General features: G+C 45.7%; 2 protein-coding genes across 2 annotated transcripts; one reads left to right on the forward strand and one right to left on the reverse strand.

Moving 5' to 3' along the window:
• Positions 1 to 20270: 20270 nt before the first annotated feature.
• On the reverse strand, positions 20271 to 36014 carry VPS18 (VPS18 core subunit of CORVET and HOPS complexes). The gene is made up of 5 exons (XM_073348743.1): positions 35693 to 36014; positions 25849 to 25990; positions 25573 to 25664; positions 22898 to 24768; positions 20271 to 21667 (listed from the first exon to the last, which is right to left on the reverse strand). The coding sequence occupies exons 1-5, from the start codon at positions 35781 to 35783 to the stop codon at positions 20939 to 20941; spliced, it is 2925 nt and encodes a 974-aa protein (XP_073204844.1). The 5' UTR covers positions 35784 to 36014; the 3' UTR covers positions 20271 to 20938.
• A 9379-nt stretch (positions 36015 to 45393) lies between these two features.
• Positions 45394 to 52689, forward strand: RHOV (ras homolog family member V). Its single transcript, XM_073350680.1, has 3 exons — positions 45394 to 45589; positions 51870 to 51928; positions 52249 to 52689. Exons 1-3 carry the CDS (start codon positions 45394 to 45396, stop codon positions 52687 to 52689), a joined length of 696 nt encoding a protein of 231 aa, XP_073206781.1.
• Positions 52690 to 64164: the final 11475 nt, after the last annotated feature.

The following is a 64164-nucleotide window of genomic DNA, read 5'->3' on the forward strand; positions in this document are numbered from 1 at the left end:
TGCTAACAAAATTAGGAGGTATTGCCAATACGGAAGGAGGACCGGAATACCATACAAGAAGATCCGGATGACCTTATAAACTGGAGAAATAGAAATGGGATGACATTTAATAGTGCCACTGCGATGTGGCTGTGCAAAAAAACTAATGCAGTCTTAGGATGCATCAGGCGAGGTATTTCCAGTAGAGACAGGGAAGCATTAGTACCACTATACAAGGCACTGGTGACACCTCATCTGGAATACTGTGTGCAGTTCTGGTCTTTTAGATTTAAGAAAGCACCTGTTCCAGTTTAAATTCATCTGAAAAGGGCTACTAGGATGAGCAGGGGAATGGAAAACCTACTTTATCAGAGGAGACTCAAAGAGCTTGGCTTGTTTAGCCTAACCAAAAGAAGGCTGAGGGGAGATATGATTGCTCTCTATAAATACATCAGATGGATATATAAAAGGGAGGGAGAGAAGTTATTTAAGTTAAGCACCAATGTGGACGCAAGAACAAATGGACAGAAACTGGCCATCAAGTTTAGGCTTGAAATTAGATGATGGTTTCTAACCAGCAGCGGAGTGAAGTTCTGGAACAGCCTTCCCAGGGGAGTAGTGGGGGCAAAAAACCTAACTGGCTTCAAGACTGAGCTTGATAAGTTTACAGAGGGGATGGCATGATGAAACTGCCTACAATGGCACGTAGCCAATCTGCGACTGCTAGCAGCAAATATCTCCATCAGTCGGTGACGGGACACTAAGTGGGGAGGGCTGCGAGTTACTACAGAGAATTCTTTCCCAGGTGTCTGGCTGGTGGGTCTTGCTGACATACTCAGGGTCCAACTGATTGACCCGGTGGAACATTTCCTTCCCAATCCCAAATATGGCAGATTGGCAGAGACCCTGGGGGGTTTTCACCATCCTCTGTAGCGTGGGGTACAGGTCGCTTGCAAGTTTAAACTAGTGTAAATAGTGGATTCTCTGCCACTTGAAGTCTTTAAATCATGAGATAAAGGTTTCAATAGCTCAGCCAGAGGTTAGGAGGTCTATTACAGGAGTAGGTGGGTGGCCTGTAATGTGCAGATCTGATTGATGATCATGATGGTCCCTTCTGACCTTAAAGTCTATGAGGAAAAAGAAGAAAAGATTAAGAACATGATCCTGGGAGGTGCTGAGTATCAGCAACTCCTAATAATTTCAATAGGAGACGCAAGTGTTCAGCACCTGTCAGTATCAGAGATTGAAAATAAAGGATGGAAGGAGACATGGATCTAGAAAAATAAGCGACCTACTCCTCAATGCTATTTTTCTTGTTAGGATTTATTAAGATCGTTTATGAGAGACCAGTGGAAATGTTTAAGTATACTGGAGTTAGAGGCAACAACTGCTTTTGAACATAAACCCCTGCCTACCTCTGCTGTCTGAAGCAGAATGCATGGGGCATGGAAAGAGTGTTGTGCATCACTAGATGGATGGTAATACCACCTGGAGTAAAGCCAAGAGTCAACGCTAGTACATGAAAACAGAGAAAATAACTGTTAAGTAGCTATTAATGGCGGCTCACAGGCTTCTAAATTTAGCTTCACTCCACCACTAGGCAAAGTTCTGGACGAGACTTCACTGACAGCACAATGCCTGAAGGAATGAAAACTCTTATTTGGGCATCTGTCTTACCTTTTAAAGAGCAGTACATTTAGTCTGTCCCTGACCAAGCTTGCCACTTAGAGTCTGCCCATACAGTTTACAGCGGCCTCTAGAAAACTTCCCAGTTTCAGGAGGAACGAGAGTCTCAACTACTTTAAAGCCTTCTTGCTTTCATTTAAGTGATGCATGGGCACTTCTATTTATCCCCTAACTAAACCAAAACTACTCCTTGACTTGAGCTGCTTCTGCATAGGTGGCAATATCTCTTGTGAAGCACTATAGCTGATGTGTTACATTGTCAAAACACTGTATCCCAATGAACAGCACACTCTCAGACATTCTCTGATAATACCTAGTTCCTGGGAGTTCTGCGGAAGAAACAGCTCTGCACTTAGTCCACCTTGCGAGGAACTAATCTTGGCTGCTGATGCCTCTTGTCTCCTCATGGTTGGCAGCCAGAGAGGACACGGGCTCCATCAGCTAAGCAGAATGTGACCAGTATGGGTAGTTCTCTGAAAACATCTGCTCAATGTACTCAGCAGTCAAAAAAGCTAACAATGTTAGGAACGATTAGGAAAGAGCTAGATAAGACAGTAAATATAATGCCATTATATAAATCTATGGTACACCCACACCTTGAATACTGCATGCAGTTCTGGTTGACCCATCTCTAAAAGATATATTAGAAATGGAAAAGGTACAGAGAAGGGCAACAAAAATGATTAGAGGTATGGAATAGTTTCTGTATGAGAAGAGATTAAAAATACTGGGACTGTTGATCTTAGAAAACAGATGACTAAGGGGGGGATATGATAGATGTCTATAAAATCATGAATGGTGCGGAGAAAGGAATAAGGAAGTGTTATTTACCCCTTCACGTAACACAAGAAGCAGGGGTCACCCAATGAAATTAATAGGCAGCAGGTTTAAAAACAAACAAAAGGAAGTACTTCCTCACACAACACACAGACAACCTGTGGAACTCATTGCTAAGGGATGTTGTGAAGGCCAAAACTAACAGGGTTAAAAAAAAATGTAATAAAGTTCATGGAGGCTAGGTCTATCAATGGCTACTGAGTCAGGCCTGCTGAGCAATCATGGTTGGTACTGCAGGCACCCAATCGAAAGAGAGTGTGAGAATTGTAGGAGTCCATCCTGAGGACTCGGGGCGCATTCAGAGAAACTAGTGAGGTCAAAGATGGAGGTTGTCCTGGACCGTGACATTGTCTTTGACCTCCTGGTGCAGTGAAAGGGGAGGTCACATGTAAGTACAGTAACCCCCTTCATGACTCAACCTCTCGCACTCATATAGCAAAAGCTACAATAACAAGTAAGCAAGCAGATGGAACAGAGTATTCATAAAACATTTCAGGCAGCTCCTCTTGTCTCTCACAGTCAAATACTGGGACTAAATTTAAAAAGGGATAATTTTGTAAACACCACATCTGTAGCTACATAGGTTAGGGTAATAAAGTCTTATACTTCAGGGCATAAGCTGATCGCTAGAAAGGTCGGAAAGAAATTTCCCTTCCTTTCTGTGTACAGCATCAGTGGTGATGTCTCATTCTTAATCAGTGTGTGGGATGGGAAGGAGGGTTCACACATCCTTTTGGCTGGGCATATCTTCTGTTAGCCATGTAGTGGAATTGGGCTCCACCTTCAAAGCAAGAGTCAGCAGTTCTTTTAGCAAAGGATCATCAGGGTCATCAAGGAAGTGTGTGTGGATGCAAGATAAAGAGTTTGGTGAAAACCCGTCCTCTGCGTCTGCAGGGCAGTTCAAAGAAATCAGAAGAGCCACACTTCAGTGCTGCAGTTTTGGAGTCCTCAAGTGGCTGTGCACTACACAGGGACATTAGGGCTGCTCCTGAAATGGATCCATGCTCCACAAGGTCTACGTGGAAATTCACTGTGAATGGCAGAGAACTGTGGTGATTTTTCTGCAGTGGCCTGTGTTGCAGGTGCACCAAAGGCTGAATTGCTACTGGTAACAGCTGAGTAAGTGTACATCTAAGTTCAGGAATGGCCAGGCAAGTGAGAATCAACGTTACAATTCTTACGCTGCATGGGAAAACAATGAGTTATTAAATGTAGCTGTCCAATGCAGTAGAGCAACATTCTGTCTGCAAAGACTCGAGAGATGCTCTAGAGACAGTCACACGAAGAGAGAAGGTGGTCTTCTTGGCGCCGAAATAAGACACTTTCATCAGACCCTGACAAGCATAAAAGTAAGAGAGGAATTTTCAGACTGAGAATGGAGTGTGGCAATCACATGCCAGTGACACTAACTGCTCAGAGGAAGAAGAGGTTGCCAGGATGAGAAAGCGTAGAATGGCAAATGTCTCTGATCCCGTTCATGGATAATGCCTTGATCGTAAGAAGGTTGGCTACTCCTTTCTGGTACTCATAAGTTGTGATTGCAAAAACTTTTGAGTTTGGAACATTTGTATGAAAGGGGAACTGTCTCCTACTTCAGTAATTCTGGGAGAGGCCACATACTAATTGAGGAACTTGGTTCTGTTTCTTTAATTGAAGGGAAGGTGTCTGATTCTCTCACAGTGTAATCCCTGAGTCAGTGGAAATAACATGAAACCTGTTCACAAGCTGATTATTATGCAGATCAGCAAATGTTATCCTTTCACTCATTACCTCAAATGCTTTCTGCCATCTGTTGGTAACAAACCTGCATCTGGCAGATTACCCATTGATTAGGACTCCTCTAGTAATTGGGGTAAAGGCTTGTGGGGACAGTCCTGGCAACAGACACCGAGGAAAACTTATGGCATGGAAGAAAGGTTTGCTTGTTCTGTGAGCTCCCAACAGCCAGCACTCATGTACTGTTCTTGACAAGAACTCTCCCTGGGAGAGGCTGGGTCTGGAGTTGCAGTCAATTCCCCTCAGACTGTGATCTCACCTATTCCATTCTCCACAGTGACCCTTGCAGGGAGCACCTGAGGCTCTAACACCTATTCGCTTCCCACGGCCTACAACACTATTTCCTAGACATTCCTTGCATCCGATGAAGTGAGCTGTAGCTCACGAAAGCTTATGCTCAAATAAATTTATGGTTAGTCTCTAAGGTGCCACAAGTACTCCTTTTCTTTTTGCGAATACAGACTAACACGGCTGTTACTCTGAAACATTTCCTAGACTGACTCCTGTTGGGAGAGAATGGGGCTAAGTAGGTCTGAGCTCCCTAAAGTCAGCACTTCTGCATCCATTTTGAGGTCTTTCAAAATGAGGCACAGATGAAAAAATATGCCTTTATTCATAAAGTGGCCTTTATTCAACATTTTTTAAAACATGGAAAATTTATGTCAATCATGGTTTTCTGGCTTCTGATTAAAAACTAAAACCTGAAATATGTTTTAGTTCTCAAAACCCAACTACACTGTTTTCAGTTGTTCCCTGAAAAACCAAAACTAAGAACAAAAAAGAAACTCACCATTTGCCAGCTAGCTGAAGGTGCTCGCTCCAGAGGTGAGGAAAGACTGGTGGTGATTTCAGCCTCTTTGGCTTTGTCTGCACCAATGGGAATTTTTAGGATAATCAACTTGTGTCCTCTCCTATTGCCTCCTGAGCCTTGTCAATGTTAACACACTTTACAAAAATAAATCCCCCCACCCCCGGCTAATAATAATGTCTAGCTCTTAAAACAGTTTTCATCACTAGATTTCTCAAAGCGCTTTACGAAAGGAGTATCACTATCCCCATTTTGTAGATGGGGAAACTAAGGCACGTAGCTGAGACTAAGGCACGTGCCCAAGCTCACCCAGCAGGCGATGGCCAAGTTGGAAATAGAACCCAGGTTGCCTGAGTCGTAGTCAAGTGCTCTAGCCTCTAGAGCGCACTTCCACTGCAGAAACTGTGCATTAGTGTTGCTAGCAGACAAGGCTCCAGTAGTCAGAATTTTCTTTTTTCCTTTTAAAAATCATCATATCAATCAAGCCAGCTTTGCAGCAAATTTAACACAGCGATGAAAACCCCAGAAGCTTTCTACACTAGGGCTCCCTATGGTGCGAACACTCAGGCAGCAGAAAAGGCAGAAATTTGTGTAACCTTCACTAGTTTAGACATAGCCTGGGAATGTCCCATACCTGGTGTATGGAAGGAACAGTGAATTTTGGCATAAGCCTGAGAATGGCCCAAAGAAAAGGAGGAAGTGGAAATTCCTATAAATAAGCAAACACTGCCAATGCCCACTCAAGTTGGGCTGGGATCTAAAGTGACTGCTCTTGGATGATAAAAGTTCTTATTAGAGCACCTAGCTTAAGGGATAGACACCGTAGAGCCTGAGCTCAGATGCTAACGGAGACACTGTTATCTGAATCATAACCAACAGTGAAATGAAATCTTCCAGAAATCCACCATCTGGACTCAGTTTGGCTAAGCACTGAGACCTTGAATCTTTACCTGACATGACAGGGAAGTAAACGGACTGAACGGTACAGGAGGAGCGGGACTGCAAGCTGTTTTTCAAAGAGTATTGCTGGAAGATAAGGCTCCCATTATACCCTTTTTCTTTAACAGAGGGTGGAACAGCTTTCAGTCTCCTGTGTTGCAGCTTGGATTGCATCAATGGCTACTAAAGCCTTGGAAACATTCCAAGCCGAGCGGCTCAGGACAAGGAGCTGAAGCCAACCTGTCTCTCAGGTTGCCAGAGTCCAGTCTGTAGCAAACCTACAACCTACCGGACTCACCACATTTCTAACTGTAGAGGGGAAAAAGGGAGCAAGCCTTAGCGGGCAGGTGACCTGGGCTGCTACCAAAAACTAGGGGCCATCTTAGGAAATCTACCCAATTACAAACCCTACATTGCTTTTAGATGAGGAGGAGGAGGAGGAGAAGTGGAGCTGAGACCAAGACAGAATTTGCCAGGTTGCTTTTTTGATGCTCAGGGTGCTTTGTGACCCCAGGATGGCTCTGTCATCTTGAGCCGACAAAGGAGAACTCAGTCGCTTCTGTACGAGATTGGATTGTGCAGTTTCAGTGCAAGTATTACTCTCTCTGTCAGCCTTTGGCCCGTAAGCCTATGTATTCATTCATGGTACAGCAGAGCCTCAGATTTACGAACACCAGCGTTATGAACTGACCGGTCAACCACACACACCCCATTTGGAAAAGGAAGTACGCAACCAGGCAGCAGCAGAGACCAAAAACAAAACAAAACACAGTACCCCTACTGTATTAAATGCAAAACACTAACAAATAAAAACAAAGGGAAAGTTTAAAAAAAGATTTGACAAGGTAAGGAAATTGTTTCTGTGCTTGTTTCATTTAAATTTAGATGGCTAAAAGCAGCATTTTTCTTCTGCATAGTAAAGTTTCAAAGCTGTATTAAGTCAATGTTCAGTTTAAACTTTTGAAAGAACCATAACATGTTGTTCGGAGTTACGATCATTTCACAGATATGAACAACCTCCATTCCCAGGGGTCTACTGTATTAGTCAGAAAGAAGGAGTAGCAGTGATTGGCTGAGTCCCCTTCAGACATTTCCTGCTGTGATAAGATAGAAGAAAAAACACACATACATCCATGTTCTCAAGTTGACCAACAAGCTGCTGCCAATTCTGTCTTTATATAGTTTAATCCTAGTCTAGCTAGTACAGCCTCAAAGCTGCTTCACTTCTCAAAAGTGGCTAAACTACCGCACCGGGCAAATAGGATAGAAAGGAAGGAGGAGCCAAAAGGTGGTACACTGCTACTTTTCCACTGACACCTCGTGCTGGCCAGAGTGTGCTCTGCCCCCTCCCTGTCATCTCTCCTCATCAGACTGGGGCTTGGGAGTCAGGCTCTTCTACAACTAATGAGAGTTGTAGAAACTGACAGCATCTCTCCCCAACATGCATTTCCAACTGCTTCTCTTCCCCACGCTCCTGTGGGTGCAGGAAACTGTCCTGTCAGTGACCTGCAGAGGAAAATTGAGATGGGAACCACACCCTCAGAGAGTGAGCATAAGTCAGGGAAGGGGAAACTGGGGCAGGAGTGGGCATTTCAAACCGATCACATTAATTATGATGAAATAAATAAAGGGCACTTGCAGGCTGAGAGACACGTCCCATTACATCAGCACAGAATTTTAATTCTCCCCCCCCCGTTAATGCTAAACAACACATCCCTCCCAGGCCAGGCAGCCGGGTAACTAACAGACCTCTGCTGTTACCCCACTCCACATAATCTCTCTCTTTTCTTCTCTGTCTTCCAAGTTCAGCTTCAGGGAGTTTCACTCTACACCCCCACCAACCCTTCCCATGTTAAATATTCATGCCAGATGGGAACTCGATATGGCTGGTGTTCTTTACCAGAGCAGCAAGCGGAGAAGGACTGAAGGAGAAAACCAGAGGTGAGAGTCATCAGCTGGTTGGCCTGCTGCTCTGTCCCAGAAATAGAGAGTGAATGGGGATGCAAAACATCTGGCAGGCAGAGGAAGGGTTTGAGAGTAGGGTCATTACTGATGCCCTACCTTGTATTAAGTCAGTCCTTGTGAATGGGCTTTGAGTCTGAATCGCCAGGCCCTTGTGTATACAGACTTGCCAGGCTTTATAGAGAGCATTCAGCTAGCTAGCTCTGGGTTTGTTTAGTATGAATCTGCTGAGGGGAGGAGAAAGTTACAGTACTAAATACAGTATCTTGCAGAACTGCTTCTCCCCACCCTATCATCCGGCCTTGAGAAGCAACAAGCAGTGGGCCAGACTGGCAGCTTCATCTTTCAGAATGGTTTTCTTCTTCAGAGCATAACTAAACGCAGGGCCAGGTGACTCCACACAGGTGGATAATCTAAACCATTACCTTTGCTCAGGTGTCACAGCAAACGGCGTGTGAGCAACTGCACTTAATCAGATGCTGCAATGGGCTGCAGCAGCAAACACGCTAATGGAGCACTCAACTACATGAAGTTCCCAGCCTCCTCAACTGCCAGGTACCCCTCAGCATGGATGTAAAGAGCAATCAGTGTTCTCCTGACTGCCTGCAAGCACCACACTCTCACTTCTCCACACTACTTACTAAACCAATGGCCAGCGAGCAAGCTCAGCCACCGCCCAAACTCCACCCTAGATCTAAAAATCTACCCCCTCCCCTTTCTGTACTACTACTGTTTGCCATTGGCATTCTTAACCTCCAACACTACAGTATGTTTCAGTGTGTACTCAGTCTCCTGAATCTTGGGCCACAGAGTGTCTACTAACAGCGCTCCATGGCCATGTCAAAGTTAGTTGCTGCTGGTCTTGTAAACCCATACACCAAAAAGGCAAGGTTATTTTTAAACCAAACCAAAGAGAAGGGCAGGACAGAGGTGCAGACAGCCCTCTCCAATTTCTCAGAAGGCAGGGTTGAGATCAGGCCTCAGCACTACAGAAAGGAGAATTAAAAACTGAATTTGTTTCAGCACTTTCAGGATCAGTATGTGTCCCCTTTCTGCAAATCATCTAGCAAATGAGGTTACCGGGCAGAAACATACACAATGAGTTTTAAACACTAAAAAATCCCTTTCAAAGCAACGTTGAACTTGCAAACACAAGAATTGGCCCTATGGAAATAGATCTGGGAACAGAAATATCATGTGATGCGTGTGTCCAATCAAATCTAATCAATCCACCCAACTTTCAAATAAAGAATTGGAACAGACTGCTCATGAACACCCCAAAGACCCAGATACAGAAGTTATTTGGCAAATAATTTCAAACAAATCTGAGCAGCTTTCAGTTTTATTGTGGCCAATATATGAATGAAAAAGTCTGCATTCCCTGAACAATTTGCTATGACTCAACTTATCCGCTTGTTCACTGAGCAGGCCTGTAAACCTATATCTATATTATCTTAAGATATTTATTTCCCTCACTGTTTCCCCTGAAAATGAGTTAGAATTAATTATCCTATTGGAATGTGGTTTCTGTATGTTTCATTTTCTCTGCATGTTTCTATGCTGAATGATTTTTTTGCCTAGCAAATGGCATTAAATGCTGTAATTATAATTCTTTGCATCATCTACAAAGATTTACCTCAGGCACCCTTTTAGAGGCAAATTACCCATAACAGAACCAACACACTATAAATGTAGTTATTCCATTAGCTGGGCAGGCAGGCGTTTGAAACAAACTGCAGACCGTTCTCCCCTCAAGGCTGCTGAGGACACAAACAAACTTGGGTGTTGCTCAGAGAATTACACTGCATCACACAGGCAAGTATTGAGCGGACAAAGAATTGAGGCACCTTGGAGAGAAAGCTGTAACTTTCACTGCCTTCCTCCTCTGCCCGCTACTGTAGTGAGCTGAGTTCTCAGCCAAATTCTCTCTCAGATAACGTATGTCCTGATGCAAGTTATTTAAGGGCTCTATTATCATGGATGGCAACATATGGCTTAGATATACTTTGAGGATTATTCTACCAGCAACCCAGTAATGCACATTAATGTTGACTTGATAACCATTGGGAGATTAACTGATCAATAGAAGATATTACCTCACCCACCCTGTCTCTCTAATATCCTGGGACCAAAACAACTACACTTCATACACGATCAACAACAGGCCCTTTTGCTGGACTCAGCTAATAAGCCAGAGAGCAAGCTTGAAGATTCTGCCTCTTGATCTAATAAAATCTTCACGGGACTTTTCCATTAACTCTGGCTCTTACGGGAAGAATCGTCTTGTATACAGGGAAGCAACAGCTGGTTATGGCATCTGGAGCAGCTGCTGACACCACCACCAGCAATGTCTGCAAACAGAAGCCCTAATAAACTAACAGGCAACAGTCTTCATGCATCTCCCTGCCCTTAGCATTCCTGCTTCCTCCCCATTCATTAGTCTACCTGTGTACCATCTCTGCCTGTCCCTGAAACACCCTGCCTGTAAATGAGCTGAAAGGAAGCCAGACCTGCTCACTAAAAATCACTGTGTGGCACGTTATGTCAGCACCACAGTAATCAGGAGTCCTAAGCAAATTTCTTGTGCAGCTGTTCCCTAGAGATTGGCTATTTATAGAAAGAACAGGAGTACTTGTGGCACCTTAGAGACTAACAAATTTATGAGAGCATAAGCTTTCGTGGGCTACAGCCCACTTCCTCGGATGCACAGAATGGAACATATAGTAAGAAAATATAGATAGATAGATATAGACACACACACACATAAGTTGGAAGTTTCCATACAAACTGTGAGAGGCTAATTAGTAAAAATGAGCTATTATCAGCAGGAGAAAAAAAACTTTTGTAGTGATAATCAAGATGGCCCATTTAGACAGTTGACAAGAAAGTGTGAGGATACCTAACTTAAGGAAATAGATTCAATATGTGTAATGAGAAATCATTTTAGTGTATACCTGTGGGGAAAGGGATAAACCTATTGAACGATGAAACAAACTGGACAACAGCACGGTTTGTTTAACCATCGCTCTCTTCGGTGCAGGCTGGCCCCCCTGTATTCTGCGTGAAGTATACCATCCTAGGTAAATGGTGCTTGGACTTCTATTCTATGGAATGGAGAATGTCCAAGTTTAGATAGCAAGACCAGTTGACTCAGGACTTGTTAAAAGGATATGGAGCTTTTCATATAAGTTATCATCACCTGCATACATGAAATGAGTTGGTGCTTCATGTAACGTTGCACTCCATGTGTTTTATGGAAATATGCTAATGAGTGTGAACATGATATAACTGAAATATGCCTTATGCAAAATGTCTCTTGTAAGGTATCATTACAAAGCTTATAATCTACTGAGTGTGTTCATCCAATTTGTATGCATGCATCATTCTTGTATCTGAAACTAGAAATATGAAGTATAACTCTGAGGGCCTACCGTAATTACACAAAGTGTGGGCCATTGATGGTGGTTTAGAATCCTGATGGCTCCCATTGACTAGAACAACTGGTTGTGGATGATTTATTTACCTGCAAGCCTTCCTGTGTACCTGTGGGCCAGCCCGTGGGTAATGAAGAATGAGGTCTTACAGTGACACTTGACCATGTCACCTGATAATGAAATCCATCTTAAATCTGGTACTTTTCCATTTAGAAGGAGGGATGGAAAGACAAAAGATTTCCGCCCTGTGCCAAAGCTATAAAAGAGGGTGGAGTAGAACAAAAGAGGTGGCCAGTCATGAGAAAGCCCGTTTTTCACCTAAGATGTCTGCTGGAACTAACAAGCACGGTACCAAGGGAAAGGATTGGGCCCAGACTAGGAAGGAGTCTAGTCTGTGAAAGAAGCTTATTAGAACATCTGAGGATGAGATATTATCTGTAACCAGTTTCTTAATGTATTAGGCTTAGTCTTGCGTGTTTTTGCTTTATTTTGCTTGGTGACTTACTTTGCCCTGTCAGTTATTATTTGAAACCATTTAAAACCTACTTTTTATACTTAATAAAATCACGTTTATTAATGAACCAAGAGTAAATAATTAATACCTGGGGGAGCAAACAGTTGTGCATCTCTCTCTATCAGTGTTATAGAGGGCAGACAATTTATGAGTTTACCCTCTATAAGCTTTATAAAAAGTAAAACAGATTTATTTGGGGTTTGGATCCCATTGGGAGCTGGGTGTCTGGGTGCTGGAGGCAGGAAACCTACTAAGCTGTTTTCAGTTAAATCTGCGACTTTGGGGGGCGTGGACCAGACCTGGGTCTGTGTTGCAGCAGGCTAGCGTGTCTAGCTCAACAAGGGAGGGTTCTGGAGTCCCAAGCTGGCAGAAAAAACAGGCTCAGAGGTAACTTCAGCACTTCAGGTGACAGTCCCAAGGGGATCTCTGTGACTGATGCCGTCACACTTCAGTCTGCATTGAGACAGGTGTCCTCATCACAAAAATCACAACGGATGCCTTTGTAGCTGCTCAGTAGATTTTGCAAGTATTGAACAAACCATGGGAGACTGAAGCAACTGCCACCTCTACAGATGGCCCTCTCTGGGGTCAAGGTGCTGGCACCAGGGGGCATGAACTGTTGCAAAGAATGAAATGCCAAAATTAAGTCTGCCTGTACAACCTTAAATTTAGGCCCCTTATGTGAGTGCATTCTGATACAATCTTTAATTACATGATCACATACTTTTTCTGCAGGACCCCAACCTCATTCAGTGCATAGAATGGACAGCATTTTCATTGAAGAAGCAGCTGTTCAATATTTTGTTTTCTCTTCATTGTTCAATGTGTGGCCCCAGGCCTTATTTACTGCCCACTATTCAAACACTGCTCCGGATACAAAATAATTTCCTCATGGGCTTTTCTATGACACTCATCAATCTAGTACGAGGGCTTCACAAACATTAATCAATCTTCACAACAACCCTGTGCATTGAGGGGTTGATATTATCCCCACTTTACCGATGAGGCAGACACACATAAGTCAAAAATGTCCACTAATTGTGAGTGCGCGATTTGAGATTCCCAGGGTCTGATTTTTCAGAGCACTTAGCATTATGTGGCACTTTGTGTGTTCACAGCAAAGCTCCCCATGACCTGAGTTGCAGCTGTGAGTGCTCAGCACTTCTGTAAATCAGAACCCAGGGTCTCAAGTTGAGCACCCAGAAATTCAAAATAATTAGTGGGCACCGGTGAAAAGTGACTTAGCATCACATAGGAATCCTCTAGCAGAGGCAGGGACAGAATCCAGTTCTAGAAGGCAGCATTCAACTGCTTTAGCCACAAAACCACCCTTTCTCTGCTTGCAGTCCTCTGCCTCCTTCAGTACACCCCTTCCAATCAGGGCTTGCAGAGAATCCTTTACCTTGAAGGTAGTCTGGCATGGAATGTGCCAGCACATGCCTTCCTCTGCTGCCTCCAAGGGCACTGATACAGCTGGCAGCTCCTATCTCCACCCAAGTTGTCTCCCCCAAGACCTCTCCGAGCTGCAGATCTTCCGCCAGGACCTCCTCAAGACCTGGAAGCTAGTTTCACCAACCAGGGCCAAAGAGGCCGTCAAGGGGGAGAACCTCCTTGCAGAGCCCCTGCTACACAATCCACACCTTAGTGTGCAGGTGGTGGAGTCCACTTTGGTGCGCTTGATGTTGGTCCTGGATGGTACCACCAGAATCAGAGACCTCCTGGACTAGGACTGGGAGGACCCTCAGGTGCTTAGACTGCACATGGGGCTGTCCACTTCATGTACTCCTGTCACATGCTCCAGGATGCAAGGGCAGCCTTGCCTCCTGCTTTTCTTGCTTTCTGTGAGCGAATCCTGTGGGAGGGTGCTCTCTGCCTTCCTCTCACCATGGCTCTCCTGCCCTTGCCATCTCGCTGCTGTCCCGCGATCCTCCCCAGCTGTCCCTGATGTGCAATCTGAGCCAACTGGTCCACCTCTGAAGAGTACCCAAGAAACATCTGTACACGCTCATGCTCCATACTATTCACTTCCTCGCCCTCATGTCCCACCCTGACACCAAGTGACAGGACTTGTTGCCACGTGCAGAGGGTAAGGAACCCCGATTGGCCAGTCTGTACTCCACTCTGGTCCCACAGCCCACTGGGGATATCAGCTGGCTGCTCCTTCATGGAGCAGTGAGCACAGGCATGTACCTGGTATGGTTCCTGAACTCCCCCAACACCAGCCCCTTTTGCGGGGAGAGGGAGACCCTGGTGCATAACTACATAGGGTGCGTCAGGTTGCAGCCCCTCTTCCAGAATCTCTTCTGAGGTTCTGGCAGCACCTCACCCACACCTCCTGCTCCATGCACACACATCCACAGCCCCACAAAGTGACAGGGCCGTCTCACTGACCTCCTCCTGGCATGATGAATGGCTGTCTTGGCCAGTGCCAGGAGAAGGAGGAGGAGGAGGAAACTGGGGGTGGGGGGGTTTCTGTTGCTCCCAGTATCCACCTATGGCCTGGGTCCACTGGTCCCTCCTCCCTAGCTAAGCTAAGCTCCATTCTATGCAGGGGTCTTTTGGAAAAGAGTATGTGATTGTGTAATTAAAGACAGCAGCTGTAGCACTAGGGACTCTGCTCTTTAGGGCAGGGACTGTCTTTGTTGTGTTTGTACTGCACCTAGCACTGTGGGCTAATGGCCCATGACTGGGATTATTATGCACTACAGTAGTACAGATAAAAAAAGAATGCATTCATAACAAGGATACTGAATTAAGGTTGCCCGGGCAATCTTGATTCCAGCATTATTTAACTTTTGAGTGCTCGACTTTGCAAGCTTAATGTTTTTGATGTAGTCTGTGTGTAATCTTATAGTTATATTTACCTACACAAGTTCCAATATAGCATAGACATAATTGCTTTACTATCTCTACACCGATGGTACCACACACGCATTGCATGCTGTAGAATACTATAAAAAGACCTTAAACGCTCCAGTAGCAGGCTTGAGCCCAATGCTGGTCTCCTCCCGTTCTACCTGGGAACTAGCTTTTGCTGAACACTCTGCCCCCATCTGATAAAGAATGGACTCTGGAGGATCAGTTATACACTAACTGTAACCTTAGATCTCTCCTACCACTTACTAGTTTCCAGGCAACTGTAACCTTATTCAGACAGGCCTTCTTCTCTGTTGCTCGTGACAAATAAAATAAATGTCCAGTTCTCATTCCCCTCCCCACTCCAAAACTATCCCTGGCCCAACCATTTTCCACATACAAATTAAACAAACATCTTAGCCTCCCCTCCCTCCGAATTCTCAAATAGGCTGATTTAAAACCTGTGTCCGGAGTGCAGACCAGCTTTACTGTCTCTCTCACTCCCAGAACTCACAGGAGGGCCTCAGTGCTAGGGAAGGGCAGACCGAGACCCTCTAGTCCATGGACCTGCATATCTGGAATTGAAATGGAAGTGTAAAGATAAATTTCATAAGAGGGCTGCTAAGAAACCAGGAACGGTCTAGAACAGGAACAGAAGTCAGGATTTAAGGGAGTGATGTCGACAGCAAATAGTTCATGAGCTGAACCCATAAGTGACTTGCAATAGTTTACTGAACTCCAGTGACAGTTTCCACTAATAAGCTCTAAGCTATTAAAAATTCCATCCTTAAGATCTCAATAGTCCCTCCTAACAGGACTTTCCTGTACTGACCCAGTTTCTCTCTCCCCTCCACACCTTAAAATAAAAAGGACAAATTCATCCACGATACAATACCACTGACTTCAGTGATGTTTCCCCAGCAAAGAATGTGGCCCAAAGCCTTTTCCGAGAGTAAGACTGAGGGATCTTTTATAGAGAGAGTTTTTCATGCTGGAAGATGCCAAGATGTTTCACGCTCTATAGAAACAGAGCCATCAACTAGCGGCCCTCCCCTTTATGATTGCCCCCTCCACACTTAAGAGGAAGGGGCAAAAGGGGATCCTTTTGGCTGGGGCATCTCTGATTATGCTATGGTACTTTTCGATGTCCACACAAAGCAAATGAGTCAACTGAATTGCATGGTGCATAGTTTGTTTATCTACCTTACAAGGGCTTAGTCAATTCTGCTGAGACTTGAGCCTTGATTTCCAAGGAATCTGGGAGTTTCAACCTGAAGCTTAGATCACTAAACAATCCCACTAGTCATGTGGTAGAGATTCCAGTCTCTACCTTCATGCCAGCTAATAGAGGATTGCTCCTTACATTACTTTGTCCAACAAGAGATGGCATTCCCATAAATTCCCTTTGGAAGTTATTCCATAGCATTAAGCAAAAAACAATTGGATGGATGGATGGATGGATCTGTACAACCAGTGCCAGGACTGAAATTCATGGGCTGGTAATACTATGAGCCACACACCAAGATTCTCTCTCCCCACCTTACTAAGAGCAATAGGATCCAGGAACTAGCATGGATATTAAAGCCTACCTACAGTACAGAAACTGGAAGAACAAACTTTATCCTTCTGACTACTAACACCAGACCAAATCCAACTTCAGAAACTCAAGATCCAAAAATGTGTGGCCATCTGAACTCCTTTCTCCTACTTCCTCCCCCTTAATAAGTATTGTTGTTATAGGCACAATTCCTTTTCCTATAAAAAAAGTCACCTGAAATCTTGTGCAGCCTCTGCTTCTTACTACTATTCTTCAATATTCCATAGCAAAGAGACAGAAAACTCTCTCAGCTGTGCTTCATCAAAAGTCAGTATATTTAATGGAGAACAATGACATCTAGTGACTGGAATTAAAGTCTGCCTTACTGAGTTTCCAGCTCAGCAGTTAAACACTATGGCAAGGACATAAAGCGATCAGTGTTGGCTTAACTCCACTCACTTTGGTTACTGGTAAGAATCCCAGCAACTTCAATGGGAAGAGAGTTAGGCCAACATCGAGAACTTCTGAAGTGTCTCTCTACATGTTGTGGGGTGGGGCCCCCATGTTGTAGTCTTTACTACACACTTCCATCTGTTCTCTGGCTTTCTTCACTTCTCCAGACCCTTATATATGCAACCTATTGACAAGGCAAGGTGGGGCATGTGAGAACTGTTTTAGGTCTGGTCTGCATGAGAAAGGTTGTACTGAAGAAACTAAGGTGTGAACCTAAATCCATGTAGTTTTGCCAGTATAACCCCTGTGTAGACACATTTATTCCAGTTTGCGTGGCCTTTTTTCAGTTTAGCTTAAACTCCTTCACAAGTAACAAACTAAACTGGCAAAAGGCCCCTCATATACCAGAATAAGAGTGTCAACACAAGGGGTTAAGCCAGTATAAATGGTACAAATCAGTACAAAACAGTAAAACTTTCCCATGTAGACAAGGCCTAGGAAAAGGGTGGTACAGAACTCTCCATGTAAAATTCATTCCAGAGAATGGTGTGGCTGGTCCATACATACCTTGTGAACAACGAGACCCCATTACAGAGAAGTATCTTAGCAAACTTACTCCAATCCAAAGGTGTCATCTCCACTGAAATGACAGGAGACAGGAATACTCTACTCTGCTCCAGAATAGCTGCTGCTTGACACATCAGATACCATATTCTATGTAGAAAACAAATGTTGAACAACCATGTGGGAGAAGGGTTAAAATTTCTTCAATTTTCAAACATATTGAGATAACATCTCAGCTGTTAAGGACACCTGTATTCTAAGACAGCCATGAACACACAAATGTGTGATTATGAAACTCCTTTAGTAGATGCTATGACGTGTGCGGAGGACACCTTTCCACAGTGGTTGAAGAGGGCCAGTGTTATGGGACACTGCTAGAGTTCTAGCTGGCATTAGCAGGACACTGCACTGAGGGTGATCATTGTGCTTTGAAATCCATCAAAATGCTAGGTGACATTTCTGTGAAGGCTCAAGGTAACAAACAGAACTTGTTGCCCAAACATACAGCCCCTTGAACAGGCAGGCTTCAAAACAGTTATCCATTTAAATTTTGACTAAGTAGAATAGTCTAGTGCTTGAGGAGAGACGGGATCAAAAGACTCCCATGTTTCTATTCTACCTTTGACAAAGACTTGCTCTGAGAATCCTTAATCTGTAACTCAGTTTCCCCATTTTGCAAATACACAGGAATATTCTCTCTTTAGAAGGCAGTATAGAATGATTAATGCTTGTATTGTGCTCTGAAGTATTTGGTATTGTAAAACAAAACAGTTCAAGAGCTTTGAATGTAAAAGAACTGTCCTGTAATTCTAAAACTCCACAGGGAGAGAGCTGTGGACATCTGAAAGGAATGAGGAGGAAGACAGCCTCCAAACTGAGCAATTTGAAATCCCCTGGGGTGGATTAAAATTAATTTGGATTATGATCTTTTACAAAGCAATGACAAAGGCAGAAGACGGCCCATCCCCAATTTTTATCAGAACTACTTTCATCATGTATAAAACGCACACAAGCTTCCAGCCAAGAAACAAAAATCCAGCAGTCAATCATATCAGGAAGGTTTAATGTAGAATTTCAAAGACATCACATTCAATAAGTGAGAGACATACCTCATGTGTCTTCATCACAAAAGCCTTCTGGCACAGAGAGCAGCTCTCTCAAGTCAAACAGCAATCCAGAACCAACCAAAAAGAGAACTGATAAGCCATCAACAAGCACTAATATCTGGCACTAATGAAACTAGTTATTCAGCAGCTCTAATAGTAAAAAGATAATATTTCCAATAGCAACAGTTCTTTCTACTACTGAAATGCAGCTCTGACAGTGTTCATTTAGGGCAGGGGTGGGCAAACCTTTTGGCCCGAGGAACACATTGGGGTTGCAAAATGGTATGGAGGGCCGGGTAAGGAAAGCTGTGCCTCCCCAAACAGCCTGTCCCCAGCCCCCTCCCACTTCCCCCCTCAGAACTCCTGACCCATCCAACCCCTCCCCCGCACTCCTTGTCCCCTGACCGCCCCCTTCTGGGACCCCCGTCCCTAACTGCCCCCCCAGGACCCCACCCCCATTCAACCCCCCTGCTCCCCACCCCCTATCCAACCTCCCCCCACTCCCTGTCTCCTGAGCGCCCCCACCCCATCCAACTGCCCCCTGGGACCTCCTGCCCCTTATCCAACTCTCCCCACCCCCTTACCATGCTGGTGGCAGGACAGGCTTATTGGAAAGTCTGGGAGGTGGGCAGGTGCAAGCTGTGCTAGCACGTTAGCTGCAAGGGAGAGGAGACAGCAGGGGAGGGGCCGGGGGCTAGCCTCCCTGGCCGGGAGCTCAGGGGCCAGGCAGGATGGTCCCGCAGGTCGGATGTGGCCCACGCACCATAGTTTGCCCACCTCTGATTTAAGGCCTCTTCCTGCCAGCATTGCACAAGTAAAACATTGCAGGCTAAGCCCTCAGTTAGGAAATGCTCTGATCAGAAGTTGGGGAAGCTCTATTGGAACCCTGTGAGGCTACTAAGACCCCCAGTTAAGAAGACAAAATGTAATTTTGTATTACACCAAGACCCAGTTCCACAGTCACAGCAGCTGTCGTGAGTGGCTAGCAGGTCACAGTCAGGTTCTCAAGACAAGAACATAAGTTTTATAGAAGTCAGGAGAGATTTTTTTTTTTTTTTAATTTCCTCTCAACTAAAATGACAAATATCCACCACCGCTTTACAAAACGTGATTCTCACTGCTGCCCCTCACTTGTTGATCTTTGTGATTTAGTCCCAGCCAAAGCTCCATGGGAAGTTTAGTTCCTTCATGAGGAAGTGCTGACAGATCTAAATGTCACATGCCACTACTAACCCCTACTAAGGTCCTAGAGAAAAATCTCATCCTCCACCTCAAGTGTAATGATCTCCCTGTCAAAAACAGGACCAAAAAAAAAATCTTCCAATGCTGAGCAGCATCTGGAGGGGTTGGGGAGAAATACACTGACCTACAGGAGCACTCAACTAAGCCATGAAGGGAACAGTTAGATTGCTTGGCAAAGGACGCCAAAGACTCTCAAGTTTCTGCTTCAAGATGAAATGGTGTCACTGACTCATAGAGAAGTGCTGTGGTCAGTCCTTGAGGATACTGATTGCTAGACTTTCATTGGAGTGCCCACTCAGTGGTGCTACCTGTGAAGTATCATTATATGTAATGCTAATGGTAATTTGAGTAAGTATTGTACTTCAGTGGTGCTGGAACCAAAACAGGTAATTGGGCAAAATGTCCCAGTATGGGTATTCAGAATGGACTACAGTATAATGGCTGGAAACAAAATGAAGAGATCCTACAGAAGATTCAACTGTATGGATCAGACCAAAAAACTTGTTGGAAAACTGGGGAAAGACCACAACCCCGAAATTCCAGACACAGGGATTAAGATGCATCTTTTTAGACACTGTGCTGCTTAAGAATCATATTTTTATGTTATTATACAGAACCATGCATTCGTGTAACAGGACAGATGTTTGTAGACACACATGTAAACGCAAGTCTATTGCCTTCCTTTTACATTTCTGTCAGTAAAGCTGACTAAACAATCTCATTAGGAAGCAAACTAAAAGCAATTTCTAATTTGAAAGTGATGAATGAAAGCCTATGCCACCAAGCACTCCCCACTGCTTCTTCCCATCGCCCCAGTCTTCACCTGAATTAATACTATAAAATGGGGAAGCAATCCAACTGAATGAAATCATTTTTCCGTTCCCAGTTCTCTCTGGGCAATGAGGTATTCTTATCTTCATGCCAAAGGGTCTCAGAAGAGCAGCTTCAAGAGGCAAGCTCAAGCTCACCTTCAGAGAGAAGCCAGAAGAAGTTCTGAGGCATTTGTGGAAATTAATCTTCCAGTTCTTAGACAACCGTAACCATTTCTCTCATAGTCCTCCAGGACTAACTCATTGCTTTCCACATAACAGTACCAGCTGCTCTCTCCTTAGAGCTCTATCGAATCCATTTGTTTTCAGATTTCTGGAGGCTAATTCCTAATATGCATATTTCACAGACAGTGGACATGATGTATAACTCAAAGTTTTGTGTTCATGCGCAGCCTCGAACAATAACTGTGTGATCCTACAGCCAACTCTGCCTCTCTTCTTCATACTTTTGTGGGTCAATGAAAGGCTTGTCTATGGACCGGATCATCAGCTCCCCACAGTACACGCATTCAGCTGCTACAATATCATCAATGTCTGCTTTGATCTGTTCCCGACTCTGCTGTCCCTTCCCCATGCTGGTGGCATCTGTGTCCTTGGGGCGATGATGGGCTTTGGAGGGCTGGCTTGTGGCTCCCAGCTTCTTCTGAAGGTCTTCTAGCTTAGCTTGCTTGTAGGCAGGCAGGTTTGGAAAAACTGCCTGGAACAGACAGTCATAGTGGAACATGTGGCCGCAAAGGAAAAGGTAGAAAGGGCGGTTTAGGAGTGGAAAGTCACAGGCTGCGCACTTCTCCTGAGGCTCCACAGAGCCATATTTGTTTCTCATCTCCTGGATGTCCTCCCGGATTCTCTTGGCACTCTGTGTAGCTTCCTCCATCTCTCTCTTCAGCTCCTCAATGTGCCTGTTGTAGTCCTCCAGAGAGTTGCAGATTGCCTCCTTGAAGTGGTCGATGGTGACAAAGTCAGGGAAGAAGGGAAGGACGTCTTCAATCTTTAGTAGGTTGCAGCTAGAAAGGCAGGCCATAGCCTTCTTGACGTCCTTCTCTTCCTGGACCACGTGGCGAGCAATTTTCAACCAGAGCTTCTTCCGGAGTTCCTCATCCTCTTCAGGGAGGTCTGCACATGACTTTGCTAGATCCACGTCCACCTGAAAATTGAACAGAACAGTAAGGAAACAAAATTATGATTTCCTCTTCACTTCTCTCTCTGTCATGAGAGCCCACTACCAGTAAAGGAAGGACACGAGTAGGAGATCTCTCCATTATGTCAGTCATAACTACAGCTATACAGTGGACATGCCCACTTGGCTGTTTGTCAGCCACATCCTCTCTCCCCCTGAGACATCCACTCCCAACACAAAAGGTGTGCATAGCAATTCTGGATCACTTTGAAGAGTCATTAGGGTCCAGGAACACAACAGGAAGATCTAGCTCTCCAAAGCCACTAGTGACCTTCGACCTCCAAGGTTACAACAATGAATTAAGTATCCACCCTCACACAGCAGGCAGTTACAATTTTTGACCTTTACCAAGCTAGAGCATTTATCTCCTCCACACTATTCTCTATACTCAGAATGTAGGATTCTGCAAATATTGTGATGAACTAAACTCAGTAAATGTCAGCACTTTAAATTGTACACACTGCACTATCATCATTCAGAACCTAAGTTACCTCTACACTAATTTAAACTTTCTACAAGATGACCAAGGGGGGATAAATTCATTTTAAGTTTTTCTTGCCTTTTTTTTTTTATATTAAATCAGGAGATTAAGAATAGGGTGGGATCCTCAGATCAGCAGAGCTGGTTATCAACGAGCAGAGTTCCACAGAGCCAGGACTGCATTAACAGAAACCATATCCCCCACCACACAGTCTCTTTCACTCTCCTAAGATTATGGTCTGTGAAAGTCAGATATCCACTGTGGGTATCTTTACACTACAATTAGACACCCAGGGCTGGCCCATGCCATCTGACTCAGGCTAAAGAACTGTTTAATTGTGGTACACACATTTCAAATCGGGCTGCAAGCCTCAGCTCTGGGACCCTCCCACCTCGCAGGGTCCTAGAGTCTGGGATCTAGACCGAGCCCAAACATCTACATCGCAATTAAACAGCCCCTTAGCATGGGCCAGAGTCAGCTGGCACAGGCCAGCCAATTTTTAATTGGAGTGTAAACATACCCTGATAGTTCTGAGCTTCCACTATTGCTCTAAGTTAATATGGTGACAGACATTCCCTCCCTTTCTTGGGGCCTTTATAACCCTTTAAACACACTAGCCAACCTTCCCACCCCTTCCCTTTAAGAAAGAGACAGCTCTCCACCATTGGACCTTCAAGAACAAATTAACTAAGAGTACTAAACATAGTAGCACACACCTGCAGAGCTAGATCCACTGCTTCCTCATATAACTCCATCACTTTGTAAACATGGACACAGGCTCGGTGGTGTCCATGCTCTGCACACAACCGAAGCGCATACTTCAGGTCATAGTGGATCCTGTTAGGGTTGGCTCCTGCTTGTTTGAGATATGATAGCAGCGAGTCTGGCCGACACAAAGCATAGAGAGACAACAGATAGTTGTGAATGGCTTGCTCAGTTTCCTCCAGCTCACACACACAGAATTCCATGTATCGAATAGCTTCACTGATCTGTTGGGTGCTCCCACTTTGGCTGTAGTTGACGAGGGCAGGTATGAGCTTCCTGGCATCCAGTTTCGTGCCCATGGAGATCCAAGCATCAACCACCTTCTTGGGGATGTGCTGGATCAGGACGGGAGAGAACTTGTAAAAGAGCTTCTCATCTCTGTGTCTGGTAAGGATGTTTAGGGCTTCATCATAGTCATCGTGCTGGCAGTGATGGGCTACCACTCTCTCATAGTCCTGCATAATAACTGAAAAATAGACCATGTGTTCTGTGTCCCCATGGCTTGCTAGCAACTCATAGATGGACGCTCGGTTATTGAACAGGCACTCTTTGTTTCTGGGGCTGCTCAGGAAGCTGCAGAACTTCTCCCGAGTTGCCTCAAAGAGATTCCTTTTCGAGGTGTTCCCCTCCAGAGCACCTAGCCGATTCAAGTAGAGCTCTGTTAACCAGGTGGTCAGCAAAGTTGTCTGGGTCTTTTCAGAGGACTTTAAGCTGGCCAGTTTCTTGAGCAGAAACTCCATCAATGCCTCCTCCTGCTTGGCTTCAATGAACTTAAGGGCAATCTCTTCAAAGTAGTTCTGGGTCAGTGCATAACACTTGGCACTATCTAGGTACCTCTTGTTTTGGAAGGAGTGTTCTGCCTCTCTTGCCAACACAATATCCAGGCACTCAGGACGGTCTTTGCAGTACTCTTTGGCCAGATCAAACTTGTTAATGTTCATGTACATCTTCCAGACATCTCTCGATTCCCGTTGTACGTGGTAGCGGAATACAACTTTCTCCGTGTAGATCCAGATCTGCCCGACTGTGGGATCTTTGATCATGCACTTCAACGAGCCAAACTTCTCCAAGAACAGGTCTTGGAAGACAACCTGCCCATTCAGAGTGCACACAGCCTTCACTCTGTCAGGCAGTAGCAGCAGGAAGTGAAACTGGGTGAGCACTATGGAGATTGGCTTGTTAGCCGCCACATCTACATCAGAGGGATACTCCCAGACCCGTTCATCACTCAGAATAGAGTCAGGCCGTCCATAGTCCAATGTACCATACAAGACCCCATTTCCCATCATCCAGGCAAAGGAGCGTGGGGAGGAGCGTAGCTTTGGAGTGTAAAATGCTATTTCGCTGTAGCCAAAGCTGGCTGGGAACTCTCGGAAGCTGGGCAAGTGGTCTGCATGCATGCCAAACACGAAGCCAAAGCCCTGTTGCTCCGCCCCCTCAGGCACTTTGCCAACAAACTGGAAGAGTCTCTTACGAGTAGTGGCAATGATAAAACATTTCCCATCGAGCCCTCGCTCTATTTCCAGACAGCAGACTGGAGTCGGTCCTGCCTCCTCCTCTAAGGTATACACCAGTCGGAAATACTGGTCCAGATTAGTGCTGAAGAGACTTCCCTCGCTGACAGAGATCTCAGCCTCATATATTTGGCCCTGGGCTGTCCCCACCAGGATAGGACCAGTGTTAGTCTCTGAACCCAGAAACTTGTTCCAGCCCACACTTTCAATCAAGTGACCTTTCCAGCGGGAGAGCGTCCGCACCTTCTGAGCACTTCTGTTCAAATACAGGCATTCACTAGTGTTCAGTGCAATCACAAGATGAGATCCTGTAAGGCATATAGCAAGAGATAGATGATTAATGGGTGCAGGGTTAAAGGAACTGCAAACACCACAACCCAGGCAGACCACTACTGTAAAGCAAGACTTCTGGTTGTTCTCAGAGTCACGTTAGACAAAACATGGAAGTCAAGTTCCTAGAGTTCCCCCAAGAATTTGAATTCATAAGAACCTGGGGATTGCAATAATGGATGAGATCAGTGGTCCATTTAGCCTAGTATCACAACTGACAGTGCTTCAAAGGAAGGTGCAAGAAACCCTATATGAACAACTCTGGAATAAATGGCCCATAGAAAGTCCAGGCTGCTAATTGTTGTCATTAGGTTTTATATTTTATAAGTGTTTCATCCCAGCTAGAGTTAACTGTGGATATTATAATTATAATCCTATTTAGAAATCTGCTAAGCTCCTGGCCTCCTAAGGCCAAAGGAGGCAATGGGCTCCAAAAGTTAGATGTACATCGTGTAAGGAGAATTTTCTTTTACCAGTTGTAATAAGCTCACTCAAATCAGCCCACATCTGTCAATAAAGAACTTGGACAGTGGTTCATATACACCAAAATGTAAGGAGTGAGGCACAGTACTCTTCCTCTAACCCTTGGGTATTAAATAGGCAGAGTCCCTGGACAATAATTAGGTAGTCTGAGTTCATTCCCCAGGTGGGCCACGTACTCCTTCCACACACAGAACAGAAACCGGAAATCTTCCTTAATTAAATGCTTGTTTAACACAATTATTGCATTTGTTGTAGATATTAAACAGCATTTTGCAATTTCCCCTACACCATCACCTCACCTGTGTGGTCCAAAAACATCTTGTAGACTCTGGCTTCATCCTTGCGTCCCAACTCTACCTGATTAGGTTCATCTGCCTTGCCAAGATCAATCCTGCATGGAGGAATGACAAAGCAAGTTACCAAGATGCAGGAAGAGCCCATGTAACTGTGGAAACAAAATTATACCTCTCTCTTTTACAAAAAGACCATGAATCTGCATCTAGTTTAGGGACAGGGTTTCCACGCGACCCAAAAACAGGCTGTGAAGGCTTCAGGTCTTAAATAGTACAAGTTACCTGAAAAGGGTGTCTCTGCCAAGGCTCATACAGAGTTGGTTACAGGAGACCACAAGGCTGTTAATTTTCTCTGGAGGAGTGAAATCAATCCTTTGCTTGTTAAATATTGGAGTTTCCTTCTCCAGCCGAGCATTCACATACCCTAGGAAACGTGAAAATACAAATGTAGTTCAGAAAAGAGACAATACTAAATGTAACCTAACACAGGGAGCAGAAACAGGGAGGGCTACAGGAAAGTGAAGTGCTCCATGGTGTGGAATCATGGGGAGTAGCATCTAATCTTTTCCCCAGGTGTATGTTTGGAGATACAGTAAAAGTCTATTTTCCCATTCTGCCACAGTGGAGCAATTTGTCACATGGAACTAACCTGAAAAACAAACACAGCGAACCCTGAAAACTCTGGAAGAAACTGCACATTACAGTTGCATGACAACTTCATAAAAAGCTGATTAAGAGGAGGACAAGAAATTAGACTTGAATAAAGACTGGGAGTGGATGTGTTATTACACAAAGAAACTATTTCCCCATGTTTATTCCGTGCCCCCTTCCCCCGTACTGTTCCTCACATGTTCTTGTCAACTGCTGGAAATGGCCCACCTTGATTATCACTACAAAAGTTTTTTCTCTCTCCTGCTGGTAATAGCTCACCTTACCTGATCACTCTTGTTACAGTGTGTATGGTAACACCCATTGTTTCATGTTCTCTGTGTATATAAAATCTCCCCACTGTATTTTCCACTGCATGCATCTGATGAAGTGAGCTGTAGCTCACAAAAGCTTATGCTCAAATAAATTTGTTAGTCTCTAAGGTGCCACAAGTACTCCTTTTCTTTTTAAGAAAACAAATGGTCAACTACTGGAAAATCAGGTTATTTGTTAAAACACTGAAATGGTGCTGTACAAGGTGCTAACGTAGATGGTATCTATGCTCCAGAGAGTTTACAATCTAATGAAAGACTCAGAAATCAGAGGTGGCATTAGTTTAAAATGTTTCATTTGGGGAGGATAAAATTAATTTCTCTCTTATTCAGTCTAGCACCCATCACACAAAAGAAAAGGCGGAAATTGAGATTATTCAAAAGATTAAAGATAGCTAGATTTTTCCATAAAATTAATCATTTAATTGCCATAAAACAATTTAAAATCAGTGACTGCAAGCAATACAGCTGGAATTCGCAACTAGATCAGTAGAAAAGTTTCATAATACTTGAATAATGTTTTACATCCACCAAGCTCAAAGCACTTGATAAAGATGAATAAGTACCGTTACTCCAATTTTACATTTGAGAGAAACTGAACCATGGGGTTCAGTGAATTGACTGAAGTCACACAGCTTGCCGAGACTAGCACTCGAGTCTGGTGAGTACCAGAATCAGTGCCCTAACCGTGAGACCACAACTCTGCCCAACAAAAGCCAAAACTAGGTAGAACCGGATTCGAATTTAATTACAAACTGAAAACTTGAGCCAGTGTGATCCAGTTTCTGGATCTTTTGACAAACCTGGATTGAATTTCAAGCAAGGCTAGGCCAAATTAAGATTTGGGGTTAAACCTGGCAAATGTGGTCATTTTGTCAGAGCTGCACAATGCATTTTAGGTCTGCTGAAGCCTGAAACTCAAAGTGAAACTCAGGTGTGTGTGAACTGAAACTGGGAGTCAGAGTGTGAGTAGAAACTAATGACTTTCATATTGTTCTAGTCACAATGCTGACCTAAACGAGAACCACCACCACTATTCAACAATTTTGCTTTAATGGCTCCACTTACACGCCAGGGGACCTCCAAGTTGGCTAGCTTGGAAGACACCAAATTTAGATGGTAGCAGATTACTAGACAGCGTGGTCTGTATAGCAGGTAGGAGGAGAAAGTTTTATACCAGCAGCGTGGCAACATAGTCTGCTACAGAAACTGGTTCAGAACAGGCTTCGAGTTTTGTTTTGTTTCAGTTCATAAAAGCTTTTCAAGTTTTAAAGCAGGTGCAGTGACCTCAAGAGAAGGCCAAGCACTAAGATGGTGAAGGGAGGAGGGTGAAGGACTAGCCAGGGCAGGGGGATGGGAAATGTATACATTAAGATGGATAAGCTTTTAACACCACATAGCAGGGTGGCAGAATGGCATGACTAGTTTCATTTTTCTGAAGCTGGACAGGGCTCAGCTTTCAAAAGCTTGGAACAACCTAGAAGCACACTGTTTCCATGCCTAAATGGGGCAGCTTCTGAAGGCTGCTCTCCTATGGTGGATGGACACTAGCCAAAATCCATAAAGGAATTCAACTCTGCCATGGAACTGTAAAATAATGTGACATTCACATGGAACAAAACATGAATGATACTCATTAGTAGAATCCAGGGGACATTTGTATGTCAACAAAAAGATTGTATCACAAAGCTCTCTCCATATCAGTCCTGTGATGCAAGTTTTTCCTCTGCCTGAATTTCCCATGCCCTCACAGGACACCATGTAGCCCCTTGACCAAGAATATTGCATTCCTCTAACAGAATGACCAGGCCACCTCAGGCTAGACAACAAGAAAGGACTGGTCATTTCTGGTTTCTTTCCTAGGTTAAATTTACACTGGCCTCCCTCCAAGGATGGAAAACCACTGGCTCCACAGGGATTTCTAGGACAGTTATATCTATTTAGTGCAGTTAGCCTGGGAAAATCTTCACTTGCAAAGAATTTACAAGGCACACAAGGTTACTCCTGGGGGAATTCTGCACCACTGCGCATGTGCAGAATTCATGTTTCTTGCAGATTTCTTTTTCCTTCACAGAAAATACATTCTGCGGGAGAGATGCTGCAGTTATGCCTTTCACCCACCGGGGATTGCTGTGGTGCCAGAACAGAGGGCAGCTGCTCACCAGCCATAACATCCCATAGAGAGGACAGCCTGCATTCCTCACAGCGTCCTGCCCACAGAGACAGATGAGAATGTACATGGGGGGGGGGGGGTGTGGGAGAGGAGACACAGACAGAGTGGGGCACATTGGGCTGCTGGGGGGGTCACAGACTGGGGTTTAGAAAGGCTAATGGAGGGACAGGGGCTGAATAGGAGTGGGGGTGCAAGGCCACATGGGGACAGGGTGCAGGGACACATGGGAACAGGGGGAAGGAGATGCTGGGACATGTGGACGGGGGTGTATAGGGACGGGGGAAGGAGTGCATGGACACATGGGGACAGGGGCACATGTGCCTGACTGAATGGGAGAGGCTAGGGGTTAACCAAGGTCTGTATGGGGGAGGCTCCCCAACTTTCTAATAATCCCTTCCCCCCCCCAAAAAAAAATCTCTGTTCCATACTTCTCCCACCCACATCCAACAACCCTCCAGATTCACTCCCAGGCTCCTTCCCAGCAATTACTTCTCTCTCACTCAGCTCCTCCATTACACCAACTCCCCCAAGCCTTTGCACTGCTTCTGAGAGGTGCAGGAAATATGGTTCTGTATTGTAGTTTGAATGAATGATTAATCAAAGTTCTGTATTAATATGCCTAGCAAGGAATATATTTGTCAAAAAAAATCCTGAATCTTTTTCATTGTCTGTATTGTTACAGACATACTTGCTGACAGGTATTTTTAAATAAAGTTACCAAAATAATTGAAGCTGGCATGATTATACTGTGTTATTCTGACAAATAAAATATGCAGAATTTTAAAATATTGTGTGCAGAATTTTTATCTTTTTGGAACAGAATGCCCCCAGGAGTAAAAGATAGAACAAGGCTGCTGGAAACCAAGGCCACTGGCTAAAGCAGCCAAACAGCAGACAAAGTTAAACACACAGTGTAAAAGGAGGGTTAGAAGACCGTTTGATTGGCAAGATAGGATTCTGTGGTCAGCCCAGTACTGTAGAGGCAGCGAATGCTCTGCTGCCATGTGAGAGCTCTGTAGCCTGGCAGGGGCCTGGAACAGCACAGGGAAAGCACAATCAGCCCCTACAGTCTTGTCCCTATGTCATTTTCAGCAACTCTCCCACCGCTGGTCTAGCACCAGTGTAGCCCAGTTACTGGCTAGAAAAGATTAATACTAGTGTAGATGGGCTGTCAACACTTATCACGGCATCATCTAGACCTGCTGCAAGCACAGTCAAATGACATGGAGACAAAAGTGCTGGCACCTGCTCTACCATCGCTATCCCCCGTTACTGCACTGATCCTAGTTCAATAGTGGCAAATTCAAAAAATAGCAAGCTTACAGGTAGCCGAAGTGTGTGCATTGGAAGAGATGGGAAATAACTTCATGCTAATTATGCAACACCCCTTTTGGCTAGCACTTAATTCAGCCTTTGCCTACACATAGTTTGACCATCCATTTAACAGCAGCACCCCCCTGCTGTGGACACTTATTTCAGGTTGAGTGTCCTCTACACAAAAAGCTTGGGTAGGATTCAATTGGTTTTATTCCATCATATATCGTTTTTCCTGACTTGGAACAGGAGAACTAGCTTTGGTTTGGAGTCTCAGTCCCATACCTCTGCATTCCTCTCAAATGTGCATAAAAACACCTTTACAAATGTGCTTTATCTATCGTTTAGGATTCTAAACGTTACACCTTCAGATTTCTGGATGAGCCTTCTTTCTTTCTACCTCCCAGAGGCTGAAAGATCTGGAGAAAGACAATGAAATAAGATCACTATTAACTCCAGCCAGGTCTTTTGGGACTTGAGGAACCTGCAGTTTGCATTTCAGCCATCCCCAGTCTTTGCTCTTTTGAGATCTAAATCCTTCTGAAATAGCATCAGTAAAAGCACAGCACTTCGGCACGCACTTCAACCAGCTTAACACCGCACAAACTTTCAGGTACAATGTTATGGTTTGCTCTTATGTGAATGTGCTCTATGTAAAGCTATTACTTTTATCTATTCCCCAAACTTTAGATCAGTCTGCAACCGCTGCCAACCAATTTACTTTCAAGGCATGTTCAAAGCCACAACTGGAGCCCTGAAGGGACACCCGCAGATTCTAAAATGGTGATGAACATGGCTGCCTCTCAACCCAAATACGGTTCAGCTGTCCCCTTTGCTGACACCCATTTGTCAGCAACAGGTAAAATTTTTAGTGAAGACAGAGTCTATAATAACTGAAAAACTACTTAAGAGATGATAATGCAGGAGTCAAGAGTAAAAGCAGAGCAGAAGGAAAGGAATTGTTAGCCAAACTCTTAAAACCATTCTGGTTCTGTTAACTTCCATTTAGCACCAAAATAATTAACCGGGGGGGCGGGGGGGACCTCTGTTAGAGATTCAGAACCCTGACTTCAATTAAACTTAACCAAATAAAGGTAACAAGCCATATTTTAAGAAATATGAACTTCAGTGTATGGACTATATTTAATTTGTTCTCTCTCTGTTTATCCCTTTTATTTTATACACAGCCTGGTATAATCAAACTTTTCCCACAGATATACACCACACAACCCTGCTTATCTAGCAGTTCCAGACGATACTTAAAACCTTTTGATAGGTTAGGATTCAACTAAAGTGGGGAGCCAGTCATAGATACTTTCAGAAGCGTATGCCTATAGATTTTTAACTCAGCAAAGAGATGCCAACTTTGCTGAGTGGCCAGCACTGAAGTGGCAATGCTAGATAGAACATAGTCCTTTTAAAGCTAACTGGGTCTCATATCTAATTCAGCCTTATATGGTGGCAGTAGGAGAAACCACATGTGAAACTCAAGACTCACTAGTTTGATTAATAGGGGAATGTACTACCTAATAGTTGCTAGAGGGACATACTCCTCATTCATATTGCATAGCTGGTATAACCCGTCACATAATTATTGTATATTTATATTACATTACACAGATGGACCTAATGTAGGTGCCAGCATTTCACAAATTGTGGCATAAAGTTTCAGACCAACACAGATTGCTTTCATGCCACACTTCTGTAGTGGTAACCATACTAATATGAAATCAGCCCATGAGAATTACACAGCCATTATACATATGATGGAACCTATATTCTCTGCATCCAGTATATTGGTAAGTTTCCCTGGGCTGGGCAACTAACATGATGTCACTAAGCATCACACATACAAAATGTTTAATAGTTTCTATAGTTACTCAAGTTCCTCAAAAAGGAAAGGAGCAAAGAAAGACTAAGAAACTGATTAAAAAACAAAAACAAGTAGTAAGTGGCATAGACAGGAGGCCTCCTGTGAGACATTACTGCCACAAATTTGGGTTGACAAGTGGAGAAGCAGTGGTTAGAGCTCACCCCAAGCTCATAACTTTAAAACCATTTCACATTCTCTCTTTTGCCTTGTATACAAGTGCATTCATATAACAGTGATATTTTAGGATTAAGTCATTTTCCACCCCACATAATAATTTCACTCTAAATAGAGGTTCACTACAGTCAAAATTGCAATGAAGCAATTTGGGACTGGCATCCTTCTTCCTCAAATAGTTTCACTCTATAACCAAGTTCAAGCTACGCTCTAAACATAGAGCCCTACCAAATTATGGCCATGAAAAACGCTTCATCGACAGTGAAATCTGATTTCCTATGTGCTTTTACCCTATATTATACAGATTTCATGGGGGCGACCTGTGTTTGTCAAATTGGGGGTCCTGACCCAAAAGGAGTTGCAGGGGAGTCATGCGGTTATTTTAGGGGGGGTCACAGTATCATCACCTTTACTTCTGCACTGCGTTCAGAGCTGGACGGCTGGAGAGCGGTGGCTTTTGGCCAGGCACCCAGCTCTGAAGGGGGTGCCCTACAAGTACCAGCACAGGGTGGCAATACGATACCATGGCATCCCTACTTCTGCACTGCTGCTGGTGGTGGCTGTGCCTTCAGAGCTGGGCTCCCGGCCAGCAGCCATTCCTCTCCGGCCACCCAGCTCTGAAGGCAGCGCCGCCATCAGCAGCAGCGCAGAAGTAAGGGTAGCAGTACCACAACCCCCACACACACACACACACACACACAACTCCTTTTTAGGTCAGGAACTCTACAATTACAACACCGTGAAATTTCAGATTTATTTATCTGAAATCATGAAATTCACAATTTTTAAAATCTTATGACTTTGAAATTGATCAAAATGGACTGTGAATTTGGTAGAGCCCTATTTATACACAATGGAGAATCTGAGAAGAACTGATGTACTGTAACATTGTGTTCACAGGTTAAGTGCACAGATTGCATTTGTGATTACAACAATACTGTAAAAAGAAAAGGAGTACTTGTGGCACCTTAGAGACTAACCAATTTATTTGAGCATAAGCTTCCGTGAGCTACAGGATGCGATGAAGTGAGCTGTAGCTCACGAAAGCTTATGCTCAAATAAATTGGTTAGTCTCTAAGGTGCCACAAATACTCCTTTTCTTTTTGTGAATACAGACTAACATGGCTGTTACTCTGAAACCTGTCAAAAATACTGTACACATTTTCTCATTTTCTGTACTTCAGCTATTAGCAAGGCTTCCATTTGCTAAACCTAATGTAAAATTCATTTCCTTGCAACTGCCTCAACATGAAGTAGTAATGGCAAATATCCAATGTGGACCCAGAGATAGAGCAGAATCACATGACAGAGTGCCCTCTCTATGCTATAGCACCTATCTTTGGTACCTATAGTGATTAATTAAGGCCCTAATTGTCCTCACATAGAGAAAACCAGGAAAGATGGGAACACTGAGAATTCATTTAAAGTACTGCATGATGACATTAATAATTTACTCTTCTATAGTTTTCAGAGTAACAGCCGTGTTAGTCTGTATTCGCAAAAAGAAAAGGAGTACTTGTGGCACCTTAGAGACTAACCAATTTATTAGAGCATAAGCTTTCGTGAGCTACAGCTCACTTCATCAGATGCATATCGTGGAAACTGCAGCAGACTTTATATATACACAGAGAATATGAAACAATACCTCCTCCCACCCCACTGTCCTGCTGGTAATAGCTTATCTAAAGTGATCATCAGGTGGGCCATTTCCAGCACAAATCCAGGTTTTCTCACCCTCCACCCCACCACACAAATTCACTCTCCTGCTGGTGATAGCCCATCCAAAGTGACAACTCTTTACACAATGTGCATGACAATCAACTTGGGCTATTTCCTGCACAAATCCAGGTTTTCTCACATCCCCCCCACCCCCATACACACACAAACTCACTCTCCTGCTGGTAATAGCTCATCCAAACTGACCACTCTTCAAGTTTAAATCCAAGTTAAACCAGAACATCTGGGGGGGGGGGGGTAGGAAAAAACAAGAGGAAACAGGCTACCTTGCATAATGACTTAGCCACTCCCAGTCTCTATTTAAGCCTAAATTAATAGTATCCAATTTGCAAATGAATTCCAATTCAGCAGTTTCTCGCTGGAGTCTGGATTTGAAGTTTTTTTGTTTTAAGATAGCGACCTTCATGTCTGTGATTGCGTGACCAGAGAGATTGAAGTGTTCTCCGACTGGTTTATGAATGTTATAATTCTTGACATCTGATTTGTGTCCATTTATTCTTTTACGTAGAGACTGTCCAGTTTGACCAATGTACATGGCAGAGGGGCATTGCTGGCACATGATGGCATATATCACATTGGTGGATGTGCAGGTGAACGAGCCTCTGATAGTGTGGCTGATGTTATTAGGCCCTGTGATGGTGTCCCCTGAATAGATATGTGGGCACAATTGGCAACGGGCTTTGTTGCAAGGATAAGTTCCTGGGTTAGTGGTTCTGTTGTGTGGTATGTGGTTGTTGGTGAGTATTTGCTTCAGGTTGCGGGGCTGTCTGTAGGCAAGGACTGGCCTGTCTCCCAAGATTTGTGAGAGTGTTGGGTCATCCTTTAGGATAGGTTGTAGATCCTTAATAATGCGTTGGAGGGGTTTTAGTTGGGGGCTGAAGGTGACGGCTAGTGGCGTTCTGTTATTTTCTTTGTTAGGCCTGTCCTGTAGTAGGTAACTTCTGGGAACTCTTCTGGCTCTATCAATCTGTTTCTTTACTTCTGCAGGTGGGTATTGTAGTTGTAAGAAAGCTTGACAGAGATCTTGTAGGTGTTTGTCTCTGTCTGAGGGGTTGGAGCAAATGCGGTTGTATCGCAGAGCTTGGCTGTAGACGATGGATCGTGTGGTGTGGTCAGGGTGAAAGCTGGAGGCATGCATGTAGGAATAGCGGTCAGTAGGTTTCCGGTATAGGGTGGTGTTTATGTGACCATTGTTTATTAGCACTGTAGTGTCCAGGAAGTGGATCTCTTGTGTGGACTGGACCAGGCTGAGGTTGGTGGTGGGATGGAAATTGTTGAAATCATGGTGGAATTCCTCAAGGGCTTCTTTTCCATGGGTCCAGATGATGAAGATGTCATCAATATAGCGCAAGTAGAGTAGGGGCTTTAGGGGACGAGAGCTGAGGAAGCGTTGTTCTAAATCAGCCATAAAAATGTTGGCATACTGTGGGGCCATGCGGGTACCCATAGCAGTGCCGTTGATCTGAAGGTATACATTGTCCCCAATGTATACCTTCTATAGTGTCACCACAGAATCTGAAAACGCATTACAAACTAAACCGCACAACTATCCATGAGGTATTATGACACCCATTTAACAAAAGGGAAAGGGAGGCAAGGAGGGGTTATTTGACCTCAGTGATACAGGAAGCCACTGGCAGACTTGGGAACAGAACCGAAGTCTGACTCTGCAACCCTATTTAGCCAGTAAGATCACGGTGCCTCCCACGGCCAGCCAGACTCGAGTCAACAGGGCAGGATCCTGCAGGCTTGCAGTGTCGCTTGCAGCGCTCCTGCTCAGATCAGACTAGGGGGGAGGGCGGGGCATCGTGGCCCCAGGGCAGTTCCCATGCTGTGACCTGCACAGATGATCGCGTAGCCCCAGCCCCCGCTTACCGGAGTGCGGGATGCCCACGCTGGCGCGGCTCTGCTGCAGGGAGGCGGAGCGGGACAGCGAATCTTCGTACTCGTCCAGGATGGAGGCCATGGCCGCCCCCTCACCAGCCAGTCCCCCGCCACCCACTCAGCTCCCTGCCCTCAACTCATCCCGACGCAGCCCCCTCGCTGCAGCCCGCTGCACCCTCCGACAGCTCCCCTCCTGCAGAACGCCCCGCCCCCGACAGACCGGGGAGCAACTCCGCTCCTGCAGCACCGAGCCCGGCCGCGCCCGACCCCCCTCCGGCCCAGGTCACTCCGGCCCGGCTACTTCCGCAGACGCTCAGCTGAGCGGCCCCACGTGACCTGACGGCTTGCGGGCCGCCGCGCTTCCGGTTTCCGGGCGGTAGCGCGGCTGCGCGGTGTGCCCCTCACGTGCCCTGAGCGGGAGGTCGCGCGCCTGTCGCTGGCCTAGTGCCTCCCCTCCCCCCCTTCACCACACGGCTGCCTATTGTGTCACCCAATAGGCGCGGGGCTGTCCTGACGCCGCTCCCCTGGTTCGCTGCAGCCCTTCTCCCTGTGATCGCACTAGTCACAGGCGGCGCCGGCCTAGGGAGCCCCCCACGGGCAGGCTTGCAGGGGCTGCACGTAAGCCCCGATGCTGCGAGCACTACACGCTGCTCAGCCAATCACCGGTACCGCCCTGCTCATCTCGGGTGTCCACCCGTCCCCACGCCAGCCGGGCCAACTCTGCCTGGGGGGGAGCGTCTCATCCCAGTGTTACCTACGGGGGAACAGGCCGGGCGTGTGGCCTAAAGACAGAGCAATCCCACATCAGGAGTTCTCCGGCCGGTGTTTCTCAGTGGGTGGGCGGTGGCCCTGAGGCAGGGGGCTCATATGAGGCAGTCTAGGGTTGTGTGAACTTGAACACTGAATAAAAATCTAAAGCAAAGAAACTCTTAGGCTTTGTCCCCCATTCCCAGTGCGCTTCACGGTCAAGTGTTCTCTGTCAACCCCTAGAAATATACACAGAAATTAATTGTATTGGCTTATAATCAATACATTTTTTACTCTTACTGTATAGTAAAAGGGTCACGAACTTTTCTTTCAAATATGGCGTTGCCAACTTGAAAAGGTTGAAAAACATTGATCTGTCCAATGCCACCTTAACCAATAAGAAAAGGCTTTTTAATGTAAAGGGCTCTGTTCGGATGAGGCAAGGCAGCTGAGGTAATATCTCTATTGGACCAATTTCTGTTGGTGAAAGAGACATGCTTTCCAGCTTACACAGACCTCTTCTGGTTAACATCAGAACATAAGAATGGCCATACTGGGTCAGACCAAAGGTCTGTCCAGCCCAGTATCCTGTCTACCGACAGTGGCCAATGCCAGGTGCCCCAGAGGGAGTGAACCTAACAGGTAATGATCAAGTGCCACCCATCTCCTGCCATCCATCTCCACCCTCTGACAAACAGAGGCTAGGGACACCATTCCTTACCCATCCTGGCTAATAGCCTTTAGTGGACTTAACCTCCATGACTTTATCCAGTTCTCTTTTAAACCCTGTTTTAATCCTAGTCTTCACAACCTCAGGCAAGGAGTTCCACAGGTTGACTGTGTGCTGAGTGAAGAAGAACTTCCTTTTGTTTTAAACCTGCTACCCATTAATTTCATTTGGTGGCCCCTAGTTCTTATATTATGGGAACAAGTAAGTAACTTTTCCTTATTCACTTTCTCCACACCACTCATGATTTTATGTACCTCTATCATATCCCCCCTTAGTCTCCTCTTTTCCAAGCTGAAAAGTCCTAGCCTCTTTAATCTCTCTTCATGTGGGACCCGTTCCAACCCCCTAATGATTTTAGTTGCCCTTTTCTGAACCTTTTCTAATGCCATTCTGTTCTGATAGTAAACTGCAGTCCAACTGGATTAATACAACCCATTATTTTAGATGTTTTCCTCCCTTCTGGACCCTTCACTTAATTTTAGCATTAAAAGCTGAGTTTAAAAATACCAACCATCTTCTACAATATGTTATGATAGTAACTTAGAGATGGGCCCGAACTTGAACCTCATAGCAAACCCCATCAGGTTTCATCATTGTGGGGTGTTTGGATTTCAGTGCCTAGATCCAAATCCCTATTTATGGTGTTTTGGTTCTTGATCAGACCCAAACTGGAAGAGGCCTATTTTCTTATTTTCGTTTGGCTGACAACAGCTGAATTTGTGAGATTATGGTCATTTTGGGCTGAAATCTCATGAGATCTGTTTGTCTGATTTCAGTGCTGTTAAATTGGAAGCCAGACTTTAGCATGTATTTGAAATTAAACTTCAGCCTAAACTTAATCCAGATTCTGAACTAAACATCTGTTTACCCATCTGTTATTTCTCCTCCAATGCTCATTCAATTTACTTACAAACGTTTTAAATAATTATATTGTAGTGCTAAATTCATGAACTCAAGGTTTACAGACAGGAGTTGTTTTTAAGTGGGTAAAAACATGCAATGCATTTTTCAGTTCTTTTAGGTGCCTAGGAGTTCATGGACAATAAGGTGACTCATTTTTGCAGGGCTTTGCCAAAAAACAAAACAAAAGAAAAGAAAAGAAAAGAAAAACAGAAACATAAGCTTTCTCCAGCAGGTGGCAACATACACCTAAACAATGAGACATCTTCACAGGCAGGTTTCAGAGTAGCAGCCCTGTTAGTCTGTGTCCACAAAAAGAAAAGGAGGACTTGTGGCACCTTAGAGACTAACAAATGTATTTGAGCATAAGCTTTCGTGAGTTACAGCTCACTTCATCAGATGCATTCACAAGACCATACTCATTTCTGGTGCAAGTTTCATAAGGGATAAATTTGACCTACAATCTTTGACTTGAAAAAAAAAAAGAGACTAGGACTAATATCTATGCTTATTTTGGAGGGGCCTTTAAGAAAGCATTTTGGGAGATAACTTTATTTGTATTTCATTCTCATTTATTCTGATTTAATATTAAAATTAATGCAGGATTTTTATTTTATTTATTTATTAATTGCCTCTGTATGAAGCTAGGATGACAGCCAAGCAACATCTGTGCATTTTTCTATGTCATCACTTTTAATTCCAGGAAAGAATAGAGAGGGTCATTGATCCTGGGACTGGGAGAACTATGTGCTAGTACTTTCTCTGTATGCTCCATGACTGTGTTCTGTGAAAGTCTGTTAAAAATCAGACATCCCCATTAGTCCAAGTACTAAATGTAATACACAGGGGCTTCAAATGTTTGTATTGCTAGTGAGTTCAAAAAATAAGCAATTCCTATTAATTGATCAAGGAAAACATAAGTACAAGCAAATATTAGGTTTGTCTTCCTTCTTAATTTAAGAATATAGAGAACCAGATAATTTATTTGTGGCTTTCTGGCTCTTTGTAGGTTGCCAGTGGGGCCCTATCTGTCACAAAATTTGGGGACCTCAATTTAAATCCACTTGTGGTATACAGTTTGTACACAAAGAGGATCTGATTCACCCTTGATTTGCACCTTATGTAATTGTTCATGCCTGTGCAAAGTGGGTATAAAATGCTGGCAAAAAAGAACGGTTGCATTTTACACCCACTTTGCAATCACTATTCGTAGATGTAAGTGACTATACAAGGCACATGGCAATGGAGGATCAAACCCAGGATATTCTCTTCACCTTTTTGTCTATGGAAATGGTAAGACATCTTTCCAGAGTCCAGGGGGATGTGCAATGAGGTGCCTGACATGATGCATGATGAATCAGCATTCGCTGTCTCTCTCGTTAATATAGTGATTATGAAGGTGACTGGTGAGGAAGATGTGTGTGTGTCTCAGCTCCTCTAGCAGGTCTCAGTTTCACCAGGTCTCATTTACCCTAACATCTGTCTCACCACCTCTGCATCTCTCCTAGCCTGCATCTCCAGCTGTTCTGCCCTAGTGTCAGATAGCTTCCTCTTTGCTTTCATCATCTTTATGTTCCTCATTTTCCCTGTACCAGAATATAACACCTGTAGTTGCAACTTTATACTTCCTCAGAGAGTTGCACATATGTGACCACAGTGCACCTCGTGTGTACTTGCAGTTACAACTAATCTGATTGAATGTGACTAGACAAAAGTGAACGTAAAGTTTACTCGGTAGCCAATAACACTTGCTGCCAGTGGTTTTTATGAATTTCTCACTCCAGAAGGAAGAAACCCAGGTATTTTTAAATCTAGGCTCCACTTCATAGATATATGTGGGCTCTTTCTAGTGCAGTTTGAATAGTTCAATCAATTTACAAAAAGCTAAGATGTGAGAGTGAACAGGAGTATTTGTAGGTATGTCTCCATGTCATTGCAGCTGGGACTGGGAACATGTCTGCCAGCCTGGATAGATAGATGTGCATTAGCCAAGAGTCTCCCGGAATCAGTCTCAATCTCCCGGAGGCTACTGAAAACAATCTGGAAGATTTTAATAGGCCACTAAAAGTCCAGTGGCACAGCAGGACCGAGGCAGACTCTCTACCTGCCCTGGCTCCGCGCAGCTCCCAGAAGTGACTAGCACGTCCCTCTGGCTTCTAGGCAAAGGGGCATCCAAGAGGTCTCTGCACACAGCCCTTACTCCAAGCGCCTACTCCGCAGATCCCATTGGCTGGGAGTCACAGCCAGTGGGACTTGCGGGGGTGGCGCCTGTAGGCAGGGGCAGGGCACAGAGCTGCCTGGCCACCCCTGAGCCTAGGAGCAGACATGGCGGTCGCTTCTGGGAGTTGCCCAAGGTAAGCACTGCCCGGCCGGAACCTGCACCCCTCACTTCCTCCTGCACCCCAACCTCCTGCCCCACCCCAGAGCCCCCTCCTGCACTCCAAACCCCTCGGCTCCAGCCCAGAGCCTGCACCCCCTCCTGCACCCTAACTCCCTACCCTAGGCTCAGCCCAGAGCCCCTTCCCACACTCTGAACCCCTTGGCCTCACTCCCCAGCCCAGAGGCCATACCCAGAGGCAGGGCAGGGGCGTAGCCTTGGGGAATGGGGCGGGGCAAGGGTGTTTGGGCAATCAGATACTTGGCAACCCTAATTAGCTCTGCTCAAGACAGTGTTAAAAATTGCAGTGTGCCTGTTGCACGTGGCCCGCCAAAGTAAGCCCCCTGGCAGGCTGGGCTAGTTTGTTTACTTGCCGCATCCGCAGGTTCGGCTGATCATGGCTCCCACTGACCGCAGTTCGCCGTTCCAGGCCAATGGGGGCTGTGAGAAGCCACGGCCAGCACATCCCTCAGCCCACGCCGCTTCCTGCAGCCCCCATTGGTCTGGAACGGTGAACTGTGGCCAGTGGGAGCCACGATCGGCCAAACCTGCAGACACAGCAGGTAAACAAACCAGGGGCTTACCCTGGCGGGCCGCGGGCCAAAGGTTGCCAATCCTTGGGCTAGCCACATGAGTGCAAGCCCACCTAATTTCTTGCGTCGGTACACTGCTATTTTCAGCATGCTAGCTGGAGCAGAGCTAGTGCATGTTTGTCTTCCCCAGGCTAGGAAGCACACTTCCAGCTGCCATATAGACATATCCTAAGGGGTCAACACATACAGGACCTTGGCATGACAGATTCCCAATATTGTAAAGATGCCCCTTTGTCCTTAGACTTAGATTTTGTCCTTAGATAGACTGCTCCACCTGTAAAGCTGGCTACAATAATTAGAATCTGAGGCTAAAACCAGTGTTTTTCTCCTAATTAATCATCTGTTTTTGTTAATATTAAGACTATATGCCTCTATATATCAGTTTGCTTGGCACCCTTCAGAACTATTCACTACTCAAATGTGTAAGTCGAAAGTTCATTGTAAACCTGTACTTAGTTTAATGCAACAATTTTGTGTTAATCTGAAGCTGCAGTTAGTCTTCCAGCCCAGGCTAGTAATGACTGATGCTGTTACTATATGAAGTCTGTGTAGTCTGTATGAAATGTGTTTGGTCATCTCAGTTAAGTTCCTAATGGGCAGGTGTCTGCATCACAAAAAAAAACATTGCAGTTGGTACTAATAAGCATTCTCAGGAGAGAGGCCAGGAATAGCCCTGTGACCAAGTCACTCCCGACCCCTCACCTCCCCCCCCCAACCCAGAGAGATTATCTTTGCAGGCTAGGAATGAAGCATGTTAAAGAGACAGGTTTCAGAGTAGCAGCCATGTTAGTCTGTCTCTGAAAAAAGAACAAGAGTACTTGTGGCACCTTAGAGACTAACAAATTTGTTAGTCTCTAAGGTGCCACAAGTACTCCCGCTCTTTTTGTTAAAGAGACAGCTTGCACTGCAGCTGCCATGGCATACCTGTTGCATTGAAAGAGCACATACGTCTCCATGGCTATCAATCCAGTATCTCTTGTGAACTGGGATGTACTTTCATTACCAAAACAAACTCTTAATTGAGGACAGGTGAGTGCTATTGTATGAATCCTCTCTCCATCCGGGCAGAGCTGTACCTATATGTTCAGAGCCAGATAAGACATGAGGAAGAAACCTGTGGGAGCTGCCCAGTTTCTTTCCCACAAATTAATTGCTTGGTAAAGGTAGTTTAAAGATAATTTAAACAGGAGAATCAGGGCATCTCACCCCATGGAGGTGAGTGCCTCATCAGTCGACTGTTGTCAGAAATCTGTCTACAAAGAAGGGAAGTGTTGACCCACAGAGAAATATAAGATTTTAGGAGAGGGGATTTTCTGTATTCCCAGTGAGACAATTCATCTTATAGGAGACCCCCCCATGGGTAATCAACAAATGGGAAACAAAGTCTGCCAGGTCCTTTTCATCTCCTCCTTCTGCTGCTGTTGTCACTTTTGCTAACTGTGGGAAATTCACACTCCCTCTGATTTGCATTCAACTAATTTCTCTTTCTGGGAAGCTTCAGAGTAACAGCCGGGTTAGTCTGTATTCGCCAAAAGAAAAGGAGGACTTGGGGCACCTCTAAGTTGCCACTAGTCCTCCTTTTCTTTTTTCTGGGAAGCAGCACCAAATCTTTCAGAGCACAACAGCTCCCATAGTGTTATCTCATATTTCAAATGTGTGCTAAGAAACCACTGCAGGGACTCCAAGCACATGAAACAATTTGTTGCATTGCCTTTCCTTGCTATGGCTTGGTGCATGTACACAGCAGTACCGTTTCTCAAAGCAGCAATAGGAGGAGCCACAAGCAGCACACCTTACAGTATTGACTGTACCGATGCATTCTGGGGCTCCTGAAGTAGCTGACCCATAGCCTGTGTTTGGACAAACCTTCTCTTAAAATCTCCCATCAGCACAACAAATACAGGGACTGTATTGTACTCTGAAACCAGGGACTATAATGTAGACCAACCACTGCCATTTTAATCACCATATCATCTAACCTGGCTCAGAGCAGGTCTAGACAACACAGTGATTAAAACACTGGCAGCTACTTAACTATACTAGCTATCATTGCAATGAACAGAGCTGTGCTGGTGAGAATGCAATGGTGGGAGATTTTAAGAAAAATGTGAGGGTAGAGATGGCCACACTGCCCAATGTTGCTCCTGGGAGCAAAGGCTTTTGGGTACTTTCCAAACCTGGCAATGCCTATGGATTTTTCCATCACTGTAGTAAATCCATCCCTTCAAGCAGTGGTAGTTAAGTTGACAGAAGAATTCTTCTGTTCACCTAGCTGCGTATACAGTGAGAGTTAAGTCAACCTAACTACACTGCATCGGCCTGGGGTGAAATTTTTTGTAGACAAGAATGATGTCACTTGGTTGATTTAAGTTGTAGGTGGGCCAGGTCTTAGCTGGTAGCACTCAGACTTCTAGCCTAGCAGGCTGTGGATTCAACTCCCACATCAAGACTTAACCCCATATCCAAGGTTGATGGTGCAATCTTTGTCTGCATTGGCCTTTTCCCCTCAAAATTTCCCACCATTCTATAATTTGTTCCTCTCTACTGTGTTATAACAGTGGAAGTGCTACTTTTGCCGCTGAGTCTCCTCCCCTCTCTCTGTTTGTTTAGTTGTCTTTTTTTAGATTGGGAGCTCTTCAAAGCAGGGATTGTGTCTTCTTCTCTATTTATAAAGTGCTTAGCACATTGTGAGCACCACTGGAAAGGAATAAAAAATGCACAAATGGGAGACCAGATTGGAAAGCCCCATGCACATCCAGAGAGCTATGAAAGTGTTTCCCTGCTTTTGCCAGAACGTAGCAACGGTTTCACCTGTGTTATACAAGCTGGACTCAGTTGGTTCCAAGCACAGAAAGTTACCCAATAAGACATGTGTCATGCTCTCTGTCTTTCATTTGTTTTCTGTTGCCATGCAATATTGTCCAAGGTTGCAGCTCCTGTACATCTGGAATCTTTTTCAACAATCACAGACTCTCCCTGCTGGGGCCACTGCCCACTGGCATTGGGCTTCGAAGTGCATTATCACTGTTTCTTCTGAAGAAAAAATAGTTTTGAGGGATGAGCAGGGACCTTCTTTTTGTTCTGTTTGTGCAGCACCTAGCTCAATGGGATCCTGGTCCACGACTGGGACTCCTCGGAGCTACAGTAATGCACATAATTAATAATAAGCACCAATAATAATAATGATGATTAGGGAATTGATAATGCATAACAGAGCCTTTCACCTGGAGGATGCTGGCTGGAATCCAGCTCAGATTGGTAGTGACTGAAAGTCTGTGCCATTTGATGGCTTTTCAGCGGCCTTTGTCAGGCCAGGTCTATACTATAAACTTATGTCGATAGAACTACGTCACTCAGGGGGATGACGCACTTATACCGACCTAACCTCCCTTGTAGACAGCACAATGTCAATGGGAGAGTTTCTCCCGTTGACGTAGTTACCGCCTCTCATGGAGGTGGATTAACTACACCAACGGGAGAAGCTCTCTCGTTGGCATAGGAGCGTCTTCACTAAAGTGCTACAGTGGTGCAGCTGCGCCTCTGCAGCGCTGTACGTGTAGACAAGCCTTAATATGCATTTGTTGGACTCCATTTATTTCCCAATGAACAGGTGTCCACATCACAAAGCCCCACTGCATTTTGTACTAATAGGCATCCTTGTTTGAGCAGAAGGAAAGATTCTGGGGCTATAGGCTGAAATCCCCTCTCATTCTCCTTCAGAACAGGGTAAAGGCACCTGGGGAAGGCAATGTGAAAAACTTGCATTGCCACTGCTTTTGCTGTACCTGTTCTGAGCGTAGAGGACTTCACCCTGCAGGGCTGTCGGGCCACCACCTTTCACCAACACTAAAGTCACTGAAACTGTAAGTGAAAGAGAAGAAAATGTAGAGAGCAAGCAGAGAGGCTGGTGGATTCAGACGCCCATGAAGCAGAGTCAGGTTACAAGGACAGGACAGGAGGTTGGACTATGCAAATCAGGCTTTTTTTAAACCACTACAGGTGTAGAACTAAGTTAAGCAATAGTAGCTTAGTGAGAGGGAGAGAAGGTGGGACCCACAGGCCAGTGCACAGAGCTCACTGCAGCCGCTGCCTTGCCAGCTCCAAGACACTCCAAAGGATGTAGTTCCAGAGGCAAAGAAGCTTCCACCTAGGCTATAGTGGCCGAGCCACTCTCATTTCCTGCCTTGCTTTACCCTCTGACAGTTTCCTGAGGCTGCCGGGGGCTTTTTTAGGTTTTTGCTGGTTTTGCTTTTGTTTTAAACAGAGTTTTGCAGCTTGCCCCTCACATTCACCAAACATTTTTAGAAGGGGGAGCAGAGCTGCTCCCCTTTTTCCTGTTCAAGACATGCCCCCCCAGGAGCTGCTGGATTATTCACCTGCCCTGCGAAGAAACAGCACCCCAAGGGGCAGTGGCCCACAGCTGGGCATCAAATGTGTCCTAGTAGGTGACGGGGCTGTGGGCAAGACCAGCCTGATCATTAGCTACACAACAAATGGATACCCTGATGAGTACCAACCCACTGCCCTGGACACATTCTCAGGTAAGGGGGAATGGAATTTAAGTGCCTGTTGGGGAATCCTGCCTGACACCAGCATGCTATTGCCTTCTGGGGTTGACTTTCTTCCTTTTTTTCACTGTTACAATGGCCTTGTCAACACTAGGGTTTTTCAGACACATCTTTCCAAAGGGTGCAGTTCTACCACTCCAGTGGTAGCAACGGTGAGAGTCCTAGTATAGAGGGGCTACCAGCTACCATCAACATTTTAAGCACCACGTCATCTATCCCTGTTGGAAACCAATAAAGTCAAAGGGGGGAGGGATAGCTCAGTGGTTTGAGCATTGGCCTGCTAAACCCAGGGTTGTGAGTTCAATCCTTGAGGGGGCCATTTAGGGATCTAGGGCAAAAACTGGGGATTGGTCCTGCTTTGAGCAGGGGGTTAGACTAGATGACCTTCTGAGGTCCCTTCCAACCCTGATAGTCTATGATTCTATGAACATAGTGCTTAAAACCTCAGCAGCAGCCATCAGTTCCCACAGTTAACCATTGCAGGAGCTGAACCCAAACAGACATTTTTTTTAAAGCTTCCCTGGTGTAGACAAGGCTTGAGCATAAGCTTTGCACAGGAGGCTGTAAAGGGAAACCAGTTTTGCCTCTCACACGCAATGAGGGAGGCAACTCTCATTCTTGGCTTGAGCCTGTGCAAAACTGTAGAAAGGAAGTTTATTCTGCTTGAGTCTGTTCCTTCAGGCCTGAAACATGGCCAAGAGACTTATCTAGGGGTTCATTGCCTTGCCTGCATCTCTCCTTATGAAAAAGGGGTGGGAGGTACAGCTGTATGGAACTCTCAGGGGGGTTATTTTTGATGAATGTATTACATATTACCCATAACTGTGCTCAACTCTGGGTGAAATCCTGACCTCTCTGAAGTCAGTGGCAAAACTCCCATTGACTTCAGTAGGGTCAGGATTTCATCCTTGATCTTTCTATCGTAAGGTTTTATACTGACTCTCATCACTGTAGTATCTGAGGGCTTCATGGACATATAATTAGACAAGACTCTGCCCCAAAGATTGTAACCCTGGTCAGGATAGAGATCCAGGGAAAGGGACAGCTGTGTGGCGCTCGCAGGGTATGACTACACAGCCCACAGCAGAGAGTCTCAGTGTGTTAAAATCAGCTGCCCCAGCCGGGTAGATGTCGCAACAGGGCTCTGAAGCCTACAGAGTGGGGGTGGGATTCAGAATCTTTCTAGGACGAATGTCTACACAGCTGTTTTTAGCATGGTAGCATGAAACCTGCAAACCTGAGTCTGTACACTTGATCTCTGAGACTTGCTGTGTAGATCAGTGGCTCTCAACCTTTCTAGACTACAGTACCCCTTTCAGGAGTCTCATTTGTCTGGCATACCCCAAGTTTCACCTGACTTAAAAACTACTTGCTTACAAAATCAGACATAAAAATACAAAAGTGTCACAGCATACTATTAGTGAAAAATTGCTCACTTTCTACCATATAATTATAAATCAACTGGAATATAAATATTGTACTTACATTTCAGTGTATAGTATATAGAGTAGTATAAACAAATCATCTATGTGAAATTTTAGTTTGTACTGACTTCGCTAGTGCTTTTTATGTAGCTTGTTGTAAAACTAGGCAAATATCTAGATGAGCTAATGTACCGCCCTGGAAGACCTCTGTGTATCCCCACTGTGAACACCACTGGTGTAGATATACTTTCACTGGTGTTCTTATGTCACTGGTTAGGATTGGGATGCAGGGAGACAGGTGACCGTATGGGTTCCTAAGGGGTTTACTGCTCTGGTTATGTACCTATTTAAGATTAAAATACTGGGGGAAAGACAGCTGTGTGAAAACGCTTGGAAATTCATGGCCCGGTTCTGTTCCTGTTGTGATGACAGAGATAGGGAGAGGGAGACATCTGTGTGTAAAGCTTTGGAATTTTATTGCTCTGGTTGTGTAGCTGGTTAGGGCAGAGATACAGGGCAAAAGACAGCTGTGTGGAAATCAGTCTCCTCTGATTTCTTGCCCTTGCTCTGGGGAAAGGGAGACTGGAACCTGGGGTTTACCCCCAATGAAAAAACGGCATAATTAAAGAGCACATAAGTAAACACTGTCTGCTAAAAGTTTGCTTTGCATATTAAAAGATATGGGTGTTTGCTGTCTGGAGATAGCTCTGCTGATCCCTTCATGGCTCCTGAAGGGACAGGAGAGTAAATAACATTCTGGTGATACGTTAAGACCCCACTAACTCTTGCCTTCTCCTGGACTTTGAGCAGTCACTTTAACTAATGGTAAAAGAAAAGGAGTACTTGTGGCACCTTAGAGACTAACCAATTTATTTGAGCATAAGCTTTCGTGAGCTACAGCTCGCTTCATCGGATGCATTCGATGAAGTGAGCTGTAGCTCATGAAAGCTCATGCTCAAATAAATTGGTTAGTCTCTAAGGTGCCACAAGTACTCCTTTTCTTTTTGTGAATACAGACTAACACAGCTGCTACTCTGAAACCTTTAACTAATGCTGTAGCTTCACACATTCAGCTCTCCAGCTACAAGCCCAGCCTGTGTCTGTGTTATGGGGTTAAGAAAGTTTCCTTCCTTTTCTAATAGGTCTTGGGTAACATTTTCAAAAGTGCCTAAATCCCATTTTCAAAAGGGACAGTGGCATTAAGGAGCCTAACTCCCAGTGACTCTGAATAAGGCTTAGGCTCCTGAGTAACTAGTTCGCTTTTGATATTGGGGCTCCTAAGTCACTTTGGCCTGGTGTACATTCAAAGGTAGGTCAACATAGCTACATTGGTGAGAGTGTGCAAAAATCCACACCTCGGACTGATGTAGCTATGCCAACCCAACCCCCACTGTAGACGGAAGAATGCTTCCTTGGATAAAGCTGCCATTGTTTGGGGAGGTGGTGTTGCTACACCAGTGCAAAACCCTCTTCCACTGTAGGCTGTGTCTATACTATGGGGCTATGCCAGTACAGTCTCCCTCATGTAGACATACCCTTAGGCACTTCAGAAAATCTTACCCCTTTGTCTATATTGCTTGCTTTTTCATCAGTGGTGCAAGCCTTAGTGGAGACAGGGCTCAGACATGTTTAATGGTAACCTGCAAAAGATTTCTTTTTTAAAATTGGGCTTGTGCCTTTTTTGCTACTTTATAATGACTAAATATGGGCTGAAAGGGATTTAAAAAAAAAAAAAGAACAATTCTGCTTCTTTTTGCCTTTAGAAATACCAGAAATGTGTACTGTTAGTTCTCCAGACCCTTAACTGATGGTGGAAGGGATGTTCGCTTCTTTAGTATGACGTCCTCTCTCCAAAATGCTCGTTAGCATTGGCAGTGAATAATGAAAAAATGAAGAGTTTAAAGAGTCTGACTAAAAATCCATTCCCCTCTCAATGGCTGAGCTTCAAAAACTATTAACTTCTAACGTAGAAAACAAGCAGAAACAAAACCTTTAAAAAACATTTCAGGTCTCCTTTATCCATTGTAAAGAAACACAAAAGGGCACCAGGCCAATTGCGATTCCTTTGCAGGTCAGCTCAAAACTAAAGGCTCAGCTGGGATCCGGATCTGGGTTTCACATACCTCCAAGGCTGAGGGCTGCTCAGCCCTGAGTTGTTGCTTTTTTGTTCAGATGCCCCTCTAGTTCAGTCACAGTTGTGAAGAGGTATGGGAGACCTGCTGGTCTGCACTGGGCCCTACTGGCTTCCCCCAGAGAACTACTGGAAAGAACCAACCAACATTCTGCTGTTCCAGGGTGCAGGGGAATTTTAGAAAATGGTCTGAGGTGCCATCATTCTCTTGGGTCTCTGAAGAAATGCCACCCAGGTAATTGTCCGTTCTCATTCTGCTCCCTCAACGCTACCATGTTCAGCGTTGGGGAGAGGGACAGGGGGTTGCCATCATTCACAACAATTATGTGTTATAGTTTTTCTGTATCAGCATCTTCTGAAGGGGCCCATCGCTAAGGAATGATCCAGAAAGGAGGAGGCAGCACTAGCTCAAGGGATCTTGCTGCTCTCTGCAATATGGACATGGCTGTTCTCAGCCCACAGTCAGTCCCACGCTGAACAGTCACTGGTGGCCTGAGCATCCACAGCTCTTATTGAACTCAAAGGGAACGGCAGGTGCTCATCACCTTTGAAAACCAGGCCTTCACCATATTGCTGCTAACTTCAGTAGTCACCTGTTCTGCCTACCTGGAAGAGCCCGCCAGCTATAGGATATAGGAAAATGGAGGAATTCCCACCCTTCCCATTTATGAATACAGATTTGGCTTGAACCAGAATCCATCCTCAGAACACCCCTGAACTTTAAGGAAGTTCCTTTCTGGATCCAAACTGAACAGTTTAGGCCCATCTTTTTAATGGGTCTGAAAGGGAAACCCAAATTCCACCAGGCTTTGGGCAAGTATGGGTTTGGAACTGGATCTGGATCCAAACTGGATCTAATTTGGATCCAGTCCCGGAGCACCCATGGAGTTGGCACCTACGTAGCTAGGTTGATCTACCTTTTAAGCATAGACCGGGGCTCAGATTCCCAGCAGTTCTTTAGATCTGGAACAGGTTACTCTTCCTCCTCTGGGACTAAGATATGGTAATACCACTCAACTGTTTTCCAGCCACAAGGAAGCAATGGCTTTCACATATGCTGGCAGGAGAGGCAGTGCACCCTTGTGTGCCTCCCTCCCTCGTTCTTTGTGTGTGGGTGTCTTAATTTCAGTTCATCTTCTCTCTCTCTCTTTCTCTTTCACAGTTTTCTGTCAGTAAGCAGAATCATTCTTCTCCCCAAGGGCTTTTATGACCCCACTGACAATGAGGCCAATTGTTTCTGCCACTTCACTCACCAGCTAAGAACTTGAAGAATAATACAAGATTCAGTTTGCTTCTTTAAAATAACAAAACCCGCTCCCCTCCCCATCCCACCAGAGCCAATGACACATCAGAAATACTGCTAGGTGGTGTCAAGTGCTCACCATTGTCACCTTAGCACAGGATGTCTCCCTTCCTTCAGCAGACAAGTGCTATTTTGACATGCTGTCAAGATTTTAATGCAATTCCCAGCTCCTACCCTTTCCTCCAGCCATTCTCTGTGGAGTCTGAAATGCTCAGAGGTCTAACAACTTTGCTTTGAATTTCCATGGGCGGGAAACAGGGCCTGACTCTGAGACGGCTAAGGTTGATGACATCATGTTAAATCTTCCTGCATTTTTGGAATAATGTGGGTGCAAAAATTGCATACATAATACGCCACTGGTGGTAGAAATGGTGACAACTGTAGTGTAGTGTAGGCAACACAGTGGTAAAAACATCTGAGGCCGCTGGAGTTTTCTAGTGGCGGCAAGGCCTCAGAGTGCAGATAGGCCATGAAAGGGCCTTCCAGAAGAACTACATCACATTCCTTTTCCTGTAAGCACCTTTGCTTTAAAACAGTGTTTTATGTTCTTGGCTTTCTACAGCTGGGGCAATACTAAAAGTGAGCATCTCTGAGAAGGTTTTTCTTGAAATGCCAAATCTTTGCCCTGGATGAGAAGGTGGGGTCCTGGCCAGCCCCAGGGAGGGTGATCTAAGGATATGTCTATACTAGCCAACTCAGGCTCATGGGACTCAGGCTGCAGAGCTGTTTAATTGCAGTGTAGCTGTTCGGGCTCGGGCTGGAGCCCAGACTCTAGGACTCTGTGGGGTGGGAGAGTCTGAGAGCTCGGACTGAAGCCCAAGCCTGAAAGTCTGCACCACAATTAAACAGGCCTCCAGCCCAAGCTCTGAGTCAGCTGGCACTGGCCATCCATGGGTATCTAATTGCACTATAGACATACCCAAGTAGTCACAGAGTGCAAAAAACTAGGAATCAGTCCCTAAAGTGCAAGATTCCATGTATCCCTAACTGATCTTTTGGGGATGTGGGAGAAGACTGTCAAATTATTGCTAGGACACTGTTTGACTAAAAGGCCAGTCCTACCGAAGGTCTTTGTGTAGTAATGCCCTGGAAGGACTCCCTCAAGGTGTCAAAGCAACCAAAGAGACTGTCCCCAGAAAAGCTGGTGCAGGTTTCCCAAAGTGCTTGCTAGGACAGGGTTTGGGTGTTTTAGTGAGGACTGGGTAGATAGCCAGACAGGGTGGACACATGCAATAAAACTGAGAGTCACTTTACCACTGAGTCAGGGCATTCATTCCAAGAGCTCCCCAGGGACACAAAACAGAGCTGGAGAGAGGAACGTGCGTGTGTGTGTCTGTCTGTCTGTCTCAAAGGCAGCAAGTCTGTACTCATCCTCTCTGTCTCTCTGTGTTGCAGTGCAGGTTCTGGTGGATGGAGCCCCGGTTCGGATCCAGCTCTGGGACACAGCTGGACAGGTGAGACCAGTCAAAAGGGAATCAGCAGTTTTGGTTCTGACTAGTCTGTGGGACAGGTGCTATTAGCAGGGTTTGTGGGGAGGGCAGTGTACAGCTGGGAAAGAGGGACACAGTCAGTAAAGACACTAATTAAACAGAATGTGACAAGGACTCTTGTCCCTGAAACTCAGCCTTCCAGAATGACGTGGAAGTGGCATGAAGGGGACATTGTGCCCTGTCTCTGAGATGCTGCTAGCATATTCATCGTGTGAAGGAGTCACACCAGTATCACACTGTTGGAGTTCAGTCCAATGATCTTCTCTCTCATTTTTCTCCTGCAGGAGGACTTTGATTGCCTCCGATCACTTTGTTACCCTGACACTGATGTCTTCCTTGTCTGCTTCAGTGTGGTGAACCCCAGCTCCTTCCAAAACATTACTGAGAAATGGATCCCTGAGATACGGACTCACAACCCCCAGGCGCCAGTGCTCCTCGTGGGGACACAGGCTGACCTGCGGGATGATGTCAATGTCCTCATCAACCTGGACCGCTACCGTGGGAGGCCTGTGCCCAAGCTTCAGGCTGAAGGCCTGGCAGAGAAAATCCGGGCACAGACCTACGTGGAGTGCTCAGCACTGACCCAAAAGAACCTGAAAGAAGTATTTGACACAGCCATTGTCAGTGCAGTGGAGCACAAAGCCCAGCAGGAAAAGAAGATGACAGCCAAAGGGATCAAAACCCTCTCCAAGTGTCGTTGGAAGAAGTTCTTCTGCTTTGTCTGAAGCTGGTTTGGCAAAAACACCTCATGCCAGTGCTGATCCCACGCCTTCTTGGAGAGCCATGTGACTGCACCTATGGCTCCTGCGAGGAGAGTGCTGTGAGCTGTTGAGGCTTGGAGTCCTGGCACTTGCTGGGTTGTGGTCACAGGCCTGGGAGACATGAAATGGACTTCCATTGCACCAGGTTACCAAATGGTCCTTCTAGCTTTAAGCATCTGGTGGACATGCCTGTGGTGTCCCAGATCAATGGGAGCCTTTAATATACTCAGACTTGGTCCTAAAGAAAAAGCAGGTTCACTATGCCCAGTATGACCAGTTTCATTTCTGAAACCCAACTAAAACTTCCAAAATCCTGTCCCAGCATAATCTAACTCTGGTGTAAACCTTTTGATGGATTCTGGAGAGCTGGCTCTATTCTGGCCGTTCTAAAGTCTTGGTTGGGAAGAGGGAGGGGGTAATTAATGGAGACTACTGTGTGGTCTGATAGGGGCTGCTCAGTTTTAAAAAGTAGGACTTAAATGCTTCCCCTCTAGTTCTGATCACTAAAAGCGGGTGGGGGAAGAGTGTCATCAAGATGTGATAGAGCAGTGCTCATGGGTTTGTAAAGATACCTTACCATGTGGGAAAGGGCTTACCTATGAGGCATATCCTGGGAAGAGACCAGTGGCTGTCTGAGGGAAAGCACACTGCAAGCTGCAGTCATCCTTGAAGCAAAACATCGCCTAAAGAGGGCTCCATGGTACAGAGGGTGACTGTGCTGCTCAGAAGTGATCACTCCTTTTGGGTACCCACTTTGAGACACCTTTGTGCCTGATGTTGAGAGGTGCTGAGGCGTGGGACTGCTGGGCCTTAGCACCTCTGGACATCAGGCAAAAAGGTAACGCTGTGACCGTGAGGGGTTGATAATGCAACAGGGAAGTGCAGTGGTGTTGAGGGAGAGAAGGAAAAGCATGTGATAGAAGGAAGAGAGAGATGTGGAGTGAAGCCGAGAAGGAAGGAGAGGGGGGAAGGTGAGGAAGGAAGGAAAGGGTAAAGAGAAGGGAAGGGAGGAAAGAGGGGAAGGGGAAAGGGAAGGAAGAAAAGTTATTCCACTATCATACTTGTAGGATTTGGCTCACGATGAAAACTCTAGTGAGCTTGCTTTTTAAAATATTTTTGTCCCTCAGTTTCAAAATTCAGGAGAAAGTAGTGGGGGGACGGGATGGACAGTTCCTCTTGTTCAAATAAAACCATCAGTTTAGGTGCTGTACGGCAGAACAGGAGAGAATCGAGTTCCCCTTGTATTGTTCAAACCTTGAGGCTGCAGGCTGAGAATTGAGGGCCCAGGGCTCTCCTCTCTGTTCTCAGGAGTTACAGCTTGATCCACTGAGGTCAGAAACAAAAGAAACCCTTAAAGATCCTGCCATAGGAAGACACCCACTCTGTCTGCTCCATGCCCTTGCAGCGAAGGAGCCCACTTTGTCTGTGAGTCTGTTCCCTATGATCCTGAGAGCAGGGTCAGTTTCCCAATGCGATTACCTACCCTTCCTATTACTGAGCTTATCTCCATTTCTAAAAAAATTTCCACAGAGACATTTCAATCTAGTTTACAAGGTAGAGAACATCATAGGCCTGTCATGCAATGCTTTGGAGAGTCAGGGGGTGCTCTGCACCTGACAGTCAACCATGCCTTTGGACACTCTCTCTGAAATAATGTCAGGCCAGGGGATACATTTGGGGGTTGTTTATACACACACCCCTTGTCTAGGCTGACTATAAAAACCACAGCATTCCACATAAGTGGCCAGAATGTGACCCGTACTTTAAATGCCACTCAGATGACAGTCACCTTCATCTTTAACACAGAGGTGCAGTCCACTAAGAGTAGAGCCCCAAGTATGCAGTGCAGCCAGGTAAGATGGAGCATTGCATGTAGAGACTTGTAGTCTCCACTGGCTGTATCCCCGTATTAAAGCTGACCATAGCTGCAATTGTTCGCTTTTGTGCAAACTGGGTGTGGCCCTTCTGAAATGTTACTGAGTTCAGCTGGATCCAGTCATGCAGGGCCAAACTATGGAGAACGCAGATCAGTAATTAGAACTGAAGAGAGGTGTCCTGGGTTATTTTGCCATTATACAACCATGGGCAGGGTACTGTCAGTTGAATATCACTTTCAGCCATAGATATATTACTGCATTTCTTTCCTAGCTGTGTAGGACAGCGCTTCTGTGTAACTAGTTCAGCTTCCAGGTTGGGTCTTTGTGCATTTCCATAATGTAAGAACAAACCCGGAGACGGGGCCAATAAGGAGAACACCCCTTGAGCCTGAGGAGGGGTGAAAGCACCTACAGGAGCTCATTGGGAGTGCTGGACTTCCCTGGTTCCCCAGTGCAGAGTGAGTGCTGTGGAGAGAGCTGGTATTGCCCTTCAATAGCTCTGTATGGACAATGGGGTTGCTTTGTCCCAGGAAAGAAGCTGCACTCAGAGCTGCTTTTGTCCACTGTTCACCATGTCTAATGTTTGTTCAAATAAAATGGTCTTATTTGAGAGTGACTGAAGTTTGTGTTCATAATTTCACTGGTGGCAAGAAGCCTGAGGCCTTCTGCGGGTAATGGGAATGTTCTACTGGATAGCCGCCCTCAGAACAGAGCTATGTCCCCTTGTGAGGGGGTGTCCATCCCACATAGAAAGGGGGTGAAGGTGGCCACATAGGCCTATTAACTCCATAGGCTGCACCTGGAGGAAGAAGAGCCAGGAAGCAGGGAATTGATTGCAAGCAGGTTCAGCTGGGCAGGAATAGATGGGGCCTATAAAGCGAGGAAGCTGGCCCTAGACAGGGGCTGCTAGTGGGAAGGACAATCACTCCCTGGGAAAAGAGAGGCAGGTTTGGTGTTAGTATTCCTAGGGAAACTAAGAGTGGTAGGAAGCATCCCAGGAAAGGAGTAGTAAGGGCTGAAAAAGTGAAGCCCAGAACTGCTGGGTTGAGGGTCCCTGGAGTAGAGGGTAGGCCTGGGTTCCCCTACCAGCCACTGGAGTGGCACCTGAGGCAGTGAATGGGAACACTGCCTAGAACAGTGGAAGGAAAGACTTTTTGATTTCCCCTTTCAGGGTATAACACATAAGGTGACCTAACCGCAGGGCTGAGTCACAAAGAGGCTGCAGCAGCTCATGGAGTAAGAGAGACTGCAGACCCAGAGAGACAGGTGGAGGACAGTGTGCAACCATGGGAATGGATGTTGACCTGATGAGCTAATCTCCAGAGTGGCCAGGAGGAGGTGCCAAACTTGCGGTGAGTGGAGCACCCCATCCCACCCTTTTTCTGCCCTCTGTTCCCCAGCCCAATTTTTGTTAGCATTGCTCATTATCCCTTCCTCAGTCCCAGTCCAATTCACTTCTTTAACTTAACTGCCAGTAGATTAGTTTGGGGTGAGGAATCTCCCAAGAGCTCCTAGTCACCTGAGATTCTTCCTTCTACCCTCAAAGGCCAGTCCTGGTGAATACCCCTCTGGGTAAGAAGGGCTGGTAGTGATGCAAGAAGCAAGATAGTCTCATCAGCCATGAGTCAGCAGCAGCTCCTTAAGAATGCTGCCTTTGCAGCACTCTCAACACAGGGTGAGACGCCCATCTCACGCTTAGATCCTCTCAGGGTAACAATGTTTCAGAGGAACAGCCGTGTTAGTCTGTATTCGCAAAAAGAAAAGGAGTACTTGTGGCACCTTAGAGACTAACCAATTTATTTGAGCATAAGCTTTCGTGAGCTACAGCTCACTTCATCGGATGCATACTGTGGACGGTGTAGAAGATCTCTTTATATACACACAAAGCATGAAAAAAATACCTCCTCCCACCCCACTCTCCTGCTGGTAATAGCTTATCTAAAGTGATCACTCTCCTTACAATGTGTATGATGATCAAGTTGGGCCATTTCCAGCACAAATCCAGGTTATCATACACATTGTAAGGAGAGTGATCACTTTAGATAAGCTATTACCAGCAGGAGAGTGGGGTGGGAGGAGGTATTTTTTTCATGCTTTGTGTGTATATAAAAAGATCTTCTACACAGTCCACAGTATGCATCCGATGAAGTGAGCTGTAGCTCACGAAAGCTTATGCTCAAATAAATTGGTTAGTCTCTAAGGTGCCACAAGGACTCCTTTTCTTTTAGGGTAACAATGTGTTGCTCTGGCATCAAGCTAGCCTCATTCCTGGTAGCTCAGTTAGTATTTAAATGCTGACTGAGTGGTCTGTGCTGGCCAAGGCACAAAGGAAGATGTAGTCCCTGTCCCAAAGATCTTAGTTTATTAGAACCACAGTTGTTTAAACCATTCCAATCAAAATCTTGGGGCCTCCCAACCACTCTGAGGGTGGGGGAGAGACAGAATCCAGCAGAAGGGTTGGGGACTAAGCGGGAAGAAACAAACTGGAGGACGGAGGCTGCTGAAAAGATGAATCTGTGAGGGAGGAAGAGGGTTCCTGCTGAAAGGCTCTCTGATTATGACCTTTCTTCCAAGCATGGGAGGCAGGCTCATTCACTGACTGCAATCTGCCACTTGCTGGATCTGCTTGAGTTAGAATATGTGAGGGTTGCGGCGGGGGGGTGTTAAACACTCTCAGCACAATGCTCAATGCAACAACCTATGGGGTCAGCGCTTGGCTCTGCTATTTCCCACAAGACTGCCCCATCTTCCTAATAATTAAGACCTACAGAGATCGTGGAGGGATCTTTGACTGGAAGTAACAGTGAAGTGTGAATGAGCTCATGGAGTGATTCATTACAAAGCACCTCCTCTGTCACGTGCACAGCAAGTGTGCTAAAACTCAAGGAAATGTCAACAGTGAACAATCCTGAACTAACAGGGGGAAGGCTGTTTTTTATTGCATGCAGTGTTGTGTCAATGCTTTGCAATAGACCAGTGCCATCTACCCCTTAACTACAGGGAGCAAGCTCATCCTCAGTGCCTTGAAGCCTCACTCACATGGACCCTGTCTATGCTTCATATTTAGGGCCCTACCAAATTCACAGCCATGAAAAACAAGTCACAGACCGGATTTCATGGTGTCTGTGCTTTTACCTTATTGTACAGATTTCACAGGGGAGACCAGCATTCCTGAAATGGGGGGGTCCTGACCCAAAAGGGAGTTGCAGGGGGTCACAAGGCTATTTTAGGGTGTTGCTGTATTGCCACCCTTATTTCTGCACTGCCTTCAGAGCTGGGTGGCCTGAGAGCAATGGCTGTTGGCTGGGTACCCAGCTCTGAATACACCAGCAGCGGTGCAGAAGTGAGTGGCAATACCATACCTTGGCATGCTTACGTCTGCGCTGCTGCCTTCAGAGCTGGACAGGCAGGGAGTGGCAGCTGCTGACTGAGGGCCCGGCTTGGCAGGTAGCCGCACAGAAGTAAGGATGGCATGGAATGTTATTGCCACTCTTTATTTCTGTGCCGCTTCTGGTGGCGACTCTGCCTTCTGAGCTGGGCTCCCTGCCAGCAGCAGCCGCCGCTCTCCAGCTGCCCAGCTCCGGAGGCAGCTCGGCCCCAGCAGCAGCACAGAAGTAACAGTAGCGGTACTGCAACCATCCCCTACAATAACCTTGCAAACCCACCCACCCACCCCCCCAACTCCTTTTTTGGGTCAGGACCCCTACAATTACAACACTGACATTTCAGATTGAAATAGGTGACATTTACAGTTTTAAAAAATCCTATGACTGTGAAATTGACCAAAATGGACTGTGAATTTGGTAGGGCCCTAGTCATAGCGACAGACTCAGTTACAACCTGCCAGCCCTTTGGCTCTGGCACAGTTAAAGCTCCTGCAGGGCAGCTCTACCCAGAGTTTAACTGTGTCTCTAGATCACTCTAACGACTTGGATGCAGTTACAACACCCTTGGACTATAGGTGGAATGATGAGAGAAGTTACTGTTGCTCAGGTTTGAATACAAATCGCCCTCTTCAGGTTGGGTTTTATTGTAGGAGATCTAGCCTGACCCCAGATTGATACTAGCTGGGCATAGTCCTCCAGCTGCATTCTTTCCATGTGATTTTAATGCAGTTTAAGGCCAGAAGGGATCAGCATGATCCGCCAGTGTGACCTCCTGCATAACCTCTTTTTTTATAAGAAGAAAACTCAAAAGAAAAAGGGTACAAGCTATATCATGTAGCTCCTGTTTCCCCACAGTGGACTCTACTCAGCACAGCCCATGTGGCCCTGCTTATACTCTGCATATTTTTCAAGATCTTTTTTCCCCCACCTCCAATGCTAACATCTCATCAACTCTGGTGGTATGAGCAATGTTGGGAGCATTAGAGGCTGCCAGCTGCAGATGGTACCAAATAGTGTAACCTGGCTCAGAGCAGGTGTTTAAGTCCCTGGTGGCAGCCACCAGCTTGTGTACACTAGAGCTAGCTCTGGTGGAGCTGAACTCTACTTTCTCAATGGTGGGAAATTTTCCCTAGTTTAGAGAGGGCCCTTTTGTCTCTCTCCTTTCAAACTAACACACCCTAATAGGCTTAGCTGTGCCTAATTAGCTCCCAGCTGGCAGGGCCTCTGTAAGCTGCCTCTGAACCCTGGCTGGAAATTACCACCCAAATTACAAAACATTGTCTGTTTCAGCACAGCCACCTCCTATAGCCTGGTGTGGCAAGGCCTTGGGGGTCCCTTCCAACAAAATTGTACACCCTGTTAGTGTAAACAGGACCTAATCGCATGTAAGACAATTGTCTGAACCCTATCTGACAGAGCCAGTGCTAGGCATAAGCAGACTAAGCAATTGCTTGGGGGCCCTCTACTAATTATTAGTATGGGTTGGGGGGAGGGCAAAAGTATTCCTGCTTACTGCCCCAAGGGGTTAGCACTGGCACTGCTAGCAGGGAACTACGAAGTTGTGATGGGTCCAGTAACACAGCAGAATTTGTAATGCATCTGAGACAACTAGGGACAAAACTGTATTAATCGTTACAACCTTGCTTAAATGAAGTTGTTACCAACAGGGTTCATAGTGGTTTCCCTGACCAGTGACTAGTTATTCCCCAGACCCTCTTTACAATGATATAAGTCTGTTCTATGTCTACACTACAGACTTGACGGCAGCACAGCTGTACCGCTGCAGCTGCCCCGCTGTAAGTTCTCCTGTGTGGCTGCTCTATGCCAAGGGTAGGGAGCTCTCCCACCAGCATAATTAAACTACCCCTCCCCCGCAACAAGCAGCAGTAGCTATATCTGTGGGAAAGCGTCTCCCGCCAATATAGTGCTATTCACACAGGCACTTTTGTCAGCAAAACTTATCTGTCAGGCTGTGGGGTTTTTTTTCCACATTCTGACCAATAAAAGTGCTAGTGTAGACAAAGCCTATGCTATAGACTATGGGTCTATGTATTACAGAGTGGCTAGTATAGTTTTATAACAGTTACAAGAATGAAATCCCTGGTCAGACAAACTGCACTAGAATGCTGTTTGCAATATCTTATTTAAGATACAGTCTGTAGCATAGCTCTGATCCTGTAGCAAGAAGCAAAGAACTGCCCCATCCTGTACCTGGGCCTACTGAAACTTGCTGACTCATCTACACTAGAGGCAAGCCCTGAGCCCTCTGTGTTCAACAAGAGTTCCCATGATATAAATATGATATTGTACTTGTGAAGACCTATTGCACAAGAAAGGGGGAGATGATTCAACCTCTCCCTTAGACAGGTTCCTTCTGCTACCAGATCATGTGATGTCAGTTCCCAGGTTGACGTGATGCCCTTTCCTTTCGGAGGGCTGCTCTGCTTAGTGTCCAAACAGGCCTAACTTGTTCTGGAAGGGCAGGGTGAGATACGGACCCTCTCCTCCTTTACCCCACCACTGCCCTAGGGCTGTGTTGTGCTCTGAAATACATGGGTTTCTTCTCACACAGAGATGCATCAGGTGCAGGAAATTTGGCTCAGAAACAAGTTTCACCACAAGTCATTGAGCCAGGGTTTTCTTTCCCATGAGATAATCCTGGGCGGGGCAGACAATCTATTAAAATTAAAATACAATGAAAATAAATGGCTTCCCACGGGTTAGCGTAAATCTCCCTTTCTTGTTTTCTCAGGTAGCCAGCCAGGGTTTTGTGAAACAGGCTCAAGGTTAGTGCCACAGAAGGTAACCTTGTGGTCTCAGGAACTACTTAAACACTATTAGCACTCTGTGCTATAACCGATTTATAGCCCATTGGTTCTGACATGCTCTGAATTCAGTAGCTCTGATTTTGCTCTTGCTTTCACTAAGTGGTGTCATTGGAATGACACCCTTTCAAATCTAGAATAAATGAGAGCAGAGACAGGTCTAGTAGAAAGAATTATAAATATTACCTCACCCACCTAGGCTTTGTCTTTTATTAGACCAACTTCTGTTGGTGAAAGACAAATTTGAGCTCCACACAGCTCTTCTTCAGAGCTCTGGGGGAAGAAGAGCCAAACTGGTCCAATAAAAGATATTACCTCACCCACCGTGTCACTCTCCTCACCCAGGACCAACATGGCTACAACAACACTGCAAACAGTAATAAATGCAGGTTTATTTTCTGTCCCATGTTACAACTCCCCTGAACATAGTGCTATTATATTATTACTTGGGCCTGCTTTGAGTGCAGGGACCTGGACTAGATGACCTACCCTTCTATGATTCTGTGCTACTGAGGACAGAATTTGGCCCACATTGTCTAACTGCTCTCTTTTGCCCTATGCATGCTTTGTCATCTTACATCAAGTATGGCTATAGAGGAGCCTGATATAGATAGGATGATTCTTTTTGCCAAAGATTTCACAGCATTGCTGCCAATGGTCCACTCACCTGTGGTGGCAGAGCACTAGTGTAGACAAGGCTCCAGGCAGCCACTGTTATTTTAAGCAGTGTGTTGTCTAATCTTGCTCAAAGCAGGTCTACACAACGCAGGGGCCACTGGCACCTTAATCTAAATGGAAGCCTCCATGTTTTCTAGTACCCCAGCAATGAACTGCTGGTGGCAATGGTCTTAAATGTTACAGACATAAGAATAGTACAGACAAGGTCACTGAGTGGAAAAGGCCAAGATTTTATTCCCCTAGGATAGGGTGGGACTTCCAGGGCTGGATTCCACTGGCCCAACTGCCTGAGAATGCCAAACAGCATGAACCTGGAGACTGAATTCCCCTCTTACCCCAGGAGAAAAGTCAGTCCTGAAGTGCTGTGCTGGGCCCCTGTGTGGAAGCCAGGCTTTCATAAATAGTGAGCCTGGGCTCCTCTCTGGAGAGGGTGATCCCTGCAAGGCCTGGTGGGAACTCTTCTCTATACCTTTGGAAGAAGTCTTTGAATGAAGACAATGTTGCAGAGCACACGATAGTCCCCTGCCAAGAGCAGTTAACAAAGTGGCAGGGAAGTTGTCACCCTCTGTGTCTCTGCACCCCGGAAGCTGCAGCTGGCTGTAAAAATGTGGGTCTGTGGACCTTTGCAGGAACTGCATGAGATGGTGAAGATCTGAAGTTTTGAGAGGCTGTAGATATAAAAGTTTACACAGGATTCCTAAAATTGCACATTCATCTTCCCCTCAAGTCAGCCAGTAATGCCTTGGGCAGTACTATGACACGCTGCATGCCTAAATCATCATTTTCATGGGAACAGATTCATGAGACAGAGAGAGAAAGAATAAGGGAGGCTCTCCCAGCACTTCAGTCATTGTCAGCACTCAGAATGTGGATTTCACAAGATAACCAAAAGCCTTTAATAACCACAGTGATCTAGACTTTGAAACCCTGCCAAATCCTTCTCAAGAAATGAGAGCAAACAAGAGATAGAATCCCAGGCCCGTGCCAGACCCACAGGTTAGTTACTCAGCTGCTTTCAGTGAAGAAGTTTGAGTGCGGGAGGGAGTCTAAAGATTCGGATATTAATTGACTGTAACTCTTCATGGTGAGTTTTCAGCTGATGACTGTTGTACAACACCCCTCGGGGGCTGACAATTTAAATAAAAGAAATGAAACAAGTCATACCTTGGACTTTTATCTGGGGACTCCTGTATAATCTCAAAGCAGAGCACATGTGAGGGTATTTTATTCTAGGATCTCTTCCATCAGATGGAGATAGGGTGTCCTTGTGGGATTTTTTTTTTTTTTTTTGCAAAGTGTCCAGACACACAATAATATAATAAACCATTACATTTAAGTGTCTTATTTCAGAAGGATCCCAAACTGAACATATACAGATCACCTGCTAACCTATGAAAAGCAACTACCTCTGGTATGGAATGTGGCAGCCCAGAACACCAGCTCTCTACCAAGAGGTTGCGCTCTTGGAACTTGGGGTGGCAAATTTTTTGTTTGGGGCAGCAAAAATCCTAGAGCTGGCACTGCTCTTCCCCCAACCCCCTCACTCCCACTTTCCTCATTTTCCCCCATCGCCCTTACCCAGCCATCCTGCAGCACTCACTGTTGCACAGAAAACAGGAAGGCTCTCAGCACACAGAAGGGGAGCATGACTGGCACTAGGACCCAGGGAGCGGCACTGAGAGGCAGCCTCCTTCAGCTGGGCAGCTCCATGCTTGCAGAAATGAGGAGGGGGGCAGTGGCATGTAACCTCATGCCCCCACCCATGCCTCACCTCTGTTTGTGGGGAGCAATCTCCCCCCAAAAACTGCACCCATAGTTTCCCCGAGCCTGCATGTGGCAGGGGAGTTTGGGGGTGTGGATGGGGGTCAGGGGGAGGGGTCAGAGGGCAGGGAACAGGGCGTTTGGATGGGGCAGGGGTCCTGGGGTGGGCAGTCAGGAATGGGGGGTGGATGGGGCAGCAGGGGGCAGTCAGAGATGGTCAGGGGCCAGGGAGTGGGGGGGGTGGATGGGGCAGCAGTCACGGGAGGGGCGAACAGGAAACGGGAGGGGGGGGGAGTTGGATGGGGCAGGAGTCCTGGGGGAGCTGTCGGGGGCAAGAAGCGGGGGGTTGGATAGGAGGCAGGGGTCAGGCCACACCTGGCTGTTTGGGGAGACACAGCCTCCCCTAACCGGCCCTTCATACAATTTTGGAAACCTAATGTGGCCGCCCCTGCTCTAGATGAGCTCCTTCTCTGCAAACAGCTAAGGGTTGTTGCAGGGCAACGCATGAACTATTAACTTTGAAGATTTTGCTCTTTCCACAACCACTTGCACAACTAACTTTGTCCATAAGGGTCAAAGCCCAGGAATGCGAAAGAATGCTGGCCATTTAAAAAGGGTTCCTCCCAAGTGGGTAGTTTAAGGAAAGCAGGCTGAGACCCAGGCACCTGGAGAAGGTAGGCCTGCCTAGGTTACCCTCAGGGCAGGGGTGACAGAACAGGGGTGCCAAGGGGTCATAGCCCTCCCACTTTTTGCCACAGGCCTGGCCCCTTGCCTGTCCTCTTCCCCCGCAAGACCCTGGAGCCTGGCCTCGGTAAGAGTGGCACAGGGAGCCTAGGCAGCTGTGGGGAGCCTGGGCCCCTCCACCTGCCTGAGGTGGGGGGCCCAAGAGCAGCCCCTGGCCCATGTCCTCGC

The sequence above is a fragment of the Lepidochelys kempii genome, chromosome 6 (assembly GCF_965140265.1).
Source record: "Lepidochelys kempii isolate rLepKem1 chromosome 6, rLepKem1.hap2, whole genome shotgun sequence".
Taxonomy (NCBI): Eukaryota; Metazoa; Chordata; order Testudines; family Cheloniidae; genus Lepidochelys; species Lepidochelys kempii.

Coding starts and splice junctions, on each gene's coding strand:
- VPS18 (XM_073348743.1), bottom strand. CDS start 35,783: ATGGCCTCCATCCTGGACGAGTACGAAGATTCGCTGTCCCGCTCCGCC. Junction 25,665..25,848: donor GGCAGAGACACCCTTTTCAG/GTAACTTGTACT, acceptor TCCTCCATGCAG/GATTGATCTTGGCAAGGCAG. Junction 24,769..25,572: donor GATGTTTTTGGACCACACAG/GTGAGGTGATGG, acceptor TATGCCTTACAG/GATCTCATCTTGTGATTGCA.
- RHOV (XM_073350680.1), top strand. CDS start 45,394: ATGCCCCCCCAGGAGCTGCTGGATTATTCACCTGCCCTGCGAAGAAAC. Junction 45,590..51,869: donor TGCCCTGGACACATTCTCAG/GTAAGGGGGAAT, acceptor TCTGTGTTGCAG/TGCAGGTTCTGGTGGATGGA. Junction 51,929..52,248: donor TCTGGGACACAGCTGGACAG/GTGAGACCAGTC, acceptor TTTCTCCTGCAG/GAGGACTTTGATTGCCTCCG.